We start from the raw sequence: 71,874 nt of genomic DNA, 5'->3' as shown, positions 1-71,874 counted from the left end.
GGACAGTCGTGATCCCCACAGGGCGAAGCCTAATGACTTTGGCGAGCCCTTGACTTGACTTTTCCTCCACCATCGTGCAAGTTGACATTTTTTGGGGGCTCAAATCAAAACAGGAATGTAGTTAAAGAGGTTTATTATGAACGGCAACGTGAAGACATATTATTTTAAATCACTTTATGAGTACCATTAGCATGTAAATCCTTTCCTTTCTTCTGATTGGACCAGATATTTTGGTTTACAAGGCTCCCTGGAAATATCACTACATTTCTCATTAAATCTAATTCAAGCACCACACAGGCTCGATTTTCAAAACTTGACAGTATGAAATTACTAATTTGCCTGAACGGGTACTTTGTTATCAAATGTCTACAGAGGTAATTAGTTTACTCCGAAATAACAATGATATCATATGTTATATGGTATTATTAGTTGTAGCATCTCAGCATTGCAACTGTGACCATGTCAGCATTGGTTTCTTTTTTTAACCAGCAATATTTTGTTCATTTATAATGAGTACATCTAAAATAACCTTTTAAACTCGGGGGATGGACGTGTTATCAACTTAACACTGGCTTAATTTTAGCATGTCAGCATTATGACAGTTATCATTCTAAGCAATACATTATCTAAGTAAGTCATTAAACCTGGACAATAAATGTATGGGAACCGTGCCTTTGTTGGAAGTTAGCATATTAGCATTGTGCAAGTGAATTTGCTAACATGAGCTTTCCATCTTTTTTAAGATACAACATTTGCAATTAATAAGGCACTGTTTACACGTTCCACGTGAATATGCATCGTTTTCTGCATTTTCAGAAAAGTTTCGCATTTACACAGCAATGTTTTGAAAAGGATGTTTGTTCACACAAAAAACAGCCGGAGTGCTGAAAACGATGCAGTTTTCAAGTAGGGCCATGAGTCGGTGCAGTTTTGATATAATAAAATCCTCTGTGTATGTGGTGCACATGCGCGGTAGCAGCGTTTCCGCTATCTACAGAGAGATGGAGTCGCAGCGTTCTCAAAAAGGTTTCACCTCGGGAAGCCATTTCAGTGTGCAAATGTCATGCAAACAGCTAAAAAAAAAAAAAAAAGAATGCAATGAAAGTTTTCTATTTTCACTTGAACATCTGGCCTTAAAATGTGATAAATGGGGTCGAACCTTCACATTAGCATTGTGACAGCGATTGTGTTGGCAAACAAACTATTACATCTCGTACAGGCACTTGTTAGAAAGTGTCGTGCATGTTGTAATCAGGTCTTTCAACAATGACGAATTCGAAGAATCCTGTCCCGATTTGACATTGTACATCTGTGTTCCAAGAAATGACATTTCTTTCTTTGGGTATTACGCTGAACAATGAAGTGATACCACAGAGTGTCTGTGTTGTTTTTCCCTCTCCTCACATCACTTATCCCTCCGAGAACAGACTGTGCAATAACTTTAAAAAGATGCCAAGAAGAACACTTAATCCTTGTGCGCCCATCGAGATGGAGCGTCATTACCGAGCTTCTTGGGCGATAGTGAACAGAAAAAGGATTTGTGCAAGGAGAGTTCATGCACCAAAATGAGCTCAAAATGCAGCAAGAAGCGTCCTTTCCTTATGATCTTGTTCATTTATTCATTCATCTGTTTATTTATCTGACAAAAGACAATTTGATTTTAAGGATGAATAAGATGCAGTAAATACCTTTATAATGGTATCTAGCTTTCCTAATGTGTTGGGGGGTGGTTAGAATAAAAAGGATTGGAACAGCTCCAAACTCTGTTTTCCGGAACATGTGGCTTTTTAATTTTTTATTTGAAGATTTTATTGGCACCAGAGCAAAAATCTTTATTTATTTATTTAAAAAAAAAAAGGGGGGGGGGGGGGGTTGATCAAAATACTGTCTTTTGTCTTCTAATACTGAATGATAATACATTAGTAAACATCAGCTAACAATGTGGAGAAAGATTTTTTTTTTAAATAATAACTCAGTGTTCTGTCAAACTGACCCTTTTTTTCCACTTAGGGACTGTATGAACACAGCGTACTGCTGCATAAAACAGCACCGGCTGCTTCATCACACCATTTTCACATATGACAGATTCCAGACAGTAAAGCCAAATGGATTGAAGATGTCTTTCCTGGAAAAGTAGCCACTTTTACAAGCTGATCATGCAAGCAGGACAGACTCGGGTACTGTTGTTTCAATCATGTCATGGGGAGATGTGTTTGAACGATGGGGACGTGAAACATATTGCATTTAAGATGCCGGCAGGTTGATGTCCTCCAGTATCAGGTCAGTCCTGTAAAATCTGTTGTCAGCTTTACAACTGTTGTGTCGAATTCAGGAATAATTTAATAACGTTCCCACCACACAGAGTCCAGAGTCTCCAAACTACTACTATCCCCACCTACGCACACACACGAATGCATCAACACTCACGCATCCACAAACAGTAAGCATACTGCAGCCTGGAGTCGGGGTGTCAGACTCATTTCAGGGCCACATACTGATCATTTGATCTCCAGTGAGGGAAACCAGTAAAATAAGAGGATATTAGCTTTTGAAATCATATTGAAAAAAAAAAGTATGCTTACATAAATAAAAGCTTTTGGTATAATTGAAGATAGAATGAACCTGCTGAACATTCTGGTGCACAATACAGTGAAATGTCTTCACTCAGTTTTCAGAAGCTTTGAATGATCCAAATGATACTTCATCAAGAGCTTTCACTGCTGCATCCTCAACTCAGTTCTTATCATTGTCCTATATGTCCTCTCCTCTTCCTAGAACATTGCAATGCCAGAGACATCAATTACAAATGGCAGCTGATTTGACTGAAAAACCAAAGTGAATGATTTTTTTAATTTTTTTTTTTTTAGATTAGTTTTTCTTTGCAAGGTCATTTCTTGGGCTAGGTCGGATCCTTTCCTTTTTTCTTTAGTTTTGTCTTATGTTTGACACCAGCTTCATTCGTCCAACATATGGATTCCGTTCACAGATATATGTGCGTCTACATTACACAGTTTGACATGAACTGTGCTCTCTGCCATTTGGAGGCCTATCAGATCCGTGTGAGGAATAAAATAAAATAAAACATTCTGTACCTCAACAAGCACTATACATGGAGCAAGGCAGCATCAGAAGAGGGGCTGTATTGCAACGGTGCGGAGACGCACTGAACTGGGGCGGTAACTGGTGAGATCCATGGAACGAGATTCATCGTTCAAATCAGCGCCTGAGGAGCACGACTGCCCTCCTCACCGTTTCGTGCAAATGGGGAGGATAATAAATGTGCAGCATCCTAAACCACCCCACCTCGCGATCTGCAGCTTTCCTTTTGGGGATTCTTGGACCGGGGTGGTCCTGAGGAATCATCTCCTCTCTGTCCCAAGCGCCATGCTGGTTGATTGTGCGCGGCTCTGCTCTGATGAATTAAACCACGGTGCACCTCTGCTTTGCGGTGTAAAACGCTTCTGCAAGCCAACGTGAATTCCTCTCCGGGACACACACACACACACACACACACACACACACACACACACACACACACACACACACACACACACACACACACACACACACACACACACACACACACACACACACACACACACACATTCTCTCTCTCTCTCGCGAACACACACGCACCGCATACAAGCAAGGCGCGCTTTTACGGTCAGCGAACATTTACGCACGGATGAAACTCGGCGATTACCAACATCTCCGAGTGCTTTCCACATGCGTTCATCGGTTTTAACCAAAGAAAGTATGGCGCTTTCCTGTGCGTGACTTTCGTGCGCGTGTGTGACCGCGCGCGTGTGTGTAAAGGAGGAGAAAGATGGACCCGTCCTGGGTTCGCAAATGGTGCAACTTCTCGGGTTTTTATTTTTTGTTTAACCCCCCACCCACCCCCCGGTCAAGTTGACACAGCTGGAAGCCCCGCAAACAGCAAACCGACCAATGCCCGGTGTTTAACGGAACACTGCACCAAAAAGAAAACGCAAGTGCACACTCTGCTATCTCCACTAGTCCAAAGACATGATCCACACGACAGCCTCTACTTGCACACGGACGGTGCGCGGTCGAGACGCGTTCTGCATGGGAACACCTGCGCATCAACCCGACAGCTTCGCGGGAGGTTCTTACCTTGAAGTCGAGCAGGTTTCTTTCCGTCGTTGTCACAGAATCTGCGTTTGAGCAGGAGAAACACACGCCTATTCCACAGCTCCCGGATGGCTGTGTGGAGAACAGAGGATGGGAGATCCAGCGGTGCCTCTCTCTCTCTCTCTCTCTCTCTCTCTCTCTCTCTCTCTCTCTCTCACTGAGTTATCACCGATTGGTCCATGAGCTCCTCAGTGGCCCCTCTCCAATGCTCTGCTTCTGTAGGAGAGGCCAAATGAAACCCCCCTGTAACCAACAAGGCCAAGACACTGCAGATGGATCAATATTTTAAACCTTTCAGGCTGATGTCTTCCTTTTTTATATTTTAAAAACGGAGCAATCCACCTTTTTTTTTCTTCCACTCAGCCAGACATAATCCACGTGTTTCACCTCTCATGATGAAATATATTGAGTATATTGTCTATTTATAAATTGTCATTAATTGCCCCAACCTTGTGTGGTCACTTCATGCTTGTAGTTTATTGTGAAAAGGTCTCTTTAGCAGACAGGTTTGCACAAAGCTGATCACTGATACCAACATCTCTATAATTAATTGTCTCTGGTTACCTTTATTGAAACTTGTCAATATTTTAAAGAACATTATTTCACTCATGTCATGTGACAGTGGTGGACAAGATGTTAGGGCATCAAGTTTGTAACCAGGGTTCTGTTGGTTCAAATCCCACAACTGATTGGTCTCGGGATGCCCGATAATACTTTTTCAAAGAACACGTGATAACCTTTTGTCACTTGCTGATACAAGTACTTATTAAATGCTGTACACCTCCGTATCCTCCGATAGCAAAAAATGTATAGTAGCAGAAGATCCCAGACCTTCGGTGTGTCTGAAGGCAGAAAGCATAGACATGCATATTGAACACGCCATGACACCAAGCAATTAACTCAGACTGTAGACTGTAAATGGGTCAGAGCAGAGAGAGAGAGAGAGAGAGAGAGAGAGAGAGAGAGAGAGAGAGAGAGAGAGAGAAAGAGAGAGCAAAACAGTGGAAATAACTCGTTTTCAATAGCCCTTTGGGCAATTTCCTGATTGCATTAGTGTTTTATTGGTCAATTGAAACCTTGGTGACCTAGATTTATTTTTCTCATTTTGTTAGTAGAGAGGGAAGACCCACCATCATGATCAACGATCAATAGTTGTGCATTAAGAGTAAACTTTTCCCAATCATTGTTGTGCAAGTTACTGAAAATTAGTGCTTGAGTGGAATTTACTTGAGAGAGTAATTACATTCAAATAAATTATAAAATGTTAATAATGTGCTCATACTGTAGTTTATTGATGTAGTGTCTAATGGCTGATTAATTCAGTTGAAAGTCACATGTGTTACTTTGGTCTGTTTGTTTCCTTATTGAATCTTGCTCAATTTTATTTCCAAGCACTCTACTGCACGGGTCGGTGGAAGGAGGACAATAAGAAGAAGCAGCAAAACAACAGCTGAGCTAAACCTTCAATACCCTCAAAAAAGCTTTCAGGAGTTCGTTCAGGACACAAGTGAGGTACTTCCTCAGTAATTAATGACTTTAGTGTGATAGTGATGATAAAACAGCTTCAGCTCCAGCCAGCACATCTGTATTCATGTATACTAAAAGTGACAAGCAGAGATCTCACAGAAATGTCAGTAAAAAGTAACTATTAAAAAATGTAACGTTTTATGTTATCATGCATCATTACCTACTCTGGTCCAGATAAAGGCTTGTTGCAGGTTAATTTTTGGAAAATGGAAGACCTGTCTTGGATGTGTTGTTTGGGGGAAGAAAATTCAGGGGGACTGATTGAATTAATAAAAATAAAAATTGCTTTGTATGAATCACGGAAAGCTATATACATATGTACATATATTAGGTTCTACATAGTACCTTCAGAGAGTGATTCTCTTTTGCTGCCTGAATGAAATCACAGACAGACAGAAGCTTCAAGACCCAACATGAGTTACTGGTTTGCATCTATTCACACGGTAATAGAAAAGTACATGAACATAAACATGTCTAAATATGGTGCATTCTCACTACCCACTGGTTGGTTGTTGCTTAAAAAGCACGTTCACTCATAAACACAAAACTAAATTTCACTTCTGTCAGGGTGGAAAGCATGCATGATATATAACTACTTTCAAATTTAATAAGCCTGAGGTTGCCGCTGGGCATCACCATCACTCTGTAATTTTCCCACGGTTTAATTTATTGATGCAGCAGTTTTGACGAACGCTTGGGAATGGCGAGGGAATGTTGGTTAATAATGCTACTAATGTGCAAACCCAATTCGAGTCCTTGCCAGTGGTTGTGATGGGACTTCACTTGCATGAGATTGTGTGACTGTTTTTGCAGTTGTGGAGCGCGTCGTTGGTTTCAGCACCATGGCCAGTGACACAGTCGCATGCTGCTGGGAGGAGGCCGCTTGCGTGTGCCAGTTTGTGTGTTTTAAACCGTCCTCGCCACCCGGCTAAGTAAAGGCAGTGATGTGGACTGTCAGGATGAGAGTGTTAGCGTGGGGTAAGATCAGAGCTGAGACGACGCCTTCGCCGACTGGTGTCAACTTTGGTGTTAAACTTCACATGGCACTGTCTGCCACACGACGCGCGGTGTGATCACATCTGCCTTTGATTACTTTGGAAGGCGGCGTTTCAGGCCGCGAGGGGGTGCTGAGAATTACTCACACGGAAGGACATGGATCTGCATGAAGAAGCGCCCACACACCTCATTCCAGACGAACGTCTCGCCGCAGCTATTGAGGGCTGAAGAATGAGATTATGTTGATTAAACGCATAAAGCCTGTACACTCATCATGCAACACTGTCTTCTACAAGAGAGTTTCACTCACTCTGAGTAGCTTAGTATTCATGCAGAGTGCAGAGATTCCACCTTCCAGAGTATTAGCCTCATTATGTTTGCACCGTCTCCTTCTCATGTAGTCAATTACACTGCAGCCATAGCACACCAATTTCCTGCATAACCACACCACTGGCGTTTCCATCTCTCTCTCTCTCTCTCTCTCTGGCCTGTGTAAGGCAAGCCTAATGAATATTTATTGGTTCAATGGGTCAAGGTGTATTATCCACACTTTCCAGCACGGCACAACATGCGCTCCTCCCTCTCATGTACGTGGCAGGGCATTCATCACCAGGGTGGAATCGTTTACAGCTCAGCCTTGCGCCACCTGCTTCACAGCCTGCCAGAAGATCTGCTTGTATCTTCATTAGCACTCGTCTGAACTATGCTAAAGCCAGACGTCAGGAGGCCCCGACCTCAGTTCACAGCACACTGGTTGCGTTTTGGTTGTGGTAGAAGATCTTCATCTTTTATTCAATTCCGGTCCCAGCTGTGTTTTTTTTTCTTCTTTCTTTTCTTTATTTCTTTCTTTTCTGCAGATCCTGTGATTGAACTTCAGCACTGCCCCCCCGGTTACAGAATAAATAATTTTCAGCACCTCAAGCATTGGCTGGATTGGTATTTTGAAAAAAAAATAAAAAACTTCTTCATATGGCACGTTCGCAGTGAGAGTATGGACAATGCAAGCATTTCCCATGAGAACCCGTGTGATAAAAAGAAAAGTCAATAACAGAAGCAAACACTAATCTTTCTCACAGGATCTGAAGAAAAAAGTTAAATAAGCTTTGTCTGAGAAGGTGGAGTGGATCCTGGTTTGATTCCCTTCTGTTTGGCGTTTGCATGTTATCTTGCAAAATGTGTTCCTCTCATGATCTTGTTAAATGGATTAATAATTCTAAATTGTTCCAAAAATTTAATGTGACAGTCTGTTTAGGTGTCAAACACATTTTAGTTCAGGGGCCACATGCATCCCATTTTCACGCTGGTCTCATGTTTGACACCCCTGGTTTAGACCTGCTGTTCTGCCTGCCAAGTGGACAAGTTTAATATCAGAATAGTTCAAGTCGTTTGGAAATTTCTGAGAATTACAGGGGTTTCACAGAGACCTGTGGTTGTCAGCATTTTCCCACCCCCCTCAACAAATTGATCACCTCCATAACACAGCCTTTCTAATTGATCCTTAAACAAATGTGATGAGCTCTTATTCACCGTGGACCCCCTCTGGGCCTTTTGATGTGAGGAAAGTTGCTGATCCGCCCTGTCCTCCTTTTTCTAATAAAGCTGTCATCAGCTGCCAGGATGCACTTTCATGATATTCCTCCAGGCTGGTTGAGATCAATAGTGCCTCTCAGGGGAGTGGTCCCTGGGCATAATAAGGCTGGAAGACACATTGTAGGAAGGCCACATGGGGATGTGGCCAATGCTCCCTCTCTCAATACGAAGCCAATTTGAGCAGAAGGACGGGACACTTTGTTTACATGTGAGATTGTCAAAAAGGAAAGCGGAGGATTGGCCACAGCTAAGCTAAAGGATCACCACACCAGATGTACAGTAAAGAACCAGATTCGAGGTATTGGTGAGCAGGCTGTAGGCAGAGTGTGATATCCCATCTCCTTTCTCCTATCAGCCCGACTAGGCTTCAACATACATACATTTATACGTCAGTCACTTCAGAAGATCTACAGCTCTGCCCGTGTCATGCATATTTCATCAAACAACATGCAAAGCTGCAGAGCCCAGAAGCCGTAGCTCATGTGGCTTTGACATCTTTACTAACCAGGCAGCAGTGATAGACACACACTGCTTTCGGTGCTGGAAATTTACTGTTGACGTGACGGAATGATGGAGTGAAGGGGATTCTCATGCTGTCCCATGCAAACGGACACAAATACAATGCTGAAACACTGCCCTCATATAACACTATGTAAGCCAAGAAGACGTCGTGTTACACCCCCCCCCCCCCCCCCCCGACACACACACACACACACACACACACACACACACACACACACTCAGTCTCGCAGATCAATTTTGCATGATATGACATGTCACAAGAACTTTGCTGCTCCGCTTGCAATCTTTCATGTGTAACAATGTTTAGAAATACAGAGCCGGAGCCATTATTTTAATTTATAGATAAATTCCCCTCTTACGAGAAACTGCATCATTGTGAATGCGTCTCTCTTGTGTACGAAGCCGAGCGCAAATGTATGCCGAACAGATAAGATAAAAGCAGTTGGTCATACGAGGAATCACGGGCCCGAGATAAAGGCGTTATAATACTGCTGATAAACAATAGCGGGAGTTAAAAGCTTCTCCAGCCGCTCTGTGAAGCTGAATATCATGAATATTTGTATAGAATGTCATGGCAGTCCATCTGATAATTGTTGAGGTTCTATAGTCAAGCTCAAAAAGGCAGGATGGAACCTGTGCTGTGAGTGGAGCAAAAAATGGTCACGGATTTTGACATGGTGCCTTTGTGAAAATCAATTTTCAACTCGACACTATATGTCAGGTGATTGGGTGGAAAGTGTTATTTAACACTTTTTCTGAAGATAATCACTTACTAAGGCAAAGTAAAGGAGATTTTATTCAACTTTCTTTCTATATCCATCATACAATTTGGTATACTACTTAGTGGTTATCAGTTCTTCCTTCTTCGCAAATCCAGGAGTTGCAGAGCCGATCGTTCAAATCTTATCTTGCAGTTTTAGGTGTAAAACCTGCATCACGTCCTGCTTACCTACCCAACATCTTATCTTTCACGAAGTTACAAAATAGTAAACTGATTTTGATGAAAAGGATAAGAGTGTCTGAGAAAAAAATGTGAGCGGTTGTAAAGTATTTCATACTCTTAATCGCTTAAGATTAATCTTCTTAATCGCCTGCTTTAATGTGGTTTTTTTTCTTTGTAAAGCATTTGTCTTGTGTCTGAATGATGCTCTGGGAATAAATTTGCCGTGCCAAGGAGATCACATACACTTCGGATTGGAACTCACCCAACATTTGCACAACACTTAATACTCACAGAATATTTGCCAAATAAAATGACAATTCCTCAATGTGTGAAAGACAGTCATATGTGTCCAATGAGGATCCTTAACTGTCTGAATATGAAAGTCTCGATATCATTTTGTCAGAGAGTGCAGAAGCTGCTGGATGAGGACCCCAGACTGATGCGCTCAAGGCTAAATTCTCATTATTCACTCTCAACTGAAACGAGTTCAAGGCGGATTTGAAACATCCATTATGACTAGGAGATTTTTTTCAGCAGAAAAAATTGAAATGCCAAGTTTTTGTTGTTGTTGATATATTCTACCACACATCAGTGAACCCCTACAAACAAACATAGCTGGATTGATATTTTGGAAACTCTTTTGCAGATTACCTCGAAGCGCTGTGAGACCGGAGCTTAACCTGTGTAACATCACAGCCTCGGGCAGAAACCTGCTACTACATAATTAAAAACAGACCATGCTTTTTCTTTTAGAGCACCACAACGGTGGGCTCGTCTGAACTATTCTTTTTACAATAATCAGATTGATTGTGATAAGTAGTGTTTGATTCATTTATTTGCCACTGGCTCGTGCTTGATCTTTAATAAATTAGATGATTTAATGTCCTTCAGTGTTTTCACTGTCATTTTTAATAAATTTTTTTTCCCCCTCTTTTGTTTCTTGCTGTACTCCTAAGTGTTTGTTGTACAGCACTTTGTAACACCGGTGCTATTCTTATACACACTTTTATCTCCTTCTTACTATTATTATAAATGGATCAGGCCCTTTGTTCTTTCTTTTTCACTGGTAAGGATGCACCAATTGGTCTGGTTGGTCCTTGTAGAGTTTGGAACATTAAAACAAAATCAAAAGGCAGATTTCTTCCCCCCCCCCCCCCCGACTCATAATTTGATGTCCTAACTCATCTCTGAATTACTTCTCCTGTTTTATATTCATATCAGTATTATTGAGCTCACAAAATACAATAGTCGATGAGAGAACGTCTCCAGCGGTGAGTAACTGATTGGAGTTGAAGTTGGTAATTAGTTTCAAGGATACTGTATCAGTGAGGAGGGACACGCTGAGCACAGGAAGGCATAACACAGCTCATAAATGGAAACCGTTCCATTACACTCCGTCGGCTGTCCTCACTTCCCTCCTCGCCATTCACCCGCAGATGTAATGACCAAAGAAAAGAGCAAGACGCTGATCTGTCAGGATGATTCACTGTCAATTTAACAGGCTTTTTATAACAGTCTGCTCTGTGCAGCAGGCGTGTAGATTGACCCGGCCTCCCCATCTCATCTCATATTCTCAGTACATATTGGGGTATGATGAAGTCTGCACTGTAAGGAAATGGTTTCTGGGGGGAAAAAAATAAAAATAAAAATAATAATAATAATCTTACCTTGACTAAATGTGTCACCAGGACGTCATAACCTCAATGACCAAATATCTGGACGGATGCACACTACGTGATGTGCGAGCTGGTGCAGTACAGTACACGTGGATTACAGCTAATCCGATTAAACACCAATCTGATTCGAATCGCATCATGTAAACACTCCTTTCTGATCAGATTGGCACGATCCAATTAAAATCTAGTTGGTGTAACCCTGTTTATGATTGATCAAATTCAAATTCAATGTAAACAGCACAGGAAACGGCGCAGCCATATCAATATAAATAAATATATAAACAAATAATACTCCATTCTGGTCTCTGCACTGTGATCATACTCTGATCTTCAGTGTAGTAGTTTGAATAACAACACAACAAGCATGACTAATCTACATAGCGAATCAATCTTTTATTCTGGTGAGTAAATCTGGATGTGGCATCACATGCAAATGTCCCAAACAGCCAATAGCACAGTGCAAAGTATTATGGGATTGCTCCACAAGCCGAATCAGATATTTGTGGAAGATATAAACCCGCACATCAATCTGATCACTTTATTCAATGTTCATTTAGAGGTCTCATTTGGAAATAATGCAATATGATTTGATTTTGAGTAAATATAGTTGAATAGACGGAACAGTTTTAGAATAAATCGCTGCTTTTAATTTCTGGAGACATGAGAAAGCCTTCGGGTTTAATGGAGTGTGTAGCTTCAATTGTTTTAAAAACTGACTAAAGATATGACATGTAAACTACAAATAACCTTTCATTTCACATCGAATCCATTTGCATATCACAGTGAAACAGGCCTGTTATGAAAAAAAAAGGAAGAAGATTTCTTTTTTATTCAGTATATTGCCCCAAGGTATCACAATATTTCTATTACGAGTTCCACTGGGGAACAGACAGTCTGAATCACAGCGACATCTTGGGGTTGTTTAAGTTCACTCTCGCTGCACATCTGCAAACAAAGTCTGTGCACTGCCAGCCTGCTGTCTGAGACTTAACTGGAAACAAACAAAAGAAATGAAGTCAGCCCACAGATTTTCCAACGAACACTGAAACTGAGCGAGCCGCTCTCACTGCAGAGCGCTGTGTGCATCAGATATAAGACTAACCAGTGAAAAACCACAGGGTGGGTTTGCCAACACCCACATGCAAAGCACACACGTCACAAGTCCTCTTAAACATAAGAGTACTTGTGAGCCTTACAACCATATATTAACCCTTTAATGCATATGCATTAGAGGAGCAGGGGTTGTGGGGTCAAACATCATGCAGTTTGAGAAGAGTCAAACACAACCCAACGCATACATGACTTGATAAGGCGTCACAATTCGTTCATTTCTACATCTCTGGAATTTAATTAAGCAAGATATATGTATTAGCTCGACCAACCTCATTCTAAACCTCAGTGTAACTTAAACGCATGTCTTTATCCTGCAGTTTAGTCATTTATGGGATGAAGCTGAACCCAAACTGACTCAAAGGCAGGGGAGGCAGACTCTGGACAGGTCACCAGTTTACATCACCAAATACACCCCAACCCGTGTTGTAGGACTTTGGGAGGAACTCGTACTACCACAGAGAGAAAAAGCAAACGCTACACAGAAAGCCCTGTCCAGGATCCTGGATGGACATTTAGGTCCGGACAATATTATGGACATTATTAGGTTTGTATAATCCACAGCACAACCCATCCACAACTCCACACACAAGCACAGCCTCGCAATCAGAAGTAATTTCAACTCAGATTATAATCTAAATCAAAACTGGAGAGTCAAGATACTCAAAATAACCTAAAGAAAACCACTCCGATGGACATTGACCCTCATCTGTGTCATATCATATTACTGCTTTTGTAGAAACAAGACGGCAAAATGTATCGTTTGATGTGTGTTTTACTCACATTATTACTTCTCATTTTAAGAGGAGTAATACATTTAGGAAATACTAAAATCACTGTAAATAACATATCTAATTCACTTGCGCTTTCAGGGTTTGTTTTTCGAAGTATGTAGTCTGACTTATATTTAAGTACAATTCACACAATGTAATGTTTTTGCTCCATTTAAAGTTATAAACTGCTCCTGGCCACAACCACAATTTGAATAATCTATTCAGACCTTTTGATTTTAACTTTTGTCGCCAAAAAATGACTTTCTTGCTTTATGCCTAAATCACTCTATCATTGCGTGATTTAAAAATATATTAGTACTGGATTGTTTGTCTGAGTAATGTTCTATGGGTATAAATATTTTTCTCTTAGTTGCATCAGATGAATGCCGACAATGCTATCAAATTATATGTGTGGTTTTAAATGGGTAAATAAGTCATTTTTGAGTATAAACTACTTCTACTTTCGTGTAACAATAATTCTACATGAGTAGAAACCTTCATTACTTTTTCCAACTCTGCTGATATTTGATGGTGCTGGCAGTCCTCAAATGTCTGTTCCTGCCTTTAACTGAAAGCATAAATGTGATCTCCTTTTTTCTTTTTCTTTTTTCAAATACAAGGATTAAACCGAGTAGTGTTTGAGAGAAGTACTCTGTACTTACTCTTACTGACACGTTTTTGAATATAACAACGTCACAGTAGTTGTACTTGAGAACATGTTAATTTTCACCTCTTGACAGTTAATACAGACTTTTTTTTTTTAAATCTTAGAGTAAAATAAGAGTTGACTTGAGCTACTTTGAGTAGAATATATTCTACATGAGAGTATACAAACTTGATTATTTCATTCACCGGGAAGAGAAGCACAATGACGCAGTGACTGGTGATATGCATCCGAACCACACAAATCAAATACTGCGACTGACTCAATGTGATTCACATGATCGTGGGAATTCTGTGACGGGTGAGTCGTGTACCTCTTAGAAATAAGGAGAGTGGCGCCATAATGTGGCTTAATGGAAAACTACACGTTCTCTCTGTGTATTGTGATAATCCAGCGTGCACAATTTGAGCGTTTTGAAGTATTGAATTTCTTTTTAGGAAAAAAAAAAAATCTATATATTTTGCAGGAAACAAAAGGAAATTATATCATGCATAAAAATTTGATGGTAAAAGAGTGGGTTATAATTGAAAAGCTATGTCTTTAATAGACAGAAATGCACATGTTTTGCTTTTTTCTGTGTAATGATTCACTAAAAACCTGAAATAACCAAAATATTCTGGTAATCATGACATTTATCAAATGAAAAAAATAAGGGATTGAAAACTATGTCTGTGCTTGCAATCTATTATCTATTCATGCTTTGATTTCCTTTCGACGGACCTTCATAAGCAGCTACAAACTCCGTACAATTAATACAAATTGGCGCTCTTTGCGCAAAGTGCAAGCCCGACCGGCGGAGCGCGGTGAGGAACAGGCGCTCTGAGTTGATCCATCCCATTTCCCGGACGCAGTTCCTGAGGGAGGGTCAGAGAAGCAGGCATGGGAAAGTTCTCCCAACTTTTTCCGATTGCAACGATTCTTTAAAAAAAAAAAAAAAGAAAGAAAAAAAAAAAAAGAAAAAGAGGCAAAGACGAACCAAGTGGAGCAGCGTTGCGCACAGAGAGCGGAGCTGACAGGCAGTGCGGACAGAGACTTGCTGAGATTAGTAATAAGATAATCAGGAGACAAACCCACCTTCACGAGAGAGAAAGGTAAGGATCTAACAAATCTACTAACAGATACTTTCCCCCGGTAGGAACACACAGGAACGTGTTCCTGCAGTTTGTTAGACGTGAACTGAAAGGGGTTGATATAAAATCCACCGACGGAACTTATCCTGAGTCAATACTGAGGAAAACTTTTCACGTTTGTTTAGTCGTTTCTTTTCTATTGCTGCTCTGTTTTATCCAATCAAACGTTTCACAGTTCATTCAGAACATTTTTAAATAACTTCACTAACACCTCTTTAAAACACTTTTTTTTTTTTTTTTTTTTTGCTTCTTAATGGAGCACAAAGGTAAGGCAATTGGTGTTTGGTAACTCTTTATTGGGTTAAAGCAATGAAAGAAATCTTTCTCGTTCTTAATGGGGCACCAGTTAAAAAGCAAATAAACAGGCCAGTTTCTGTGAAGAAGCATCTTTACAGCAAATAATTAAACCATCGGAGAAAACTTTCCTCACTTTTTATGTGATGTCAGTTTGGCTCACTTGTTCTTTTAAGTCCGTGCTTCCCTCTACTAAAACGGTAATAAACATGACTTTAAACGTGGACTTGTGAACAGTGCTTGTGATCCTGGCTGTGATGCCTTGCTTCATTGTATACTGACAGAACCCGTCTGAACTTCTGTTTCATGCTTTTTATTCCTATTTAAGTGACTTTGTTGGGATTTTGCTTCATGTTTTGTAGAGATAAAAGTAATCCAGAAGATAATACCTGAATCCTGAATGCATATAAACTCAGTTTTGACCCTTGTGCCTCCAACGCAGAGCCAGAGTCCCTGATTGTCTTGTCTCATCCTGTTAGGGGAGTTTGTAAATTCACCGCTGGGAGCCTTATTTATTTATTTATTTTCTCCCAGAAGGGAAGAAATAACAGAACAACACGAAAAGTCTAAACAAATACACAAAGTGTCACTGTGGGGCCTGAACTCTCCCACACAGGATGTTTATTCAGATGTGTGTGTGCGTGCCGGCTTGACGACCAGCCACCGACTGTGTCATTCATCATTTCCAACTAACTCACTCTGTCGCACAAGATAATACACCAAACCAACAACGCAGCATAATCTGTAATTGTATAATCAAACCTGAATAAGTGTATTTAATGCAGCTGTATAAGTGTGAGAGGCCTCTTTTGGACTGGCTCACTCCAGTGTATGTATAAATGTTAAATTAAGGCCATATGTTTGCGTTTCAGTTCACTTCAGTGTATGGGTAGGGGGTGCTTTTCGCTTCTTAATGATGAGGAGTTGGAGCCCACCTTAACAAGAGTGTGAGCTCATGGAAGAAATAAGACGAGGGGGCTTTAGCCAGATACACGTGTTCCTCAGTAAAAAGAAGAAATAAAAGACACCATTATAGAGAAATATTTGGAGTAACTCAGCACGTTTCTTGCTTATAGAAGCATTTACTTTTGCATTAGCTTCTATGAAAAGTTTATAATTGAACCAAAGTACACCACTTAGGCACATTCAAACCAATCTGCTCAGCAGTGTCACTGTAAAGACAGAGATGGTCAAAATATATAACCGGTCTAACACCTACGACTACGACTGCTGACAGACATAATTGGGTAATTGACACAGCAGTTTACACTTTAAACAAACTGCAGAGAGTTTTAAAGAGGAGATTTGAAGAGGGAGCTCTTTTGGTGGAGCTTCGGTTACATTTGTTCCCAATCAGCAGGGTTTTGAACACGGTTAAAACCGATTTCTAAATATATTTGTGTTTTAGGCACGTTTGCAAACTATCCTCGATGTAAAACAAACAATTGTAGATTGTAGATCAGGGATGGGAAAGTACTTTTTCCCGAAGGGCCACATGAAAAGTTAGCGCTACAAGTGAGGGTTGAGAAATAAGTTGACTTGATTTCAATAAATAATTGAATTAGAAATAATATTTTTTCATTGTTTTTCCCACTGTGATTTACTAATTCCATCTTTTTTTCCCCCCACTAACACATACACTCATTTTGTGAGATACCAATTGATAGTCAGGGCCTTATGATTAGGATGTCCAGCTCTGTTGTAGATGTAAGGAAGCACAAGTTTTTAATGTTTTCGTTTGGTCTTTTACAGGAAATTCAATCCAAGGAATATCATGGATGTAGTTTTATACAATCTAGTATTATATTATATAAAGACTTACTAGATATTTTATATTAAATTGAATTATATTCACTTGTGTAGCATTTTTCCACACACGTGTTTTACACTGTTCATCACATTCACACATTAATGGAGGTATCTTCCATGCAAGGCGCTCAGTTCATCCATTGGGAGCAAAGTGTGGAGATGCAGATGTGTAAGGGAAAATGGAGAATTGAACCCGCAACCTTCCGATTTAGAGCGACCACTCGACCAAACAAGACGCAGCGAGTTGCATGCATCTAACTTGTACCAGAAGAAACACTTTTTTTTTTTTTTTTAACGGTTCGTGAGACTGTGACCAATGCTATCTAAATGTTGAATGTTTAATTTTCCTCCTTGACATCAGAGGAAGCGTTTGTGGGACGACTGTCACGAGAGATGGTGGCATGATGTGCTCCAACCTCCAACTGCAATCTGTTGACTGTAAAACTGCGTTCATGTCTCTTCTGGTTAATCTGTAAACTGAAATTCTGTGACTCTGCCGTAGCTCAACTCTTCATATCCTACATTTTCCCATCTCGTTTCATCTCAGGAGCAGAGGATGTCCAGAGCTGACTGGTCCTTTCTGGAGCACCTGCTGGAGGAGGGCCAGGAGTACTCAACAGCCGTCGGCCGCGTCTGGCTCACCGTACTCTTCCTGTTTCGCATGCTGGTACTGGGGACCGCCGCTGAATCGGCGTGGGATGACGAACAGGCCGACTTTGTCTGCAACACCCGCCAGCCTGGCTGCACCGCCGTGTGCTACGACAGAGCCTTCCCCATATCCCACTTCCGCTACTTTGTCCTCCAGGTCATTTTTGTCTCAACGCCAACCATCTTCTACTTTGGATATGTGGCGATAATCACCGGGAAGGCCACGAAAAGAGAGGAGGATGAGCAGGGTGGTAGGAGTAACAATGACGGCATTGTTATACAAAGGGATGACGTCAAGGAGAATAAAGATAAGGAAGATGGGAAGGAGAAAGAAAGAGGTAGTGAGAAAGACAAAAAATCAGACAAGCCTCCTCCTGAGGTCCCTAAACTGAAAGGCAGGCTGCTGGGTGCGTACGCGTTCAGCATCTTCCTAAAAGTCTTTCTGGAGGTCGGCTTCATTCTTGGGCTTTGGTTCCTTTATGGCGGTTTCTTCATCGCAGCAAAGTTTGAGTGCACAGGGTTCCCTTGTCCTCATACAGTGGACTGTTTTGTCTCACGGCCCACGGAGAAGACCATCTTCACCATCTACACTCAGGTCATCGCCATCATCTCCCTTCTTCTCAACCTTGTCGAGCTCCTCCACCTGCTCCAGCTCGCCATCTCCCATCGGCTGGAGAAACGCTACCGTATCGAGCAGCAGGACTATTTCTCTCGGGTCGAACAGGCTCCAGGCCGACAGGAAGCCCGGGAGCTCCAAACGGAGACGACGCATACCTATAAAGAAGGCAGCCATATTAGCCTGCCCGTGCAGAGTGACGTTCCTTGCTATCCCAATCCCTGCGAGAGCTACGGAGATATGGGAATAGAGGTCAGTGACTTCCTTCCCACTTATGTGAACTACATGGGAGCTATGAGGACTACACATTCACCTCGGATACATTATAAGAAACATGCACGCCATGTTGGGAAAAATACAAAAGCTGCCTATAAAGGGCACTCAAAACAGAAACATTATGTTTGATGTGTTGCTTCTTCTGTGAAAACTCTCTTTTTTCAGTTTTCCTTTTTTTTTTTTCTTCTTCTAAATACCATCCTGCACATGACACTTGACTATCAGGAGGACAGGGTGAGCCCTTACATGGAAGAGAAAGAGGAGAACAACTATGGTGCTGTGAACCAGATGCCTCAGAGGCAGACAGACGTTCAAGCAGACATTCACCACATAAATGGATCCATTCAAAATGAAACATTTGGAAGGACTCTCCCCAAAGGCAGCGAAAATGAGACTCCGTGATGAGAAGAGATTAAAGTCATGAGATGCCTTCATGTTACATTTAATGGTTTCAGTGCTGGATATGACAGCGGAGAAATACAAATACAGAAACCTGCAGCGGGTGCGGCAATCTTCGAAGGCTTTTTCTGTGTATGTGTGTATTTTGAGGGATGTGAGCAGTCAGATTAAAGCATATTCCCCTGAGATTTGCACTGTAACCCCTGAAGTTACATAAAGCCCCCCCCCACCCGCATCCTTTCTCCCAGTGGCTCTTTCCAGCATGCAATGAACTGGTTTCGGGATCCCGCTCTGGTCCCGGGGGGATAATGGCTGTGCGGATGCAGGCATGCATGCATGCACACACACAATATACTTTTCGCCTTTCACCCAGTGAGTCCTGGTCACTCACAGTGGGGATGTTGACAGGGAAGGTCAGGATGAACGAAGGGGGGAAATGAAGCATGGGAATTGTGGAGACGAACACAACTTACCAATTGCCGGTAACTGTATTATTGTTACTTTGAAGAAAGAGGATGAGGGCCGCTGCGCACACTGCCCACTGAATAATGCATGCATCCAGTTTGAAACCCAAACGATTCAGTGAGGCAGAGACGGAACAGAAAAGATGCTTTGCACAATAAAATGGACTGAAAGCGGTACATAAATGTACAGATTCGGGTATTACTGTATTTAATGTTTCAGTTATTGTGTAGAAACTTAAAATGGTGGTATTTATTATTTTATGGAAAATAAACTTCAAAGTACATGGAAATAATGATGGCAGTGTTTGAAATACAAAGACTTCTGTTTAATTATATGTATTCTTTGTGTGCATTACGACTTTATTCCAATGAGTTAGACTGAAGTGAGTACTGCGTCTATGTCCTGAAGTGAAAGTATTATTACAAGTGTACCCTGCTGAGGGGAAAAAAGAGGAAAGTAACTGATTAAATGTTTGGAGTTCTTTTTACAAACCTATATATCTGGGAAATAAGGGGAACACAAGCATCATTTACGTCAGTGAAAGTTCATATAAGGTGGAGCAGCACTTTGTGTTTGGCTCTCTTTTATATCCCCTGGAGGGTCCTGGCTTGTTAATGCTGTTTTTGTGTAGAGAAATTGATCAAATCCAGAAATGCGCAGCCTCAACAGAGGTGCTCGCTCAGGCTCCCAAAGAATGTGGTCACATGTCTTTTTTAGAGATGTAGCTGCAGCGCTCCGCAGCCTTGTGGTTCACTTCCAGCAATTTACTGAACTGTCTCCATGATGATAAGCAGTTATCTATGGCAGGAAAGGAGGTTAATGGGAAGTATAAGTGAGACAGGCTGACAATCCAGAAAGAGTATGAACTGTGTGTGAGGTCAAACGTGAACGGTACCGAGCAGCTGAAAAACATTTGAGTAATTTAATAATAGGAAAGGCTATTTCACAGCCGTTAAAGTCGAAGGTGGTTTTATTGGAGGTCTGTGTTGAGAGTAAATTGGCAGAAACTGTTGGGAAAATAATCCAAAAATCGCTCGCTGAAGCTGCCCAGGTTGGTGCCTGCCCACGAAACTTGGCTGGCATTCTGGTGCAGTCTTGTTATCACAGCCTGTGTTTGCGTGCATGTGTCCATGTGATTGTTCGTGTCCGTGTTTTCACAATAAGCCAGGGGGTCACGGAACAGATTGCACAGGGCGACCCATATCGGCCCTCGGCTGCCAACCGGAGCCGGCAAAACGGAACGGCGGGGCTCCCTTTTCACATCTCTTCCTTATAGCCAGTCGTTCCGGACAAGCTCAAGGCCCTGCTTTATTCTTTCCCTGGACTAAACCGTCACCTCCTGGTCGGTGAAGCACATGTAAAACTACCAGATGAAGCCAACAGCCAGTGCAGGTTATTTGCTGCTCGACCAGCCATTTTCACTCAGAGGGCTTTACCTACTGGGGAGAGACATTTAAAGCCTGCTCCTTTGTCAGGACAATCTGACAATAATAAAGTGTCCTCTTATTCATAGGTTTGATTACCTATTATTTATGTCTTGAGAATTTCCCATAATCAGAACAATTAAACAGTTTCTTGGGAGGATGTTCCTGTAAAAGCGCAACAATGGAGATATTTGTTTGTATAAAGCTGTGAAAATAAAGTGAACGAGCCTCATTAGCTGGGAAGAGCAGTACTATCGGTGTGGGTTTTACAGTCAACCTCTGGGATTAGATGCCATTCTGACAGTGTTTCCTGAGATTGTTGGAGTCACTGCTGATGCATTTCCTCAGCATGCTGCTGATCTGACACAAAGAAAGGCATTCTTGACGTTTGGTAATTGAGTGTGCATGCAGAGATGGACAATGTTTTTAAGATGTTACTGTGAAGTTTGAGGATCCGCGGAGTACCCTGAGGGCTCCAGCAAGCCTAATAAAAGGCCAACTGTCATGCCCAGAGGCAACTCTCCTGTTGGGAGCCTCTTATTGCTATGCCAGGCACCAACCTCTGAAAGCACTTTAAAATTTTCAGCCTCACTGTGAGCCAAGCCGAACAACTTTGTCGGCCTCCAAAAAAATCTTTTGTCCCGTGGCTAGTCTGATAATCTGTGATAAGCAGTCACATGACAGCCATTAACTCTGCAGGCCACCCAATTAGTCCCAAAACTAAACACATCACAACACAAGGAAATTGAATGCAATCCAAGCTCATGGCATCATAGCCACAGCTTTGGCATGTCAAGCGTTGCTATTTACAATTATTCCTAGATTTCCAGTACTTCTTCATTGTAAGATGATGAGGTCTGAATCTAACTGATGTGTCTTGTTTAATTAATATACTGATAGAATGCAATGGCAGCAATGTTAAGCCATTATTGTGTGTGTTAACAATTCTTTTGAGAGGGGTCAGTCGCAATTTTTAAATTACAAAAAAAAAAAATCTATACAAAAGCAATAGATATAGAATTAAACTAATATATAGTTCATGAAAACCAATACAATTTTGGAACTGGATTCAAAGCTGGAGTCTGTCTGTCTATCATCATTCCATCAAGAATAGTAAACACTCGGTAGCAAGTTTCCCAACATAAGGTCCATGGTGACCCCACTGACCTTCCTAGCAGTGCTGTTGATGATAATGATAAGCAAGTTGTCTGCATTTAATGTTTAACCCCACTAACAGTCCTTATCATGCTGAATTTGGCTAAATTATGCTGATGTTACCAAGCTACGATAAGCACACTTTGCTGAAGAGGGGAAAATGCAAATGAGTTAACACTGAAACTGGCTCTGTTATACACTTCAATTACAGTACAGCAATACAGGCTTTTAATTATAGTTATAGAATCTTTAACTCGGGAGGTCTTGCCGCCCTTTTGGAAAGGTTGGACAGTCTGCACTGTTTTAGGATGATACTGGCATTCTAGATTAGATATATTTTTAAAAATAGTAAAACAGGAAAAAAACAAAAAGCTGATTGGTCCTCCACTGAGGTACTAGCAAGCTGCAATAAGAAGCCTCATGTACAATCTGCAGGACTCGGCATGTCAAACTGGTGAACCAAGAATACGACACAGATAAGTCATTCCCCATGTGAAAATCAATATTTCTCATACAAAAGAAATGAGAAGCTGAAGGAGTCCAAAGGTCTATGAACTGAGTTGCCCTCATTGATCTCTGTGGGATCCCTCATGAACTATGAAGCGATTTACCAAACGTACCGATGTGCATTGATCCCTTTTCCAGAGCGGGACTTTCGTGCTTCCTCTCACGGTCAAATGACAGTATTGACGTATGTCAGGTGAGAAATGAGCCTCCGTCCCAATCTTGAGTAAAACCACAGTTAAACCCAAAAGTACCATTATTAACCCTAAAATCAGGTTTCTTAGCAGTGGCCTCTGGCCCAAACAGAGTGATTTGTGGTCATACTTCCTGTCAGCTGTACAGCTGAAAGCCCTGCATATCTTGAGGAAGCACCCTGAACCAGCAGACATGGCACTCGCACACCCGCAAGAAGCCCAGAATGACCATCATGTCCCTGGCTTCATAAAACTCTAACTTTCACATCCACATAGATAAACAAGGGACCAGCAGGGCTTAAAATAGCAGGCACAGGGTGGAAAAGGTCACAGAAGTTATGCAATGAATCTTTATTCGGATGTCATTGGAAATAAAGTCCCCTGCGCAGCGAGGACTAGTTTTTGGCCTTTCGTCTTAATGTTGTTAGTTGTAGAAAAAAAAATAGAAATGGGGGGGTACATGTGCCAACTTCTTTGTTTTCTCTTGACATTTGCGCACACAGTGCAACACACGACTTCCCCTGTATCCATAACAATGTCACGTTCCTTCACCCACTCCTTAATTTGGATGCTTGTGCGACTCCATGAAACAACACAAAACGCTTTGACCGGCTGCTAATTTTAAATGCGTGGCAGGAAGTGGGTCTGTATCTGTTTCCCGTTCCAGTATTGTTTCTCCCGAGGGATTGGTTGTTGCGGATTGTTCTCCCTGACAATGGGGCTGCAGTGGGCATTGTTGTATTGTTTTGTCCCGACTCCCGTGTGGTGGTTGACCTGAAGTCACGGCCGCCCCATCAAAGGCCCCGAGATGGACGAGGGAAGTGGGCAAAGTGCCGGCTGTGTGGCTGGAGTCAATTAAGAGAGGCCTGTACTTATAGAGCTTTGTGTGCGTGTGTTCAGAGTGAAGTCGGTTGAATTAGTCTGCTCGAAGTTCATTCCTTGGTCTTGGGGTCATTTGGGTGGTTGAATAACAAGATGGCTGATTAACTGCGCCGTAGTACAGAAATAATGGAAAAGTTGAAGGCATTTTGGGTCACGACCTTCTGCCTTTCTGAAGTTCAAACCGTTTCAAAATGTATTTTCTTTTAACTCGGTATTCAATAGAGTTGCCGTTGTTTAATGACGATGAAAAATTTCCACTCAATTGTTGAGCTCTCCAGATTTGGCTTCATGGCAAAAGAGTTATTTCTACTTTTACTCACAGCTATACTTCCATACCTCCCTGCAATTTCCTCTCGCTGTTCTGGGAGGAAGCCCAAGATGCTCCCAGACAAAATAAGTGATGTTTTGCATTTAAAAAAATTACTTCAGATCAACTAAAGTACATTACACTCAAGCAATAATCAACAGGCAACTGACTACGTGTTATGCCGAAGCTGCTGTGTCAAGGAGGTCCGACACATCGGCCAATGTTTATTCCATCTCATTTCCGATTCAATTATAGAAGCTTTCATATATTTATGTTCTGCGTATACATTAGATATACAGAAGCACCTTTTTACCCCTGGATTCCGCGTGTGTGTGTTGTTTCAGGCTGTGTGTGTTGTTTAATTGGGGGATGTGGTGCCCTTCCAGCAGGCAGACAGCTCTATTGTTCCTGTCGCAGAGGGAACACCGTCTCCTGCCTGTCCACTCAGGATGTCGGATTGAACCTCCTTAAAAAAAAAAAAAAAGAAAAAAAAAAGGAGCGAGCACAGCCGGCATCACCAGCACCCATTATCCCAGCATCATCCAACAAGAAAAAACAAAAACAAAAACAATGGAACATCCCCCTCCTTTCCCAGGAGCCTCTGTGACCAGTTCCCACAGTGCCGTCCAGTTCTGAGGAGCAGGGGCCATTGTTAAGACGCCCGATCTGTCCCCTGATTGTTCCCAGGAGGACACGGAGACACACAGTTAAACACGGCTCACTTTGTGTTAACTCACAGTAAAAAATAAAAAATAAAAAAATCCACTACTCACCTCCACCTCTCCACCCTCACATGGAAACTTCCACCAGCTTGAAGTAATTGCTACTCTAAACATGCACAAGCAGGGTCTGCGGAGTGGAGCTGGTCGTTCTACCGAGAGCAAACTTGGGGGGGGTGGGGGGGCGGGGTGTTAGCTGATGGCTGCGGATAGAGGAGTATTTACCACTCTGGTGCCAGTGTAAACCTGGGCCTCATAATCTTTCCCATTTCACAAGCTGGCAGGGTAACATAGCAGAACTTATCCTGGCACGCCTAAAAGGTTATCATCCATTAGGAGAGCTCCTGGAGCGCAGACGAGGTGGACTTCTCTGATTCATTACTCCACAGAGGAGTGTGTGGGAGTAAATGTGTTCACAAATATGAGAGTTACTTACGTGTCTAATTAAGAAAACTGCATCAAGGTTTCTCGTACTGAAATCAGACTCATCACTGAACACTTTTTGTTGAGAATCTACAAAGAATCCTAGAAAAACAGAAGTTGTGTTTATATGATCAAACTGACGATATTGAGGAAGAGGAAGATTCCCTTGATCGATTTGATTTGGGGCTGACGCCGGTGCGGTTAACAATGGGCAAGGGCAGGATACACCATGGACAGGTTGCCAGTCCATCATGTTGCACACAATCACACACTGTCATATTTACAACCACCGTTGAAACTCAAGCACATATTTTTGGACAATGGGAGGAAAATGGAGAAGCCATCAATATACAGAGAGAACATGCAAATCCAGAAAAACAAGCCCACCATGACAGAATCAAACCAGGGAATCAACCTCTTTTTCCTCGCTACTTTTCCATTCCGTGGCTTAGAAAGTTAGATTAGAGCTCAGATTATACAATGGAAATATTAGTTCAAAGATAATAGTATTTATTTCATCATAACTTAAGTTTCCCTACTTGAAAAGCGTGCCGAGGTTGTTGCTTTATTTGGCCTGTATAGCTATCCAACAGAGAGACAGACCATCCACACATGCTCCCGCTGACTTGTGTTTATACCGACAAGCATTGGATCATAGCAGGAGGATGAAAGAAACCATGAACTGCAATAACATGCAAATTTCACATTGAAGTAGCAGGGAATCGAACCAGACATTTTGCTGTGAGGCGGAAGCAGTGAGCTGTATACCATCATGCAGTGCCTGGCTAGAATCTAAATCTGCGATATCGGAGACACGATCCGTTAAAAGAATCCCTTAAAAGGAGAACGTGTAGTTTTCTGTTATTCTACTGACGCATGTCTGAAAAGGAATGTTTCCACTTAAGTGCTGCTGTATTTCTCATATAATGCATCCCTTACCGTAATATTCATCAAGGTGGTTTATGAAGAAAGTTTGACGTCTACCTGACTAGAGTTTACCTTTCTCTTCTGATCTAGAAGTAATTCGACATTTTCCTTTCTAGTTGGAACTTAACCTTCGCAGATTATTCATGTCACTATCAGGCTGTAACTGCTCTAATCTACAGTGATGATAAAAGTTACTGCAAATGTGAATTATCATCCTCTCTTTCCAGCAGCAGACTGTAATAAGTGCTCCAAAAATGTATTATAATCAAGAGTGGATACCTTAGGAACACTCGATATATACAGTACAGTCCCTATCATCACAACATATATCAGTCTACGTTCTCGTAGTTTCATCAGTCTGATCGTACCTAAAAGCCTGTAAATCTTTTGGCTGCTTCCTTCAGTTTTCTGCTGAAAACGACTGGAATCATCTGGAACAGACCTTTCAAACTTTACACAATTATTCTGCTTCCCTCTTTCACAAATACCAAACAACCAATACTGAAAAATCACTGCACGTTTTTATCAATTAGTTTAATATACATCACTGTAAACAGTGGAAATACAACTTCCTTTCTTTTAGCATTGTGTGACACATTCTATGTATATATATTTGTTTTTACGTTTTTCTCTTGGGCACGTCATCATTGAAAATGAGAACTGGTTCTCAATTGACCTACCTCATAAAATTAAGGTGAAATTAAACAAATATTTTTCACATTTAATGTTTGATAATTGCGATTTTACATTTGTTATATTGCATTAACAGTTTTATTAAGCGCTTCAAAAATGTATGATCAATTGAGTCAATAAGCAGCTTTAAGTGTGAAAAAAATAGTAGGGGGAAGGGGGGGGGGTCATTTTAAAGCAGATTTGATTGTTTCATTTTAAAACCACAAAGCCGTTTTTAAATGTTTGAACATAATATATGTGACATTACCAATCCCTCCAGAAAATCACTGCTTGAGATCATCTGTTAGAATTTCCGATGGTCAAATTCTCAGGGTGAGCAGGTTTGTGATTATTTCCCTCCTGAACAATTTCCTTCTTGCAGCTGAATGAGCAGAGTCATTACTTCCTTCCTTCAACTTTGATGTCCCTCTCTGTCCTTGGCGGCGCACTTGTGCCATAATAAAAGGCAATTGACTATTTGTTCAGTCCTGAATGTGAAACAATGGCGTCGCTACGTGAGTGAGTCAAGGCGAAACTCCCACCTTTTGTCTTCCACTCGACGAGTCAGGATATCAAGCGTAACCAGGTACGCGCTCAGCATACAAACACCATTTCTCTTTATTTGACTCATTCGGCAATACATATTGGTTCACTCAAAGTGCACTGAGACTTTGTGACATGAAAGTCCTGCGATGGACGCTCCAGACCAAACCGCTATAAGCAGCTTAAACTTCCTGAGAGACCTCCCACGCCGCTGGATTATTTAGTCGAATACCATCAGAGGTTCCACCAGATAAAAAGAACTTCAATAAAGACCCGTCTTTCTTCTCCGCTTTTATGTTTACAATCAAAGTCCTGTCTTTGTGTACATGAACGATTCAGAGGAGAAATTATTGACAGGTCTCGAACAGCACGATCATTTTCATGAATTGAAGCTTCAATGACTTGGAGGGAAGTTAAGAGTAAAATCTGTCACAGCTAGATTGATAGGTTTTCTGCTAAAACAACGTCACATTAAACCTTCTCATCAGACTGAAGGCTAAACACTGACAAGTCCCGTGAAGAAGTTTTGCTTTTGGCTATCCAGTGGCACCATCAAAGTGTTTGTTGGGGAATCTCATGCGGCACAAAAGTTCAATCAGGAAGAGCTGGCGTGATGTTTCTGCTACCTAAAGGGTCCAGGAGGGATTCAACAGTCTTGAGTGGGAAGAACATACAAATGAAGTAGACATGAAGTTTGGGTCATTTCTGCCTTCCTTTTCACAACCAGTGAAATACGGGCAGATGCAAGTCTATCACACCAACGTGAGGTTAGCTCTTCTCAGACCGGTTTCTGTTCAGAGCCGCTTTCGGTGTGAATTCGAGTTTCTCCTTGAGGCTGAGCACCTGGGTGCTGTCCATACCAGCTTGTTCCTGCAACTTCCTCTCCTCCCGCCGTTCTATGATGCCCTTGTCATCCTCCCGAGGCTTGGGGGTCCCTCTGATGAACCACTCGAGGTGGTAGCCCACTGCTCCCACCACAAAAGCCACGGGGAAGGTGACGTACGGGGCGTAGGTCCGCAGCGCTGTCCACACTAAAGGCCACATGACTGCAGGCCGCTCTGGCTCCTGAACGCTCCACAAGGGCAAAGAGAACAGAAGGTAAGTCTACTGCAACTCAGATCCAACGATTGTGGTGAAGGCGAGTCGACCATAACAGAAACGGTGAGACATCTGGGGAGACGTATGGATTCAAAGTCACTTTGTTTACAAGGACACACTTCAGACGAGCCGACTGAACGAAGGCGAGTGCGAGTCTAAATAAACCGACAAAATCCTTAAAGAATATGCAAAATGACTTTTGTCAAACAGACGTGCTGTTTTACAGTCATACCATATTACCAAAACAGGACGGAAAGACTCACATTACTGGATGTTTGAAAGTTTGCACTGCTAGATAAGTTCTCATTAACATGTCACCTCACTCACTTTGAATTTATGTCGGCAGATTAATCAAAATAAGGAATCAATGAGTCCTACTGCCTTTTTTTCCAAGCCTCACTTTTACTTTTCAGTGTCGAGAGGCTCACGTTAATGTGTGAAACACTGGCGGATCATATTTTCATTGTATTTGTTTTATTTGCAGCAAAAAAGGAATTAAATAGAATTTCCCAAAAATAAAAGCCTGACTGATTCTTACATGAGAACAGAAAATGTTGATCCGAAAAGTAGTATTTAATCACCAGGAATCATTTGAATGACTTCTGGTAGTTTGGGAATTTTCCAGATTTCATAAGATAGTCGGATTGTTATGAGATGTGACAAGGTGAGAAGAATTTATACAATGTCATATTATTCACAACTTTGACATCACAAGTGAGCGCACACACAATCAAAACAACATGTCAGGCGTGTGAGCCTTTTGTTTTTTGTTCAGTAAGTTCATTCATTCAATAGAAAAGGCCAAGTTACAAATGAACACAGGTGTTTTTCTTTAGAAGTGTAACAGTACTAGAATACAACCTCACTCGTCCTTCCGTACCTCCAATGCCCTTCAATGTCAATAACAAAAACAGTCATTTTAGGCTACAAATCGGCACATCATTTACAGCACATTTATCTATTTGAAAGTCATTGGAGTCCGTTTGTGTGATCCATGGAGGTCGAATAGAAAAGAATATCTAATGTATCTCACTCATTACTGCCAGATACCTTCTATTCACTGGCCACACCGCTGTCGTTAGAAACGAGTCTGTTTTCTCCTTCCATCTGAGATTATTTAGTGAAGATTTTAAGCCATATAACTCACCTTTACCGGTCTGTTAGCACGCTGCCGCTGCAGGGACGTAACATCCGGGTCACTGTGTTCCTCTTCCGGGTTAAACAGCCAATGATTTCTTCTTTGTGTTTTACCACCACCTACTGGTCAAACCGGGGCACTACAGCAACATCGCTATTTACTGCAACGTACCAACACTGCTCCAAGCATGTAGTTCTATAAATATGAATAGGATGGGTAAAATACAGAGGGATCAAGAAAGTATGCGTTCTTCTTCACAAGAACATCAATATAGAGAACTGGTGTCGAAGGAAGAAAAAAGTGCCATTTTTTCACATATTTCTTAAGCATTTCACACAAAAGTGAATTTTATGGCATCAGTGGGGCTTGAGCCTGCTTATCAAAAATCAGAACATAACAAAGACGTTTATTTTCCAAGTCAAATGGTGAAACTTTTGTAGCATCTTTCTTTATTCCTGATGATTTTAGATTCACTCTTTCAGATGCATTTTAATGGCACTTTGTAGTTTTATTCATGAACTATTTTGTCTCTTAGAGTTATTTGTAACTTTTAAAAGTGAATGTGAAAATATCTGACAAAACTACAATTTCATCGACATTCAATTTTTGACGATGCACTGGTCCTCTGTCTCCAACAAGACGGCCACAGTTTAAGAGGCGACGTAAAATACGGGTGCGCTTACAACAAATTATAAGTCACCATTAAAATATCACATTATTTGGAGCAAATTAAACGTGAGATTCATTCATTTCCTCAATCGCTCTTGTTTATATCAGAGGGAGATGGAGCTGCAGGATACACCGTTTACATCACGGGGCAAACACGGAAAGACGTTCACACAGAGTGAAACCTGATTAATGTTGTTTTTAGACACAAGGAGAATATGGAAACTCCACACAGAGGACCATGGGCCACGGATGGTGCTTAACCGCTTCAGCTGCTCAAACATTGCATGAAGATCAAATAAACTAGGTTTTGGGTTTTTTTTTGTGCAGCGTGAGAAAGAGCAGTGCCTTCTTACATAACACTCACCCTTTCCTTTTTTTTTTTTTCTTATGGTCCTGATGTGTCACAGGAGTTTTTGCCTTCTATGTTTGTGGATGACAGACCCGTCAAGTGCCAAGACAGTTACATCTGCTTTACAGTCGCTAACTTCAAACACGGGTGAAACACCCGCGTAATAATAAATTCCAGATATGACTATAGGGGGAGAAAAATATTTCTCTATGCTCCTCTAGTTTCCGGGGAGTGAATCGGTAAGTGTTTTTTTTTTTTTTGAAAAGCTCTATATGATTGATGACGCTGATATTTTAGCTCCCTGGCCGAAAAGTTTGCCATTACACTGAGTCCTGTGTTGGGCACGGAGCTGATCAATAGCCACTGGAATGCAGCCTGTCATGGAGGGATGACCAGCTCTGACTCAATGGTCATTTGTGCTGGGACAAAAAAGAAAAAAGAAAAAAGAAAAGTGTGTGTGTGGGGATGAGGGCCGTCTAACAGTGGATCCAAATTTGTTATCATCCCTTCAAATGTTGCTGAAATAGTCGTGATTAACAGGATTCTGTGTGGGTGATTATGCTTCATGCTTCAGAAATGATTCTTCCTTCTGTGCCGTCCATCTTGTAGTTGCCAGAACTGGCATTTGATCAGTCCTGTCAAATAAAGTGAAATGTATTCATCAACCCCCCCCCCCCCCCCCCCACCCCCACCCTGCAGGAAAACAACATCGCTAGTGCCAGTTCTGCTGCTCCACCAGAAAACTTGGCACTGCCAGGATTATTTCATCATCTCCTGTTTATCAGTGAAAGAGATTTAGAGCCAGGTTTTTTTTTTTTTTAATGTAAAAATGTTTTTTTAATAAAATACAACCGTCCTTATCAGTCCAAATCACAAAAGCAGGGCTGACGGGAGTGGGGAGTGTTCCCAGCCCCGTTTTCACCAGACCTGCTCTATTTACCAAAACTAATTACACGTGTCAGGCATGGTCAGCGGTGGGAAATTTCCTCATTATGCAAAAAAAAAAAAAAAGAAAAGAAAGAAAAGAAGTGACAGTCAGGATTTGGGTGAAGTCTGCTGAATTGCATAAGACCACAACACATCGGCTCCCCCACAGGCTGAAATCCTCATGTACCCCTGAACTTCAGGCCGCGGGCCCACGAGGTCAGCGCTCGACGGTTCGTTAACGCGCGTGTTCGGAGTGTCCAAAACAGGAGACGCGCGACACGTATGACGCGGCGTGTCGAGCCAACGCGCAAGGGAGAGGGATAAGGAGGAGACGGATGGGGAACACGACCGAAAAAAAAAAGATGCACCCGAAAAAATTTGATGGATCGCTTGTGATTCGGAATGCAGCTGGGTGTCTCCTGACGGAGACTGTGATCAAGCAGACTAACAGATGGTGAGGATGCTCCAGATGTGAAGAGAAAACACTTTTTCTTTTTTCCCCTCTTTTCCCAGCTCTTCCTGGTGCGGGCCGCTCTGCCCCACATAGGGAAAATGAGCCGCTGATTTCGGACACTTTGAGGTCAAAAGTCGGCAAGAGGAGTTTGACTCGCCAACGCTACGGTTAAAATAGAGCAGGCTCCAGCGGCATCCCGGCTGCGCAGTCATGTAGAAGCTGGCACTTTCAATTCATTGCAAAGAATCGTCCATATATGCCTCACATGCACGGGGATCTACACTGAAGTTAACGCACACTTGCATAATTGAACAATTCCTCCCCTTTCTTTTTTTTGATGACGATAATGGCAAAGTGCAGTGAAGCGTTCCAATCAAAAAGCATGTACTCACTCAATACTTACCCCCTTTTTTGTGTTCGCATTAAATCGCGGCTCGGTCCGCCTTTCGTGGTCACAGGAGCAAATCAAACTCATTAATTCAGTCAGTCGTGAATATGGAAAACAAAAACAAAAAAAAACTGTTTATTGGCTTTTGGCATTACAAACCACTTTGGCATGTTTTTAATGACTTCCGGACATAAACTTCAGCGGAGTGTATTATCTGTCCACATGAATACTGGAGATAATTAGGGTGAAAGCAGGAACCTTGCACGATTTCATCTCTTCTGAACTTTATTGATAGCAGTTTCAGCTTTAAAAAAAATAAGCTTTTTTTTTTTTTCTTCCCCCCCCCATACACTTCCAACAAAGGTTTGAATAATGCTGGTGTTATGCCTTCTGCCACCTCTGAAATGTTGCATGTGAGGGAATAACAAATCGATATCCAATATTGCACGTTGGGTAATTTGATTTCATGGGTATTTCTTTTCTTATTTGCATGTATTTAAAATGCCTTTTTATGGCAATACGCATTACTGCTGCGCGTGAACAAATCCCCAGGATATTGAGTTGCAGTTCACGCCGAAGGAGCACAGAGACTCGCTCTCATTTGGAATATTTCACTTCTTCCCTGATTAGTCCTCTATTCAAGTCTTTACACCGAGTCGGGCAGATCTGTGGAGTTAGCGCGCGCTACATTTAACTAATTTAACATGCCTAAATAATTGCTCCTTTGGATCTCGGTTCATATCAAGCACTGCCACGGGCAACCCTTTTAACTGTCAGTCATCAAGGCATCTGAGGTGAAACTCCTCCGAAAGGAAAGCACTGAATTGTACAGAAGGATGAGAGATTGCAGCAGTCTGATGACCTCCTCCTTAAAATAGCTGCTTCCATCATGAAGTAAGGCTTAATGTATTTACAGCATGGGATTATCTGTACAGGCTGGTATGCTGCGTGTATATATACTGAGAAGTGGGGGCACTTATGGCACTGAAGCACTGAGCATACGATGACCTGAAAATGGAATGGTTGCCGGTGGGGGGGTGGAACTCAGTGGACTGATGCTCACATGAGTCTCACTACGGCACTGGACAGGAAATCTTCGTAGCTGACGCGAATGTTGCCCGCCATGGCCGTGTCCCTCTCTCGGAACACCTGCGTCATGCTCTGCAGCTGCGTGCACACCTGGATGAAGCGGTCCAGCTGGACGCCCGGCCGCCCGCCCCGGCAGCTGAAGCGCTGCACGAGGCTCTCGGAGAACTGCGGGCTGAGGTTGTAGCCCATAGACGCCAGAGCTGATGACGCCACGGAGAGGGGGGGAGGAGAGCGGCGTGATTAGCGTGTCGCGGACTGCAAACGTGGTGCCGGACGGCATCAGGAGAAGACGTACCTTGGTGGAGCTCGGCGCCGCTGATGACCCCGGAGCGGTCCCTGTCGTACTGCTGGAACAACGCTCTCCACCGCTGGATGAAGTCCCACAGAGCCGAGAAGCCAAAGATGTCGATTTGACCCGTCCGCGTCTTGTCAAACATGTCTGGTGGGGGAAATTAAAGACGGAGCATGTTCAGGCACGCCGGCATCCATTTTCCTTCCACATAAGTCCGAATGTTAGAAACAGTCTTGTGTATTTTCACCAAGCAGGGCTTATTGTTCAGCTCTTTACCTAAGAGCAGTCCACAACAGTCACACAGTTCTCATTATGGCAATCAGACACATTACTCACTGCGGGGGAAAACAGAACTGGAACATGGGGACTGAAAACAAAATGACTCAGTCTTTTTTTGTTGTTGTTGCTTGAATCCAGGCTGAATACATTTTTCTCTTAATTTGAATTAGAAAAACAAGACAAACTACTTTTGAACACCAGGTTTCCCTTCCCTCCGCGTTTAGAAGCGACGCGGCAACAGAGGGCGACTTACTGATCATCATGAGGCAGGTCTCGTCGTTAAAAGCGGACCAGTTGGAGTTGACAAGCGCCTGCTTGAGCTCCTTCCGGCTGATGAAGCCACTGCGGTCGCTGTCGACGCTGTGGAACCACTGGTACGCCTCTGGGTTAACACCGGGAGGCATATTTCCTGCAGGGAGGAGAAATGAAAAGACTTTAACGAGGGGAATAACAAAAACAAAAAAGAGGATTTTCTCTTCATTCCATCACTATTTTCTTTCTCCTTTTTTTTTTTTTTTTTGCCTGTGGTCTGTCTGAGCCCACACGTGTGATTGCTTCTCTGTATTGTTTCCCATCCTTATATTTTCTACCAGTTATGATTTCACAAAAGCTTTGAGGAGAAACAGACACAAATGATAAAAAAAAACAAAAAAAAAAAACAAGACATTCTTGGAAATAAAGCTCCTGCTGCGTTCCGATGCAGAATTATTACTTATTTATTGAAAGATGAAGAGAACACACTTGGACTGTTTGACAGCCGAAACTGTGCGAGGGAAACTGATCAGAAAAAATAATACATCTGTGGCTTTTTGCCTGTGGTGGTTACGGAGGCACCAATTTAAATTCCAGAAAGCGAATGTAATAACAATAAGACAGTATTCATTATTGTCTGCGTTGCAATTCATTTGCCAAACACGATTCCCGCGGCTACTTCAAAATGGGGATTGGTCCAGCTACAATCGGAAGGAGACAGAAAAATCCAATAATTTCACTTTGCATTAAAATACAATGAAAACATTACATGATTAATAATCCCTATAGTTCCAAAAGAGGTTGGTATTCTGCAAAAGGAGGACCTCCTCCAATCTTAGTAACACATGTTTTGTGTTCCCTGAGCAGCGGCTGTGGGGAGGAAAAAGGCAGAGGAAGGGTGACGGGCTGAGGGGAAGTCATCTCAGCAAGGGGGAGATGGTGTTGGGGCAAGAGGCTGCTCCCTGAGTACACGCAGGAAAGGAAGGAGGGAGGGGGGGGGGGGGGGGGGGTGTTAGACGATTTGTTGTGAGAGGTAAGAAAAATGAATGTGGAGAGAGGGACAGGTGACAATTCGGAGCAGACCCTGATGGATTCCGTCTCGGCGGAGAGTGATGGCAACGCGGGCTATCGGGTCCTGACTTAAGCTGAGCTACTACTGGAAACGCTGTAATGGCGCGCACGTACACGGAGACACACTCTTTTTGCCCATCTGTCTTCTACTCTGTTTAGCCCTCACTCGGTATTACAGGAGTCATCACTCCAACCGTGTAATCCTGCTGAGGGGCACAAACTGAACCCTGTCTCTACATGACTGTCTGGGAACGCAAGTCAGTTTCTATCCATCATCCCACCAGAGAGCGATGGAGGAAGAAAAAAAACAAGCAAAAGAGAGAGAGAGGGGGGGGGGGGGGGGAGGGAGAGAGAGAGGCAATGAAGAAGATGAGCATGAGACGGTCTGCAGTCTCTTCACGCTCAGGAGGCAAAGATACACGTCCCGGAGGCAAAGGTAGCACAGACGCTTACAGCAGCTCCGGTCTCATTACCTGCAGCACCGTAGTGTCCTCCGTGAGGCTGTCCCCCGTAACCTCCATAATGCCCACCGGGGGCACTGACGGGTGCAGGTCCATAATGCCCTCCGTGACCTGGGGCGCCGTAACCCCCATAAGGGCCTCCTGCTGGACCTGCGGCACCTCCGTAAGGGGCTGAGGACGGATGTCCATAGGGAACGCCGCCGCCTCCATATTGAGCACCTGGTGGGGGTTGTCGCCCTCCGGGGTATCCCTACAGAGAGAGAGAGAAAGGCACAGCTCATCAAAACTGTGACCACGGGTTCTTAGAAGAAGCATTAAGACTATGAGAAGCACAACTAATGGTCGGACTTAAATTTTAATCGCACATTTTAACACCTAAGGAGCCTCTACGACATTTCCGTCTGGGGATGTCAGACGCATTTTCGTCCAAGGGTCACATACAGCTTAGTTTAATCTTGAGTGGGCTGGACTGGTAAAATAGAGCCAAAAATAACCTTTAAATTTAAACTTAAAATTTGTTGTGACGTGGAGTATTTGTCACGGACATGTCTATAGTTTTACAAGACACGAAGAATTACGGCCAAAATCTTAACATAAAGCCAATTTTAATGAAACCTTCTGGTGCAAAATACAGTGAAATGTCCCAAATACTTCTCCTACAGCTGTTGCATTATGTTTTACAAACTCACCCTGACAGCATGGCTTTGGGTCTCAGTGTTCTGTTTTGTCCGCTACTCTTATGAAATTTTTTTATAAAAAAAAAGAAGATCTGTTTTCTTTGAAATTTGTCACAATTTGCTTGGTATAGCAGGACGGATCGGAGCCGCTTAAGGGCCGCTTTTGGCTCACAGGCTTTCTGTTTGACACCCCTGGTTTATAGCATAACAACAATCCTGAGGGTACCTAGGTAAAGCAGGGATCCTCATGTGAAACTGTAAAAAAACTAATCTATCACAATGAAAGACAAAACAACCTCGATAGTGTAATCACCAAAGCAAATGGTAAAAGTTTTAAAGAAAACATTGAATTGAAAACCTGAGATCATTGCCAGCATTAGTCTCACTAGTTTTCTTGACATTTCACTGTATTCTGCACCGGAAGGCTCCATTAAAATTGGCTTTATGTTAAGATTGTAGTCATTCTTGGTAGTAATGGTTTGTTTTGTCTAGAAATACGGACATTTCTTCCAAACTAAAATGTGTTTGACACCCCTGCTATAAACCACCAGTCAGTTATCAAATAGAAACAAATATTTCCTATTTATCTATATTAAATAATAACCGGTAGAAGTCTTGATGTTGATGATACACGATGTTCTATACTTTTATTTTCATACCCAGCGGATTAGTTATTGAGAGGTCGACGTTGCAGTTGTCCTTCAAAGTAAGATCCATCGTGTTCGGCAGTTCAGTACTTCAGTATAAAACACTCACACTAATGTTTTTAATTACAGGAAACGATCTGATCATCTTGCTTTCTCTAATAATATAAAGACCTGTTTATGCCGTGATGAGAGCTGCACTTCAGACTAATATATCAATAACGCTGTCATTTAAATCCAGCATCACTTCGACACGGACACAGAAAGACCCCAGCAATGTTTGCCGAAGTGTAAAACCAACATAATACTTTTAAAATGTTATATATTTCAACTAAACAGCAACAGATGACGTAGTGCTAACTGTAGCAAGGAAATGAATGGTGAACGTCAATTGTCCGTCTATGGCCTCAAACAAATAGTTACGTTACATCGAGTCACGCAAACAGATGATAAGATCTCTAAAGAATACAAATATATCACGACAAATGTTAAGGACACAAAAGAAAGTGTAACATTTCCGATACCTGTCCGTAGTGGAAACTCATGTTTGAGAGTTTACTTCCTTCAACAAGACGTCCGTGTGGGCGGGTACAGGACGTCCGCTCAAAGCGACGCCATTGGCTTTTTTCCACGCCTGTCAAAACCGCGCCCGTCTCCTCGCGTTCTGATTGGATAACGGAGGGGATGACGACAGGCGCAGAAACTATTTTGTGAATGAGTCATACACCGGGCGGAATCGTGTTGATGCTGCATTTCCAGATTTCTCTTCTTCTTCACACTTTATAATGAAGAAATAAAGTCTTCACTTCTTTTTTTTTAAGTGACGAAAGACTCAGACACGGAAATAAAGTAAGAGTAAAATAACTTTATATGTTACAACAATAAATACAAAACCATATATTACAGAATCTTACTTCATTTTGTGAAAAAAAAAATACATTCATATGGATATAAAAACTATTATTCTGATCCATCTTGATGAATGAAGTGCTGTGCATTATCTTGTTTTATTTATTAGGGGGCAGTGTGTATATTCAGGTGAAAGCATTCACTCCCCCCCCCCCCCCCCCCCCCCTTGTGTTTACGCCACACGGAGCTTGTATTTTTTTACTCTCTCATACTTTAAAAAGTATTATTTACAAAGTGGGTGATCCAACAGCTTAAACTGCCAGCGATACATACACAAAACACAAAAATACTCAAACACACAGCACATCAGTGCAAAGAAGAAGAAAAAAAGACAACTCAAAACCCTCAAGCTTTCTCTGTAATCCCCCCTTTTTGGAAGTACATTTTCATGCACAAGGTGTGCACTCTTGCAGAATGTCATTTAACCAAATAATATTTACTAATCTGTTGTGGGAAATCCCTGAAGTAATCTCCTTGGTGTTGACCAGCAGTACTCCATGCAGTCTGTGCCTTCAGTTGCTGAGGCCCCTTGAATTGTTTTGGGGTTTTTTTCTTTCAGCATGGGCTGGCTATATACAGTGCGTTATGATTTCTTGGCTGGCGCCTCTTCAGCCTTGATGTTACTGATGTTCTGGATAGAGGCTGTGGGATCCATTCTGACCGATGACCTGGGCGCCACCAGCTGGGTCATCTCGTGATTCTCCGCGAATAACCTCCTGTCTGCCTCAGTCTTCCTCCTTATGAGTTTCTGGATGCGCTTGCAGATGAGGTAAATCATCTCACAGATGCACATGAGGATGCAGAACCCAGACGAGACGACCATGAAGAGGGTGAAGATCTTCTTCTCTGTGGGACGGGATATGTAGCAGTCCACTGTGTTGGGGCATGGGTCCAGGGAACACTTGGACAAACGGGGCAAGTCGTAACCGTCATAGATGTGGTACAGGATGTAGAGGAAGCCAGCATCGAAGACGGCCTTGAAAATCAGGCTCACCTATGAGAAGATAAAGGTTGATTTCTTGTCATTTTACATGAAAATGAACTTCAGTCATTTGAAAATCTAATGCATTTAACCAATGCAAAGTAGAAATCTTTACAGTCTTTCTCTAATTTGGATTAATGATTAAAAAAATAAGGCCAAGAGTTCCCCATTCTTACCAAGTAAGTCCACCACAACCCCCCTCGTTTCTTTCCAGGGTTGGCGTACAGATGGGCACCCTTGTGCGAGGTCGTGTACTTCAAGTCCTTCTTCTCCCGATACTTGACGTGTCCGACGACCATCAGCGAAGGGCAGGTGACGAAGATGAGCTGCAGGGCCCACAGGCGGATGTGGGAGATGGGGAAGATGTGGTCGTAGCACACGTTGACGCAGCCCGGCTGGGCCGTGTTGCAGACAAAGTCTTTGTTCTCGTCCCCCCACACTCGCTGGGCCGCCACCACGAACACCATCACCCGAAAGACAAAGACCATCGAGAGCCAAACCCGGCCGAACACGGTGGAGTACTTGTTGACCCCGCTGAGAAGCGCCTCCAGCGCAGACCAGTTCATGGCTGCTGCCTTGGCGGTGGAGGGGGTGGAGGAAGACGAGGTGGGTGAAGGGCTATTTCCTCAGGAGAGCAGGAGGGGGCGAAGCTGTTGGTGACGTGAACCTGGGGAACGATACAAAGCAAATCAATCGCTAGATATTTATTCGTTGATATTTGGAAGTACTGCAACATGCTTTTCACTTATTTAAATGAAGTAAACTGCATATGCAGATTTCAAAAATAAATATAAAAAAACCTGATAATTCCGAGCTTCTGATATTGAGAATTTAGTCTCCCGTGATGTTATAATCCAAAAAGCAATGCAAGAGAAAAAAATTTTTTTGAAAGTCTGATTTAAGATAAAAACAAACTCAAGCTATAAAACTCCTTAAGTTTAAGCCTGATGCTACGATATGACACTGTGTCTTTCTCAGGGAGAAACATATTCTTCATGATCGGGCATAAAAAAGTGAAATGTAAAATGCAATATAACGTTCATGATAACTGTAAGTACTGCGGTACGTAAAAGCCCTTTTCAATTGATATCCTGACAGGAAGCAGGTGGATAAACAGTAAGAGAAAAGCTCCTGCTATACTGATCAACTGTGCAGACAACCGGGCATAATGTTCAAGCATACAATCTATTCTCTTTCGTAGGTGTTTGTATTTACAGAGAGCTTCTTCTTTTCAACACTGACTCATTGTAGTTTGATGACTGAGTCATCCAAGTCTCCTGACAGAGACGAACCACGACCCGCCACTCTATCAGTCAGATATTTGAACAGTCACCCCCGCCTCGGTGATTCCAAATCGGTTCTTCAAAGCATTGCTACGGGATAATATTTCATTAGTGAATGCAAAGCATGACAATACAACAGGATCTGTGCTCCGGGGAAAAATTAAGGGGGTTTCCAGTGTGTGGTTGTAACCTTCACATTGATGTATGGATATGTTAAGTCGTAGTTTTGTTTACTGTGCAAGCATTAGTTCACATGTTTGAGTTAGTTACCTAAGTGTGGACAGAAGGAGGGTCTGCTGGGTGTTTTTTTGCAAGAATTTCTTCCCCACCACTGAAGGAAAAAAAAAACCTAAAAACTAAAAAAAGCTTTTATATTTCCATCTCGTTCAGACGGATGCTCACCGCCTGACAAGGAACAGGCTGGATAACAGGCCTGCTGTCCACTGTTCCATTTCGCTTCTGTCTCGTCTAATCCCGAGTATTTGAATTCAGAAACGCTTCTCCCTCAGCATTTCGGCATCTCTGTGGACAGATTGAGCTGTCAAATCACTCGCTATTTTCTCTCTCATCCGGCATTCGTGACTATTAAATTACACGGCATAAAATGACGTGACTCAATGAATGCCTTCTGAATCGCAACACAGGCTCTTGAAAGCTCCGGCATGGCCAATCACTGCTGATGTTACCTACACTTTACCTCTCCGCCCTAATGAATGGTGCAACCGGTAGCATTAATCTCACAGTGGGCATCAGCCGCTGCCTGAAATGTTCTGCATTTGTACTCATAAAGCAGGACATGACGGCGGCTCCTTGTACTCACTATTCAGGCATGTCATTTAAAACATCCTACGCCGTGCAATATGAAGGCACACCACCTCTTGTGGAAATGTCGGGTTAAAGAAAGTATGAAGATTGTGATTTCTCTGCTTATTTCACACGGAGCAAGTGCAGATTTCGTGTCTCTTGTCTGAATATTTTCTCCAGTCTGCTGTGTCGCTTCCCGTTTCCAGGTACCGCCTCAGCTATTTTTTGTTTCTCTTTGTTGTGACGGAGGAAACGTCGCTCGCTCTCTCACGCTGTATTTGCATTTGATGCCAATATGCTCACTTGTATGCAAATACATCTTTTGGCTTTATTAAAACCTTATATAGAATGAGGAATAAATCAACAAAAAACGCATCTTTGTAGAATCAGAGACAATAGGTGAGATATTTGACACAATACCTGCACATGTCTGAATTACAAAAAAGTGTCTTTATACACAAGCGCCACCTCTGACAGGATGATAGATCCGCCACTGTGACTTGCTCTACAGGTTGAGCTTGTTGCATAGACTTTTCTATGCACCTAGAGTACATTGTCTGTATGAGTCAAAAGCTCCTGGCTAACAAGGTGGGGCTGAACTTGTCCTGTGTGGCTTCCTCTCTCTCCCTGTCTTCTCGGCTCTGCTCGTCTTTCCTCTGTCATTCACACACATCCTGCCTTTTTTACCCCCAGCCTGACTTTCTTCCATTTTTCAAGGTAACATGAGTCAGCCCGAGGAGCAAAGCAGAAGCAATCCATGTGTAGGTTTTATTCACACCGCTTCCAGTTATCTGTCTTTACAAATCGCATTCGTTTTATGCGTGTCGGCGCTGAGCTCTTCCCTTTTTACATGATCTCCCCCTGCTTGCACGGCAGAAAAGAAACCATGCTTTTATCTTCTTCACCATTCTACCTAGTCAAAATTGATCTGAAATTCACAGTTTCATACGTACCACAACTACTCTTGTCTTTACAGCAGTGTAGACAAATAATAATAAATAAAGAAATCTTACCCTTGTCACAGGGAAGGGATATTGTGAGATCTTTCCTCAGTGTATGGTGTCAGCGTCTCTCGCGTCGACGCTGACTTGGTCTCACCTGGATACTTTGAGTGGGCCGGCCTGGAGGTGTGAACCTGCTGGAAGTGTTCAGGTCTGGGAGGATGGGTGGAGCACATACAGACAGTTAATAGCTCTCACCCACTGGCGGTTGTAATCTGTAGTGTAGGGCGTGAGGTGACATGCCCGGGGGGGGGGGTTTCAAGAAAAGATGCGGGAGTGACAGAAAAAACAACGTCAGAGAGAAAAAAACAAAACAAACAAAGGAGACAAGGAAGAAAGAACTATTTTGTGATTTAGAGAACTGATACTTACAAGCTTGTGCATAGGGATATTTGACAGACCAGACTGTCTAGTTATGTGAATCTGTCCGAGAACTGGACTCACTCTGTTTCAGCTCTTTCACTTTTGAATCTTAATTTCATTTTTGTTTCATCATTCATTTGCAGGTTTGCGTTTCAGACTTCTCAATATGAAAGTTTGACAAAGACCTGATTGGAAATGAGAAGTGAAACTAATTCCAGGGGAAGTTACAGTGAATTAGTGTAGGCCAAAACTTACTGGTTGTTCATGTCCATGAATATAGGCTATAACAGAAAACTAGCACAGGTGCAACATATTGATGTCACGGTCGATATCTGAGTCCTATTTGAAGCTAAAACCTTCAAAATTTGATCGCAACATGTGTTGCTGCACACAAAGTGAGACTTTGGTGGAATACCAAGCAACACAAACAAGCCGTATCAACTGTAATGTATGTCTCTCCAGCTCCCACTGTTTCCTCCCACCGCTCAAAAACACGAGCTTTACTGTTGACCTTCAATGTTCCATAAATGTGAATGTGTGTGGACACTGATGTACCCTCCCCCATTGTCAGCCATCGGCTGGGATCGGCTCCAGCTCCCCAAAGTTGGAGAAAGCGGAATGGAGGATGGATGGATAATTGCATGTGTCTGCTGCTAAATGATTGGACTGTTATCACAGCAGCACACATGCTTAATAAATGGCTCAGGCGCAAACGCAGTGAGTGAAATGTTATATTTGCCCCCATAGCCAGAGTTAGTGCCAATAATTAATTTGTACAGTACAGCTGGTTCAAGTGTAACATTTAAAAAAAAAAAAGAAAAAAAAAAAGAGGTAATTTCATAGCTGGGACTGGTGCTGATCTTCCGTTTAACTACACATGTGTCGTTAGTGTGTTCACTTGCATGCATGAAGCCAACAATCACACGTTCATTGTGTGTATTGTGGTGGATATATTACTGTCTGTACTGCATGGTGATGTGGGGTTTAGTGAGTTTAGGTCTGGTCCTACATGTGTGTTTCAAATTTCATCCAAGCATTAAAAACATGCATTTGGGGCTAATTGTAGGTTTTAAGATGGCCGTAGGTGTAACAGTGAGTGTTTGCGATTCTAAAGCAGTACAGAAGATAAATGGATGGGTTGTGTAATTTTGGCTCGATGCAGCCAATGATTGCCTGGCTTTAGTCCATCAAATATTATTTCAAATCTTTTTCTTTCTTTTTTTTTTTTAGTTTTCTGAGACAATATTTTAGAAAATTGAAAAATTAATAACTTTTTTGTTGAAAAGTTGACATCCTGTAGGCATAATGACATCAATATACTGCATTTGTAAATTGGTTTGGTTTTGCGTAATAAGCATTTTGTGTGTGTGTGTGTGTGTGTGTGTGTGTGTGTGTGTGTGTGTGTGTGTGTGTGTGTGTGTGTGTGTGTGTGTGTGTGTGTGCGTGTGTGAGAGAGAAATACATTATCAATAGGCCACACAATCATAACTGACTCTATAACATAACAAAAGTGATCATCATCATCATCATGTGCCAATATGCATCAACTTCATAAGTATGTGGAAATTAAAATGCTTGCTGACATTAACCCAAACTTTTGTTGTTGTCACAACAAACCCAGACTATCAGCTTACAGCTAAAACACCGACAACTCCCTGGAAATATACTTACAGAGACACACAAGAAACTCCATTTAAGATTAACTATAAAACATTTGATTTTATCCTGAAAACACACACACACACACACACACACACACACACACACACACACACACACACACACACACACACACACACACACACACACACACACACACACACACACACACACACACACACACACACACGCGCGCACGCACACATTCCAAGGGCTGTTTCAATCGGGAAATGGCCTCATAGATGCATATTTGTGACTAATAACCTGTGGAGGTTTGCCTTGATCGTTGTTTTAAATGTTTTTTTTCAGTTTCCAAGTGACACACCCAGCGGTTGAGTGTGCCCTGTTGTCAACAAATTCCTGGAATTGAACAGGTGAACAGAGATACACATTTTCAGCATAAATGACTTTTATGTGGATGGAAACTAAGAGATGATAACATTGTTGTTTTTTTTGTTTTTTTTGTTTGTGTTTTTAGCAGTATACAACATCTTTATTTCATACAATGTAAGCTAGACTTGGTAACACAGGGTGATTTCCAATTTCAGTTAGGGTGTGCCAGCGTAATGTTAGATAACCTTGTTGGTAACCTTCGTAAAACTCACAAAACAGGTTTTCATGTTTCGGTTCTGTTTTTACATTGTCAGTCGTTTTTTTGTTTGTTTTTTTTAAGTGAGATTTTGCTTTGCTCTGTATAGTTGACTGTGCAAAGCCTGAATTCTGTAATGAGTATGATCCTATCCTGCACTGAGAGGATGCAGACGGGAGAAAGATCAGACGAATACCTTCCTACAAAGAGTATATGCGATGCCCCCCAATGGCCTCTAGAGAATGCTGATGCTCCATCGTTTCATTAGACTTTTGTGTAGATTTGTGGGAAAACAAGAGAGAAAGAGACTGGGAAATGTTAAGGAGACGGGGAACATAGAATCACAGTTCTCCTGTTAAAGCTAAGCAGCCACATCTTCTGAGAGTAAAACAGAGGCAGTCGGTTTCCAAGAGCAGCTACAAGAACAGGTTGTCAGTAGTGCTCGTGCTGTCTCAAAACAAGCTCTCATATGTTCTAATAGTACTGCGCTTTGGATGTTCAACACGTGCACAGTAGTGGTAAAATCAGAGATCACTGGCCGACTCAAAGGGAAAAAATCGGGGTCTCTCCTCCTCCAATCTAAATATATGAAATCATATACAATAAACATGTATTTACTGTTTCAGACAATCACAGGGCAAGCAGCACTCAACACATTTGTACCTATGGGCAATATTTGGTCACCAATTAGGATGTTTTGGACTTTGGGAGTAAACCCGAGTATGCAGAGAAAACACATGCACATGGGAGAACCCATGGTTGTATGTGATAGTATTAACAACCACACCACTGTTCAGCCACAGTGGACTCTAGAACCAAGTAAAACTTCTTCTCCTTCTGTGTAGTGACATCGTTCCCTATTTGCAAGCGGTTCAATAACCTGGCTATCTGGAGAGATGACGGTAATTCAGGGCTTGTCATAACACAAGCAGGTCCAAGCTGAAATACCAGTGAGGCTGCCATTAAAACTACCTCGTTGCTATCAAACTCGCCTCAAAGCCACGCTGTGAGGGTCAGTTTGGAAAAAACATGCTGATGAAACAGCTCCAGGAGAAATTTATTTGTACATTTAACTGTATTTTGCACCAGAAGTTATCATTAAAATTGTTTGAATTTGTAGTAATTTTCTGTGGTAATTGTTTGGTTTCATGAAAATATAGACACTTCTATCAGGTACAGGCTGTGCCACAACAAACACAAAATTTAAATGTAAAGGTTATTATGCCTTTATTTTCCCAGTCCGGCCCCCCTCAATATGAAATTGAGCTGTATGTGTGTGTGTGTGTGTGTGTGTGTGTGTGTGTGTGTGTGTGTGTGTGTGTGTGTGTGTGTGTGTGTGTGTGTGTGTGTGTGTGTGTGTGTGTGTGTGGGTTTGATGATCTGGACACTGGATCAGAAACGTTGTTCTGGTTACGACTCTTCGGTGGCCCTTCATGGGAATTCAAAGTAACTGGCACAGCTGGTCCTTCATTCGGTTTCTTCCTGCTCGGGGTACGCCGAGTGTACTTACATCCAGTCAGAGCCGGCCTATTCAACTCGCTGGGAGCAATATTCTCATCCACCAAGTGGTAAGTAGCTTGCAACGAGCATTACATGTTTGAGAGGTGAGTCTGCGAGCGCTGGCTGATCCGTGGCCGGTCACAGCAACGCTGCAGCACCCTGAGGTCATTTTTATGCCTGGTTTGTTTGTTTGTTTGGTTGAGGCTCAACCCGAGTTTTGATTACCCCACATCTCCAACCCTGCCGGTCTGCTTCCACCACTGTTTGTGCAATGTGTGGTATGTTTGCGTAAATTTTTCATCACCATGGAGCAGGTGGTTGCAGCCATTGCCAAGAAATGAAGCTGGTTGCCTGTCTAGAAAAGGGAATTAAGCAAAAGGTGTTATCACATCAAATTGGACGTGAATGTCATTATCTTCTCACTTGTCTCTGGGGCTTCTTCTGTAATTCTTTTTTTTTTTTTTTTTTTCCAGCTATGTAAGAATGTTACTAATGACGCCCAATGCCTATGATTTTTTTTTTGCCAGAAGGGGTAAGGATTGCAACTGCAATTCAAATCTCATCAAAATACAATGAAAACAGCACTATAACTATCTTATTTGTGTGTGTGTGTGTGTGTGTGTGTGTGTGTGTGTGTGTGTGTGTGTGTGTGTGTGTGTGTGTGTGTGTGTGTGTGTGTGTGTGTGTGTGTGTGTGTGTGTGTGTGTGTGTGTGTGTGTGTGTGAACTTAGAAAATGTTTTGGGCAACTGCTCTTGTAAGCCTGTAAATTCAACCAATAAATCACAAAAGACTGAGCAAAATCAGAAGCAATGACTGGTCAAAGTTTTGCGGAGAATACTTGAACCCATCACAACTACACCTTGTGAAGGTCAGCGCCTCTCGTCTCCTTCATGTACTCTTGCTCCTCCATCAATGCAGCCATCCACTCCATAACACTGGCTTGTGACGTGTTTGTCAGAGTCTAAAAGCAAAGCCAAATGTCCTTGATTTTCTGCTCCGATGTAGAAAGTTGAGAAATATCTGGCTGATTCATTCTCTGTGTAACACATTCTATTGGTTTGTACACCCTTTCAGTTTGAGCCAGTTCTGTTATACCACACACAAACTTGTGTGAATACAAAGACAAATGTTTCGTGAGAGATTTCTAAAAGTTTAGACAGGGTGAGCTCGTTTTTTTTTTTTTTTCACCTGAAGGGGATGTGATTCATATCTATTCATCTGGATCGAGCTGAAATAAATTGAAATGTGAGTCAGCATGGTGGACTTAGTAACAACACCTTAAGTGCAGCTTATCTATAAATGTAGGTTTCACAAATGTTTCTAGGCCTTAAAGAATGAAAATGCAAGTCCCCGCACGGGGAAAAGGTAACAAATCACTAAGTATTTCCCTCCGTAACACCCAGCAGAACATCAGTTTAGGTGAGAGAAGCTAAAAAAGAAGCTTTTCTCCAAACTCCTCATGAAAGTGCAGACGTGGTAGGAAATGAGAACTGAACCAAATCACCGGATCAACACCTCTTTCCTCGCACCGCTCGTGGAAAGCACCGTTTAGCTCTGTACCCGGGAATGCTGGATTACACCCCTGCCCCCCGAAAAAGTCTGCACAGTGTCTGCGGGCAATATCAGATGCACGGAGAGGTCTCATTGCTCGTAAGGCCGAGCCCCCGATGGATTGAATACGCTCAGAATGATTGGCTGAGAGTGTGCATGCCTGGCCTCATGATGATGAAGCTATTAAATGAGCCCCCATCAGAAAAGTGTGAAATGAAACAGTGAAACAAGTTAATTATCTGCATGGGGAATTTAAGAAAACGAAAGCTTTACATTTGGTAACTGAAGCGTGTTGACGTTTCCTTTTTTGAGGCACGTAATGCCGGGATCTTTAGAACCACTTCTCTTAAAAGATGGACGGATGGGAAAAGTTCAATAAAGGATAAATCGATGCAAATATTTGGGAGTCCACGAGCAACTGGGAGGAGGGAAGTTTAGATTTCCTGTGACGTCTGACTTCAAACTTGATGATTCAGCAATCCATGAGCGCATATATTAACAGTGTTTCCTAACGATGAAATTTGTCGTAAACGTTGGCTTGAGAAGCAAAACCTTGCGATGTTAATTCAAAGCTGATTTATTTTATAGCTGATTTGTTAGCTGCGTCATTATTGGAAGTTCCGTTTTGACTAGAGAATGATGCATTAGAAAGTAATTAGTTTCTGTACTGGCCCCATACTTTGTCTTGACATGTCAATACACTGACAGTAAAACTTTGGTAACTTTCTAGATTCCAACATCCACGACTGTTAGATTACTAATAGTTTTTAATGCTGTTTTTTTTAAAAAAAAAAAAACTGTGCAAGAGCCTCCCACTTGTCAGGCCTGAGCTGTGTTTTACCTCAAACGTCTAAAAACACAAAGCTGGATCCATCCCCAGTTATCCTGTCTGCTTTCATTCCTTGTCTTTCTAATCATCCTCAACAATTCGCCCTCCCACAATGCACCCCACCACCAACCTCTTCTGCCCCCCCCTCCTTCACCCAGAGACCAGTCCCATTACTGTCACAGTCATCGCTGCAGCTTGGGTCATTCCGCGACGTGTCAGAGCTGGTGACACCGGACCAGCAACACCCCCCCCCCCCCCCCCCCCCCCTTCACCTACCCCCACCCCGCCGTGTGTTGTGACAGCACCATGTCTCCCCCGCCAGTGTGGATGATGTCAGGATGTGCCCCGAAGGAGGCCACCATCTTCTTTCAGCTTCTTCTTGTCGTTCTATCGCCATTAGATTGACTCTGTGGGACGACTGGTCCGCAGAGGGGAGAAAAGTTTGTCAAAATGTCAACAAATATGGGGGACTTTCCTGGAAAGACAGAGCCGGGGAAAAGAGCTCAGAGTTGCGGTGTGAGTCACTCACAACAGCCAATCAGGTAACCGTCGATTCTACTTACTGTGAAACACGTAAAGTGGACAAAATGTGTCAAAGCGACACCCCTAGATAAAAATGTCCAAACGATTACATGTAATTCTGCAGTTTGTCCAACTCTACTCTTTTGCACTGTGGTTGTTCTGTCAAAGCGAGGCAACTGTAACTTGGCATGTTCATCTTTTTTTTTTGTCCTCCATCGGGCTCTAAGATCAATACTCAGATTCTCGGGTGTTTCAGGGGAGGTGTTTTTTTTTTTTTGTGTGTGTTTTTTTTTCTTCAGTTTTTCTTTTGTAAAAGAACGATAAAGAAAAATATGAATAATAACACAAAGTCCCAAACTTTGCTTTGGTTTTTCTCGATTTAATCCCAAGTATTCAGGGTTTAAGTAGAGTGATTTTCACTTTGTTTCGTTTCGATTCTCCTGTCCTGATACTCACTCCAATTGCTGAATTGCTCCAATAAATGAAGTAAAGGGCACAAACTCCCGGAGGAGGTTCTGTCGGATCATTTTGGGTTTTCTGCCCCATTTACACGAGTGAAAACGATTTCTTTTTGCATTGTTGTTCCAGGAAACCTTCGTATTTACATGGCGACATTGTGAAAAGCATGTCCGTTTCCACGGAAACGACAGAAACGCTAAAAACAATGTATTTAGCGTGCCAGGACACGAGTTGGCACCGTTGGTTGAACGAACAGGCCCTTAATTTTTCTTTTCCCAGTCAGTCGACCAGTTCCTAACTATCATCTGAAAAAACATAGTTGCTTTACAGTTTAATCATGAAGATTACCAGACAGTTCATATAAATGTTTGTGTGTGTAGCACATATGTCGATATTTCATAGAGTCTGAAAAAAATGATGTCCGCAACGTAGACGGGTGGAAAAGGGGGAGGGAAGCAACATACTTCCAGATGGCTCCAGGCAACATAGCCAGAGGAGAATGTCAATGACAGCGGTGATATACATGGAGAATATCAATGGCAAAAACAACTCAATCACTCAACAAACTATCCAATCAAGCTCTTAAAATGTGAATAAATGAGTCAATTAACCACTAATAAATTAAAGACAGTTATTAAGTCGTAATGATTGTGACGGTCTTTCTTAAAATACCGACATGGAATAAAGTGTGCGTTATGAGATGCGTTAGATTTAGTTCCCCCCCCCCCCCCCAAAATGTCAGTTTTACAGAGGCAAACATATCTTTGCATGATATTCAGATAGAGCCCGTCTGCGATCCTTAGGGCTGAGGTTATCTTGGCAATAATAAAGGGCGACTGGAGGTGATGTCTTGGCTCATTTGTGATGAGTTACCTCGCAGGCATCAGGGAGCTGATGCGTCGAGCAACCCAAACAAGATGTTAGCTTTGCTTCTGATTTGTTGTCAAAGTAGTTCACCTCCAGTACAAGCCCATGTGGCCTGCAGGTGGGTTTTTCAGAGGTAATTTCTGTGGATCGCAAATGTTAGTTTCTGCATCTTGGTGCCCATTTTGCCAAACATTTATCATATCGTAGGTGATTATCAAATCAGCTGATATGGAGATTTGGAATATATTCAGCACACTGTTCACATATTGTTAATTCGCTTCCTGGAAACCTACCGGTCCTTGACCACTTGACAAAAGATTTAATGTGTAAAAGTGAAAGACGCTGATCGAGAAAATGGGCTTGAAAAGATAACTCCCATCAGTCTTACTTTATCTGTAGTTGTGTGTTAGTCTGCAGCCTGTTTGACTCACTCAAAATGTTCCCCTCTAAACATTTTGGCCTTTTTGGATTAGGATAAAAAAATAAAGCATTTTTGCAATTTAAAGTCACCGATTAATTTCTAACACATGTTTTTGGAGCGTGGCACGAAACCAGGGGACCCGGAGAAAACGCACTTATTTACACAAGTGAAAACGCTTTGTTTGTTGCATTTTCTTTTCAGGAACGTTTTGCATTTACTGACACAACGTTTTGAAAACAGCCTACAATTTCACCAGAAAATGCTGAAAATGCTGTAGTGAGCATGCCGGGGCACAAGTCGGCGCTGTTGTTTGCTTTTGTAATGAAACCACACACACACATGCAAACATAAACAATGCGAGTAGACGGGCATTCGTATGGACAGACGGCGAAGTTGGATTCTTATTGCTGGTACAACTATAAAACTACCAAATCCCAGGAGAATATGGACTGGGAGCCATGACACTCTCGAGGTTATTGCCCATCCACTCATGCATGTGCGGAAGAACTATTTACAATGACCGTGGTGTGCATGCACAGTAGCAGCATTTCAGAAAAGTAGAATTTTTTCCCCTGTTTCGATGGAACAGGAGTCAGAAACTTTTGAAAAAGTTCCACTTTGGGAGCTGTTTCCAAAAAGTTGCTTTCTATTCTATTCTATATAGTTGTGATGTGGTACTACACTGTGCTGCCCCAAAAAAACTAAGCTGAAGAAAGTACAACCCATTTACACATACAGTTTTAACATATTCCTACTTATGACAGCAAAATACCGGAAAGACAGATTTGTTGTGATAGTTGGTATTCCAGATGGCAAATCTACAACAATAAAATGTTTTCTTCTGTTTCTTCCAAAATATAAAACTCACTACTCTGGAGATTATCACAGGTCTAAAATGGCAACACTCCTGTAGTGCAATGTAGAACTTGTTGCTGTTGTTTTTTTTTTGTTTGTTTTATGTTCTTTTTATAATAATACCATTACCAAAACACGTTTTTTGCTGTTATGTGGTACCTCATGCCATTCATCGTCTTTTCTGCTACTTTGAGTAGGTCAAGATTTGCTATTCCAGAGAGCAACTCCTTTTTGTATGTGTGTCTGGCAGTGATTGTGGTGGTTGAGGGAGCAGTGAGCTGCATGTAAAACCACGACACATTGTTTTGTTGTCTGCGAGAACAGGACATTTCGCCTTTTTTTTTCTTCTTTTTTTTTTCATGATGAGATAGCGAATCCTCTATAATGTCTTATCGTCTGTTAGGAGCTATTAATTGGATATCTGCAATGTAACCGCTGACCTTGTTAAAGTGGGTCTTTTGAATGAAAAAAAAAAAACCCCCACTTCTTTAAAATGTCTATTTTGGGTTCTACGAAAACTAAATTACACCTTTCATTTGAATGTTTATTATGATCTCACCTCTCATATTATAAATAATGCATAACGATATTCAGAAATTATCTTCAATTATCTCTGAGACGGAGTGATGCCTTGAGTTTGTGCCTGCATAACAATGCAGTGTCGACTGGTGCCAAGCGATGGGACTGCATGCACAACAAGTTGCATTGTGGGGAGATTTTCTGCTGATTGGTTGCTGTTCCGTCGGGACTTTCTTCTGCCCATCTATGGACCACTTCACTGCGAGCAGACATGCTCATCATCATTCCACAAACACCGCGGCTAATCTCATCCTACACCTTGTTACAGGACAACTGCCGGCACGGCGAGGCAACGCACCGAATTGACTTGATGTCGGAAGTGCAAATGCATTGTTAGCGAAGTTGAATTATAATTTTAATTTGTGGCAAATTGGGTTTTGATTAATGCTTTAGTTCAGTGTGTTGCTACTTCAAATTGACAAGTTGAGACAAAGGACAGATGTGGCTGATACAAAGGCTGCTCAGAATCCATTATATGACCCGATCCATCTTCTGCACTTAGTTAAGGCGCAACCATAACAGGTCGCTCAGCCATTCAAAAAAATACATTTTTTTAGATCAAACTTTACAAGGTTTCAGTGAGGTAGCACAATACCAGGGCTTTTCTGTTTTTAGCATGTTCTCCCTGTGCAGAATCCAAATGGTGGAATTCTTGACTCTCAGGCCCAGCATACACAACGTTTCCAAGTTGAAACTGTGACTTAGTAACTTAGATAGATTCCCTTAACTTGGACAAAGATAACAGAGAGGAGGGGATGATTCATGAAGTCTTACTTCATGGCTGTATTGGGGTTTTTATAAATAGGAATATATTAACTCTACCCGAATGTTTCTGTCACTGATAAGACGCACTATTCAATAAACCTCAATTACCCTCTTAATATACTAAATGAGACATTTGTGGGTAATAGTCTAAATATTCTTTTGTGCTAGTAATCTCCGAGGATTATATTTTTCTTGGATTTATTAGTTTGCTTTTGGCAAGGATTCCAACCAGGCATTGACGACAAAGCCAAGTTTTTTTTTTTTTTTTTTTAAATCTCAGTTCACTCTTGTTCAGCGCAAGCTATTTTTTTACTCAGCAACTTTCACACTGAAGACAGTGTGCAGATCTTTTTTTCTGATGGCGTTTTAGAAAATCTTCAAGACAGGACTTCCCAGAAAACCGAAAAAAAAACAAAAAAACCTTTGCTCATACAGTAACGATCGAACAAAGAAGCAGAGGTGGCTCAAAGTTTATTTGCAGCATCTGGTAGCAGCTGGAGAGGAGTTTTGCTTCCATTATTTGTTCTAACGAGTGCATGCAGACATACCGATGCCTGCACATTACTGTTAGTCAGGTCTTGTCAGTCAGAACAAGGCCTTCTAATTACCATGGCAATTGGAATGACATGCTCGGTGGAGTTTGGTGATTATAGCGTCTACAAAAGATTGTACTACTAATGGTGTGCGAGGATGTGGCAGAGCTTTGCGACGTTCAGGGGGGTGAGAGTTAACGCGATTGGATGGGGCAAAGAAGAAAGAAGAGGAGCTGGAGGCGCCCGTGAGGCAGGTGAAGGGAGGGGATTTGTCTCAAGGCTAATCGTGAAACGACTATGATCCACGGTCACGGTCGACATCAGAAGGAGGAAGCTCCGCGTGTCTCACTGCAGCACATTCAGACGAGTATTAAGCTTGTCGGTGGTATGAGTCATGAGATTGACCTTTTTCACTGTTTGGAACAAGATAGATGTAACAAAAATGGAGGGGGAAAGGGGGGGGGCAAAATAAAACAAAAAAAAACCAACCTCGGAATAACCATTAATCTAGCGCGGCTGTTAAACAACTGAACCCAGATGCCGTGTCAGCAGTTTACAGCACTTGGACAGTGACACATTCCTGAAACGTTTTGGCTTCATGCAGTGCTCTTATTAAGTCTGAATTGAAACAGTATAATGGAAATTCATTCGATTTAATGTGAGAGAAGTTTGGCCTCACAGGAGTCAGAATATACATTTAGCACGGAAGACATATTTCTTTCTTTCTTTTTTTTTCTGTCCTTCCTTCCACAAAAACTTTGCAATGACTTCTAAAGCTTTCGCTGGTAATGAACACTGCCACTCTCTTCATTCCTTTTGTCAGTTTCTTTTTTTTTTTTTTCACCCTCAGTCTGTTCTTTTATTTTCTTTTTTTTCTGGTATGGTTGCGGCTCGAAATGACTCATGATTCTCGCGAAAACAAAGTGGTGTGGAGTGACTTTGGCTCGGGAAACAAACGAGGATTCAACTCAGCCTGAAATCAAACTGCACAATCTAGGGATAGACAAGAATTGTGGCATTGTTTTTATTTTCATTAAATAAAAACTAAATACTAAACTAAACTTAAAGATGTGGCAGGCAAGGAAAAAAAAGATAAGATATAGCTCAGGCAGAGGTTTGAAGGAGCAGCAATATAGTTTAGTAGTAACCTATTAGAAAGCAGCCATTCAAGATAATATGACATCCAGGCAAATTTCCCAGATTATGACTTCATAACTCACTTTCCATACATTTAAAAGTAATGTTCTGAACCCAAATGTTCATTAATTCATTGGATTGAGTAGTGTGAGGCCAATGTTTCGCTGAAAGGTCTACCGACTTTTTTCTTTAAAAGGAAAACGGAAAAACTTTCAATCCAACTTTATCGTCTGTCCACAGAAATATCCCTGTACTCGTTTTTCTTAATGTTTATAGTGTATTGTTCTCTGTGCGCATGTGTGGTTTCATCGTGAAAACAAACAACAGCACCCACTACTGGCCCAACATGAAAACAACATTGTTGTCAGCGTTTCTTACGTTCCCATTTAAACGCTCTTGAAACGTGTAAACGGGGCCTTGCATATTTCAAGTTCGCCTCACATTGTCCTGATTTTTGAGGAAATCCAACCCATTGAATTTAGATTGGCTTGAACAAATTTTACATCAAATGAACTTGACTTGACGTCATAATTTAATGAAGAAAATGAATTAAATACACATTTGAAGCGATTAAAACTTTGGTCTGCTGTTTTAACATTGATGCGTGTGTCTGATGTCGGTGGCGTTGTGGTGACGGATGCTGATGAAAGCCGTCAACCTGTTTATACACCAAAGGATGTTCAAGAAAGACAATATAACATGAAAGTGCTTGCTAGATTGGATTCCAGCAGTGCAGACTAAAATATAAGTGAACCTGCCTAGAGGACAGTAGAATGTTTTATTTATTGAACAAGATTAATGCGCAAGACACAATAAAATCTCAAGTTGTTTCACAAAGAAAATTAATCCAGTCACAGTTAATATTTAGCAAATATTATAAATGCAAACACAACAAATTGATAAGGGCTACATAGTTTCAGACAGTTGTTTTGAAATATTAACTTTTATTTCATTCGTTGTTTTTGCAGCTGCACCATTATAACGAACAGTTGAATTCATCCCAACAAGATGCAACACTTCAGAATATGAAGAATAAATATGTGTTTTGTATTTATTCACACACACACACACACACACACACACACACACACACACACACACACACACACACACACACACACACACACACACACACACACACACACACTCACAAACCAGCAGGCCATCCAGTTCTTTTATAGATCATAGAAAATCCTATTATATTTTATTCTGAAAATGAAATACATATTTTATCTATTATTTGGTTTTGAGGGATTTATTTTCTCTCTTTTCTTTTCCCCTCCAGAGAAGTGGGACTAGTCAACGTGCCAATCTGGTGATTCCAGTTAGTTTTTCTTCATAGCACAGTTTTTTTTTTTGTCTTAGTGTTTTCGCCTCAATCCCAAACTTTAGAGCACATCTCAGGGGGGCTATGAGAGAAAACGCACCCGGAGTTGAACTGTCACTTCAACTCAAACGTTTATTGTGTTGAACTTGAGGAAACAAATTTGCTGATGCTAAATTAAATACATAAACTTTAAGTCATCGATCTGCCCTTTGCAGACAAAAAAATAAATAAAACGGTTCCCTCCTCTGACCAGCTTGACACCCAGGTGTAGTTCATCACACCTCAGCAGCTCAGGCAAATAGAGAGAGAGGGGCAGCAGCAGCAAGTAAGCCATTATCCAATCAAATCACAGAACAAACATAGTAAACAATTGCAATATTCGATTATCTTAACTTCATTCAATTGATTACTTTAATAGGTTTTCCGTTGATTTGAGTAAACTTCATTTGGGCCCCAAAACATGTTGATTGCCTGCACGTGTTTAAACTTTGACTTTATAAAGAGTATTGCAACTACCACATTGTTCTGGAGCGGAAAACTTTACAAAAACTAAAGACTACAGTTTTTAATCTGGAGAGAAATATTCATAACGACGATTTTTTTAGGAGAAACAGATTGTCTTTGGTGTCCCCTTTTTTTTGTCAATAGGCTTTTTTTTTTTTTTTTTTAACTAAAACAGACATAGAAACGTGGAAACTATGAATATTGCATATTCCCTCTTGTATATGTGGTGTTTCTTTGGTTTCCTCTCACCGTCTGAAGCAATCTGTATGCCCCGTGATGGATAATTTTCACACAACTCCAGCGAGAGAAGGGGTTTGTATCGGCAAATCTTGATTTTCTCCTTTCACTGCTTAATTAATTAATCGCGTTGGACCAGCAACCCGAGCGCAACAGTTCCCACAAAATGTTGAAGGCTTTCAGGTACCTATTTCACGCTGCATCAATGGCTAATGTGTGTGTGTTCATGTACCTAGATTACAATGCATGAAGCATGTGTGATGTTTCCTACATGTTGGAAGTCCATGTCTGGGATGTTTGACGGAGCTGGACTCTCAAAATTTCCCATCAGACTCGAAGCCTCCCTGAGACATCTCTCCAATAATTGCTGCTATTTTGTCATCCATGGATGACACTGAAGTGGTGCTCTGCCTCCCTCCTGTGGCATTGACATCTCTTTTGTGTACAGCACTTTTCTTTTCTTTTTTCTTTTTTTTTTGCAATTACTCTCAGGTCAATCCATTTTTATTTTTTTTTCCACCACTTGTGTCACACTTTATATTACATTTGTCTCCTGGCCCCAGGTTAGGAATAGTCACTTGTGAAAGTGCCATATAAAAGTTTTTGTTTGAGATGACCTCCATTGAGCAACAGCTCAGCAAACAATGTCAGGTTTCGCCTTGTCAGCTGTGTTCTTAGTGGGTTCGTCGGGTTTTGAGGCAATAATTTCCACCAGTTATGATATCTGTTCGATTATTTAGCAGCGTTTCTAGGATTTACATATCATTGTGTATATCTGAGGATGACAGCTTACGGCTCTATTTCAGTCAGTTCTATGTGGAGTTTGCATTTGCTTCATGTGCATGTGTGATTTTCTTTCTCTCTCTTTAACTTGATTGATGTCCTTACATTAACTTCAATGGGTGAATGTGTGTTGTTGCTTGTGTACATGTCCAGGGTGTAATACGGGGCCTTTTTCCTCATTGACAGCTGGGATCAGCTCAAAGTTGCATAAAAGCTGCGATAGAAGATGGATGAAAATCTGTGGAAATAATCAAAAGTGACAACAACCAAAATTGAGACATGACATAACATATCTCTTCTGTAATTTGTTTTTCCCCACATTGACAACACATCTGTAGCTCGTACAGTAGGCTATACTTATAAAATACAAATATAACCGGGCAATGTAAACACAATGTTTTTATTTTGCATGAAGCACTAGTGCAGATTTGACGCTTATCCTGGACTTGTTGTCTGCAGTTGATAATTAAACAAGCATGACTTATGTCTTGAAAAGCAGGTAAATAGTAGAAAATAGAAATTTTAAAAAGTGAGAGTTGTTCCACTTTTGTCTGCCACACTATCGAGATATTGACAGCGGCAGCGTTCGAGTGTGTGAGAACAGTCCAAATGACCTGCTCCATGCGCTTAATTAAGTATCAATCTGTTTATATGTTCGACCAACAGTGCCCTTTGTTTTTCCTTGCAATTTTATCCCTTCACCCGTAATTACCTGCTTTGTCATTAGCGTTTTGTGTGCGGATACCTCACAAGTGCAGATGAATACTCTGCACGCGGGAAGCCCCTTCATCCTAATGGAGGCAGACGTGCACATATACACACACTCATCCATCCCAAAAGTGATTACTGAAGGTGGGAGAGGTGGGAGAAAATAAGTGTCTTGTCTCTCTTCCAACTTCTTTCCGGGCAAACAATCAATGATGGCCCGGCAACAATTGAGTTACAATCATTTAGTGTTTTCCGGCTCAGCTCTGATGCCGTCTACTTCCAGACGAGGTTTGATGGGACAGAGGGGAGAATTGAATCAACTTGAGTCACAAGGGGGGAATGGCACCTGAGAGCTTTGGTTATTCAATAAACCGCCTTTCATTCACTTGCTCTCTTCCCTCACTTTTCCCTCTTCCTTTTTAACTCACTTTCTCCAACGTGCATTAAATGCCTGGCTTCTTAGAGACAAGGTTAGAGGAGACTCACCAGCAAGGCAAAGACAAAGTCTCTAATCCACGTACCAGCGCTGCCGTCTTCGCCAGCTGCTTTTCAGTCCGGTTGCTTTTGTTGACAGGAACTGGAGACTGGTCTTGAGAGTGTTTAAAAATCTTTAAAGGATTACATGGGTAGTTCAAGGAATTTCCTTGACTAAAAACAGCCTTTGCCTGTTTGTTTGTTATTGCTATTGTGAAGGACATTTCTATTCAATAACTGAATTGAATAAAGTAATTATACTAACCACTTCAAATATACAAAACCTTCGGCGGCTTAATTTAATAATGGGAGCTTGACTACGATGTTTGTTCTTTTTTTGTTTGTTTGTTTGAGGAAAGAAACATCTCTAAATTGGGAACTAATATAATGTAATGTAAAGACAAACCGCCATAGATGTGAAGACACTATACCAGAAACACACAATACGGCAGAGTTATTTCTGCTTCTTATGAAGATGAACTAGTTATGAACTAATATTTCATGAAAACACACAATTTTAGAATTGATTGTAATGTAACTGTGATGACAACAAAATCCTAATTCCAACAGGGATGACAGTTGCAGGCGTATTTCTAAAGATCTGCTTTGGTACGGTTTTCTCTCTATCAAGCACACTTTCTTTAATGCTTGATTCCTAATGCACCTCAACAATGTTGAAAATGGAAAATTCAAGAAAGACTAACGTGAACTCAGATTTGCTTCTTCTTGCACCGGTGATCTCAGAGTAGACATTGGGAGGGTCACTCTCGGTATGACGCTGCTTCACTTTGATTTTAAAGCACATTTGTTTGAGGTGCTTTGACAAGTCTCCAGGTGAAGTGGCTTTTATCTCTGCGAGAGGGACATAGATTTTATGCCCCCTGCAATGAAAGTACTCCAGACAAAGAGGTGATGCATTGACCTCAGTAGGGGAGATCCCTCCTATCACTGCATGGATATCAAACAGCCTCTACGAAATGTCTTCTGTTGTCATTTGTAATCATTCTTGAATTATATTATCCCATTTTTCTTTTTTTTAATGTGAGTATTGGCCAATCCCAATACTTTCCTTAACCGATACTTGGGTGTTCTTTGTTCAATCCCAAAGTGTCGACCTTCTTTTGGATGTCCTCTTTCACGTGCTCTGTTGTATGCAAAGCTGGCGTGTACGCAACACTGCACACTGAAAAGTGTCACAATCAATCCAGTGTGCAGTCGGGCTCAGCAGTGACATGGAGCAAACCTCAGAGCTCCAGAAGTCTGTCGTGAAACTAATAGTGGTCACTTCTCGTTTGAAATAATCTTGTATGTTGTCACATACTTTTCTTGGCCAGCTCCAGTAAGGTGGTTTAATGTTGAGACAGCAGAATGTACCAAAGGATCCAACCGCTTTAGAAGTGGCACAGTCACATGGTTTATATTTGCCTTAAATGAACTCCCTCTCCATGAGACGTTCACTGAATATAAGATACACTTCACTCCTGCGGCGTTGCTGTGTATTTATGAAGTCATTTGCATTGCTTATTGGGGTACAGGAGCCTTCTCAGCTCAAAGTTTTGGAATATGTCACTGGGAACATTGCATTGTTGGCCCAGTCGCTTCCCTGCTCTAGTTCATTTTTGCTCCTTCTCGTTTTGTTTCAGTCTACGGACAGTAATTCTTCTTCTTTCTTTTTTTTTCATAAACCCCACCTAATAAAGCAGCGTTTTCATCTTGAGAGTCGGCTTACCTGACCTGAGAGTTGATGATACTTGGATGATAACATGCACCACCAGCAACGCTTGTGAAATAGAGACTAGGTGACACATACGGTATACATCATGGAATATAAACAAGTCGCCAACATGAGACGATTTTACTAAATTGAAGCAGTGAATCAGTCTTTTCTTCATCTTTTCTTAAGCCATCTTGCAGTGACGGTCATGTTTGACCTCGAAGCGACGGTTGACAAAACAAGCCCGACTCTAGAGCGTCTCTTGAGGAGCTGTTGTTTGCTGCATTTACGTTTCAACAGATGGCTGAATGTCTTTTGCTGATGTTCCAGTGACTTAAAACATTCGTAGGCTCCTCGCTGAAGAATACCTTTGGAAAATGAAGCAATGGAGAGTGTGAGGAAATAATAATAATTATTATAATTATATGAACTACGACAAAGAAATATAATCATAGATAGTCATTGTTTGGCTCTTTTCTGGTGTTGTGCAATCTTCGTTAATGGTACACAGGAAGTTGGAGCAACGGGTGGTTTTGTGCCTTGGCTGAGTTCACATGAGGTCCCCGCAAAGTCAGGGACATCACTGTGACTGTTTGTAACTATAAATTCTTTGTGTGCAAGTGTGTGTGTGTGTATGTTTCTGTGTGTATGGGGGCACCGTGTCCAGCTCCTTCTTGCTCAAGCTCCAGTCTGTTGAGGTAATGAAGATCAATGAGAGGAAAGGTGGAGGCCGGCCGAGATCCAGGTACTGTCTCTGTGTTTCAGGCCAAAGCTCTATCGATCCCCCTCGCGCTCCACTCTGCCAGCATCTGATAAAGGCTTTTCTGTACGCACTCGCACACACACACACACGCACACACACACACACACACACACACACACACACACACACACACACACACACACACACACACACACACACACACACACACACACACACACACACACACACACACACACGTGGCCAGAACGCACACATCCACATAAAGGCTTACACTCGCGCGCCGCCAAAGAAAAACACCAAGTTGCCGGGCTCACTCCCCAATGCTGCAGAAGGAGTTAAGTCTCCATCACCTTTTTTACAGTTTTCTGCTCTGTCTCGAGCACCTGAAGGAAAATGTAGAGTTCACATTTCATCATTGTAAAATAATGCTCGCTGAGTATAGCTATTTTTCACACAGTAAATTGCCTCATGGTGGTGTTGCCTTCAAGTACTCTTCGTGAGGTCCTACTTCAGAATGCAGACGATGGAAACAGAAAGTGTATCATGCATTCAAGTGGTGTTCTTGTTGGCAATAACAAGAGGAGGAATCCTGCACTAATAGCAGTCAATTCTTAATAGCTGTTATATTAGTTTGGAAAATCAGAGTTGCCTGAGGCATTGTGTTTTATATGATGCACACTGTTCTGTTTTAGCAATGTGTGTGATTAGACAAAAAGTTGTCTTCCAAGACTTAACAATATAGTTTTTAAAGACATATTTACATATTTATCTTGGTTATAGTTATTTCTTTTTCTCATTACGTATTCAGGTTTTTCTAAAAACCATGCAAGGGCTCACAAAAATGCTAGAATTTTAAAGGCCACATTTGCAATTATGTATTTTGAATTAATATTGAAGGTGTTTGAAGGCAATATGCAGAAATGTGTAGGAAGACCATTAGAATCTAAAAACGGTAAATCTTTTGACATTTGCTGAAGAAACTGGCTGAGGAGAAAAGAGATCTGATGAGAAATTGTTATGAAATGATTCAACTTTGTGCCTGGAAATGTTGGAAATGTAAGGAGTTTTTCTGGATTTCACAAATGCTTTTCATTCTGGAAAACATGGGAACATAAGCTGTGTCGCCCCAAAAGGTGAACGTTAAAGTGGCACCATGCCTTTTAAAGGTTTGTAAAGTTTGCTTCAGCTGGAAAATACTCTTGATGACACTCAAACTGAGCATCAGGGCTTCTCGCTAGAAAAAAAGAAAAATCCCGTCCTTGAATAAATTGACCTTTGTGACACCAAACAAACTAATGTTAAGGCACTTCTGCACCAAACATTTGAGATAACGTTTGTCTTCACATCCAGTGCTGCATCAGGTATGTCGTGGTGCTTGGGAAATTAGCTGTTAGGCGTCAAATACTCCTAAGCAACTGTTATACGTGTACAAAATATAGAGATTTTCTTGCAACTCCCCTCGTATTTTTTAGGGAACTTTAACATGTTTCCTTCCAACAGCACTTGATACAGTGCACCACTTGTGAATGTGAAAGAAAATTCTGAAACATTGCCAAACTAATTAACAGTTAGTATCTGTCTTATCTTCTCTGGCTCCACTGGGAGCTATTTTACACTGTGTTAAGTGTAGTATGTGTGCATATTGGCTTGTCCATTATTTTAAACAAACCCAGTTTCAACAGCTCCTACATGACCTTTACTATTGCTGCATAATGATATTCAGACTCGGGCTAGAAAATGTGCGGTCCTTGAATGAAATGCCACTGCGAGTGCAATCTCCTTCAAGACGGAATAGTTTGGACGGATCGCACTACATTTAACAGCATTGCTGAGTTTCAATTTTGAATTCCCATTTCGTTTTCAAAATTTGCTCAAGATCTAACCTAATACATTCTAAGAGGTGCTAATTGTCTTGACTTTCCCAAAGCTATATTTCCAAGCGGAATAGTTCAAGGGAGATTAGATAAGCATATCTTCCAGACAAATAGCTCCTTTTGTCGCTTTATAGTGTTTCAAGCAATTAAAAAAGTTGGTGGATGCCAGAGCCTGGCGCCGTAAAGCTATTTCATATAATTATTGAGTCAGAGAAGCCTTTTCCCTAAAACGGGTGCTGCCTGGTCCCCGGCCAGCTTTGCATGTCTCCCTCAGATGAGATAGGTAAGGCCATGCAGGAGAGTAAACTGTTCCCATGTCTGAGCCAAATTGTTATGTCTGAGGGTAAAATTGCAACACACTTGCAATTAGCATTGCCGCTAATGCCCCGTGAGCGGCACCAAGTGCTCCATGATGCCAAACATGCTTTAAATTAATCGACCTAATTAAAAAGGCTATGGCAAAACCTTACAAGCTCTTTCTTCTTAGACATGGTGGTGCATTGCCATTTAATCTGTATTCTGGGTAATTTTCTAATATGTGTGCTTGTTAGTGAGTGTGCGCATGTGTGCAAACCGTGTCCGAGAGACAAAATATACAAAAAGTTAAATCAAGCAGGCGTTAGCTCTGGGCAAATGTTAGCCTAAGCCACCCTGTATTTGCATCTCCCTTTGCCAGAGTGCATTTCTCTGTCACACTAGACATTTCACTTTTCTGCCTTTTCTTTGTGAGCGAAAGAGACAAGAAACATGAAGACCTGTGGGCATCTTCTAGCTCTAAGCAATGCAACTTCTCTTTTTCCCGTCCCGCTCCCTGTTCTTCACTTTCTCTTGCTTCCGAATATTGATTTCTCTGTCTTTCTGGTTGTTTCCGAATTTTCTTGGGTGAAGCTGAGGTGGGCTCCTGGATGGATATATGTGTGGGATGGAAGATACATGTCAACCAGTATGACAGCGGAGGATCAGAATACATGAACAAAGCTTGATTTATTTAATGATAATGAAGGGGCCACATTCACGACAGTGTGCGACAAGGTAAGCGGTAACTGGACAGTTTCACCACTCCACTTTACAATGTCGGTCTTATTCACGCACACACACCAATGGCTGCCACGCATTTTGCTCGACCTCCATTGAGAGAAATCTATGTCTTGCCCATTGTCGCATAGAACGGGCCAAATGAGGGATCGTACCAACAACCTTGAGATTGGAAGATGTTCAGCTGATCCACCTCGGGTGCTTTCTCTTGTTTGAGCACCTGCAGTCACACATTCACACTTACTACTTCAAGCCACCTTCTCAAGGTTGTGAGCAATGCAATTAAATGAACCCCAGGCTGTAAAATGGAAAAACAATACAGCAGCATACGTGAAAGTGTTGGACTGTCACGCGCGCTCTCTCCTACTTGCGGCGATAGTTGCTCAAGTACTGCACACGCTGAAGTTTAACGCACTTCAGTTGCGTTATGATAGAGCGCATGTATACACGCGCGCAGACATAGCAAAAGCCCAGGCCCGGTGTCATGCACTACCTCTCAGCTTGGTGATGGCGTTATGCATTTTTATGTTGGGCCGAGGCCTCTTTCTAAATAGGGGTGTCATGGGTGTGAGGTTCGGTAACCTTGTGCTTTATTGTCTCGGGGCTGGAAAATGGGTTTTATTCCAGGGCTGAAGATGAGATAAGGCTCTGTCAGGAATACTGGCCCCTCTGCCTCTTACCCTCGCCGCTGGAACCTTATTGCTGCCGAGAGGACTAGCATTCCTTCTTTCTCTCTCTCCATCTCGCTCCTTCTGGCGTCTCTGTCTTGTATAGATTTTCCCTCCTGCCACTTTCATTACATTGGGTGCTTTCTTTTTCTGCTTCGACTTTCATGTTCTCGGAGTCTTTCTTTGCACCCTCAATTTCACCCATCTTCATTATGCTGTCATTAAACCAGTTCTGATTTCATTGCAATCATTTATCATTGTGTTGCGGGGATTCATTATCGGGATCTTTTATTACTTTTTCCCCTCCGCTTGCCTTTTTCTCAGTCTGACCCTGCAGTGAAACAGCCCCAGTGCATTGAGATTGTACTGTGTGTCTGTGTGTGTGAGAAAGACCAAGAGATACGGACAAAGAAGGCAGGGTGCTTCTTTTTACCGCTCCACATTTTTGTCCTCTACTTTTATTTTTTCTTTCACATCGTGTCTCCCTGACCACTGCTGTCTCCATTACCCTCCATCCTTCTCTTTACTATCTTTCCCCGACTGAGGCCACTTCCCATCGGGTCACATCTGGTGACAGGCCTCCCTCCTCATAAATCGCTGCTGCTGGATAAATATGTGTGCAGCTGTTAGCCAGTGCTCACACTTTACCTCTAAGTGCCCCCCATTGCCCAGGTTTGACTAGCCATAAATTGTCCCAGTCGCAGAGGCAGCAGTGACTGTGATGGTTTCCGATGTTATAACAGATTCCTTTTTTTATGTGGCGGTCAAGGAAATGTTGTAATTTCCCTTCTAAGAAAAAATAATCTACACCAAACTACATTGGGCTTTGTGTGGCGCTACAGTGTCCCATGATTTTTAGCTTGGTATTCACAAGGATATATGTAAGACGTATGGAAACTTCTTTTTAAAAGTTACTATAAAGATGCAGCAAAAAAACTTCCTTGGAAAACTAATTTTAGAAGACAATGACCCCTCGCAGTTTTGGTCGAACCATTTGTCTCATTTTATCTGTAGATATAATCATGTTTATTTAAACTTTAATTTAAAAATCTAATTAATTAGTTTGATAATTAATTTGTGTAATATCTTATCCCCCCGCAAAAAAGAATTGGCATCTCCTCCTTAGTGAAAATGTTTACAAATATGAATATGTATTCATTTCTACTGTAAAACTGCTACAAACAAGATGCTTTATGCTTCCTTGAAAGCGCCGTCACCATAAAGTATTTAGTTTTTTTGCCAACACACATCTCCTCCATCACAACTGAATTCGCAGTCAGCACGATGAAAAATGTATTCCTATTGATATATGTGAAAACATCTTTTTAATTTTGGCTTTAACACAGAACCAAAACCTGAATTGGGAATCTTATTGCAGAAACTCTGCCCACTCCTTTCTGGAGTCCCTGACGCTGTAACAGGCTAACGTTGCTTCTGCTGCTGGTGTTAGTTCTTCCATATAATTACACAATCAAGCTAATGTACTTACCGTCTGTTGCTTCATGGTGAGTGCAGGAAAAAAAGACCCCTTTCCTTACTCTGTGTGTTCATCCTCACAATATGTGAATACATTGGCATGGGGCTTCACGGTTCTGGTGTCTTTCGTTTGTGATCACGCTGGCTCTTTAAAGCGATGGAGAAGGGTTTGCTGTGGTATGCCTTCATGTCTCATTGTTGTTTAATTGCTTGTGTGTGTTTGGTAATACGCTTACAAGGGTGATGAAGCTGCTGGCTGTTTGTTTGCTCTCGCAGGTATATTTTCTTTGCCACATAATGATGATTCCTACCTGCTCACTTCTGCTGGGATGTTACCAGTTGCTGTCTACCTGCAGATTTGTGCTGCTGCTGAGCTCATTTAGCTTAGATGCTTGTTTGGCACATGGATTGTGCTTTGATGTTTCTAATTTATAGAGAAATGCAGCATAATGAATGTATATTCATTTTGTGCATTAATGAATACAAATATCCAAATCAGGTTACTGCAGGTTGTGTGTAGCGGTGTCCAAGTAGCTTATTAGAAACTCCCACTTAATGTTGTTAAAATGGCTCATCAATATTTCTCTTTACTTTGGCTTTATATGACTGTTGTTACAGCCGGCATTTTCGACTCAAGCTATGTTATCTTAATGTTAGTCATCAAATAAACCTTTTAACTTAATGCAACAGGCTGAAATTGCATTACTACATTTCATATTAGAATTACATCTAAACTGCTGAGCTCCCGTTTTACACTTTAGATGGCTGCCTCAGCAGCACATATTGCCAACCTTAAGCTAAATCCATGTACTGATGCTGATCACTGAAAGACAGCCTTCTATAAGAAGAGACAGTCACCTGGATCCAAGCCACCAGCAACTGCAAGGCCAGTGATTATTCTTAGTACAGTACGCCTGTGAACGCTTTAATAAGCGTTGCAGCGAAAGCAGTGCGCAATCCGTCATAATAAAGTTGTGAAAAATACCCATCACATTTATTTTTGCTCAATAAATCTATTACTATTGAATTTGATTGGAATCCTGCTCAAAATTGTTTGTAATTATGAGGTTAAATGGGCCCCCTAAAGCTTCTGACGTCAGTCCAAGAACAGACTACAACAATAATCTTAGCATGTCTTGATATTTTCTTATGTTTTAATATTCATGCTGAAATAAGCTGTTGGCATCTCAATATACTTACCGTATAAACACAAGGGTGCTTTTCCATCTTCTTTAATCCAGCTCTCATAAAGGAAGGCACTGTGTATATATCACAAAATGTCAAGATACTCTTACTCCTATTTCGTGTCTCTGAAAGACACAAAAGCAGCAAAATTTGGCTTTATAAAAAAAAACGCAGCAGAAACACTCCGGTCAGTCTTTCATTCACTCTTCCATGTGGTATTGACAGAATCTCTGAAAGCTTTAGTTCTGTTTGCGTTGATACAACACAGCTCGGTCCCTCTGCTTTGTGCCATGAAGCAAAATCCTTTCATGATCTAAAGTAATCCCGGAAATCTGACCTGCTGGCACATGATGTCGTATACAGTCCAGGAGCCGACAAAAACTGGTCAATGTATTAAAGATGCAGACATTTGAGTCCCATTCACACGACAGTGTTCCAAGTGAAAAGGCATCATTTTTGTGTTTTGGTTTCTGAAAAGTTTCACTTTTACACGGCAACGTTTTAAAAAACGAGGTTTGCTGACGTGGAAATGACAGAAACGTTGAAAATTATGTAGTTAGCGTTCCAGGCCACGAGTTAGCACTGTTGGTTGTTTATGTAATTAAAAAAACACACACGTGGACAGAGAACAATACTTCATAGACAATATCGTTCAACAAAGTTCGATTGTTATTATGGTGACTGTCAACTCTAAAACAAGCAACACTGCTCTGGAGCCTTCTCCATCGGAAACCTCTCCCCAGTCCTCCCGATTCCTTCACCCCAGTTGTGGGTGTATGCGGCCCACCAAACCCGCCGGCCAGCCCGGCATCGCCACATGCCGGCCAACACAGAGGGCCACCCCCGAGGTGGCCCGGGGGCAAGACCGGATACCCAAGAGACATTTTACATAACCATGCACACTGCATTTGTGCGTGCATTTGAACATCTTTGTGTGAGGATGCACATTTACATATAAATCCTCATATCGTAGGGACTCCCTCTCTTTTTGGTAGAGATTTGACTCATTACAGACTAACAAAGGTAACAGAATATCTCTGTTGACCTCAGAAGCAGTCTCTGTTTTAGCGATGTAATGCTAAAAAAAACAGGAAGACAATGAGTCTGAATTTAATTAGTGTCATCACCTCTCTCTCAGAGCGTAATTATGCACCTCTTTTTTTTTGGAATAGTTGACTTAATTAAAACCATTGTAAAGGTTTGTCTGTAGGGAAGCTGGGGGGGGGGGGGGGGGGGGGGGGGGGAGCTCCTTCTCCAAGTGAAGCACAAATTCTGCAGAGGCCACTTACAGTGTGCTTGCGTGTTTGTGAGAGTGAGAGACGTTGTCTCTGAGACAAATCAGACTATTATTTCTGAGTTTTGTGTGCTGCTCTTGGTTTGTTCTCCCTGCTCTGCGGTTATTACTGGTGGCTTGGTTAAAGGGCACATAAGTGGTGCAATAGAACAACACTCTTGCCCCAAAACCAAACAAAACCAGAACGCCAACTTTCATCCCTTTGTCGAAAATGAAGACATTAATTGGATAGACAGAGATGCAGTTTAGCCCGACTATTTGAAGAGCACAAGTTTTGACTGCCTGAAGGGACACGAGAAGTTAAAGCCGGACTGGTTCATATCTGGCGTCAGCGAGAAGAATACATCTCTTTTTATATGAACAGCAACAGATGTGCAGTTAGTTTGCTTTTGATGGCCGTAGGAATGAACTAACTGTCTGCTCGTCAACGTTTCGAGGTTATTTTAGGATGCAGTTATGAAACTTCGCCTCAACCAGGCGCTCCAAACAAGGTCCGAACACGTGACACACTTGACATTACCACAAGTAGTCCACTGACTCAGTGAGGTGCTGTTCTAGGTAGATGTTCTTAGCTTTAATTGCCGCCTTTGATTGGATTCTCCTTCTGGCCCAAAAATCCACCTGAGCCCCGTGCATCATGTTGCTCGTACTGGATCCAAGTCAGAGGTCATCATCAGTCAGTGAATCATGTGGGCAGAGGACACTTGTGGGCAATGCCACTTGTCTTTGTTGTGCACAGTGGGGCGCTTGAGCTGTAATTAAAGAAACTTAATTTGACTCATCGTGTGGCGTAAAGGATCTTTTCATTGCAGAGACAATATGCTTGCTTCTTGCCTGATTGATGTGGTCGGATAATGCGTGCTGGCATGTATTTTGTGAGGATGTGTGACTAATGCATTGTGCAGCTGTGAATGGCCTTCCTGTGACACTCCTCTCTTCCATCTGGCTCAGTTGCCATGACACACCACATCCTTTTTGTCTCGCTCAATTCTTTCTTCAAGTATTTAAGGAAGTGATAATCAAACTATTATCAAAAGCTTCCAAGTGAAGGTTTATGTGACAGTGTTAAGCATTTTATTTAGCGCCACAATCCATGGGTGAAATGGCAGATAAAAACACAGTTTAAACCAGGAGTTATGGGATGATGAATGATATCATGACTTATAAATATGCCTCAAAGTTAATGCTTTTCAAAGCATATCATGTTATTGCAACTTTAATCGCAGGCAGCTGAGAGACGGGCGTGATCACGCTTGATTTGTGCTGAGGAGCAGATACCATCTTTGATGCGGCAAGTCAAGTGTGATGCGTACGGTCTTCAAATTATTCAAAAATTGTTTCTCGGAGGGGCACGATGAACTTTTGATTGATGCCTATCCTCATTCTGGAGCAACGGCGCTCCACAGCACCACTTCGGTTAGCGGTCTTAGGGGGTGGGGTGGGGTGGGGTGGAGGGGTGTTCTGCTGCTGACAGAGTGAGACTACCGTCTGGCTCAGTGAAGCTGAGCGCCGGCTCTCGGATTCCCCCTCCTTCTGTCACCATGCAGAGAGCCTCAGCTCTCTGTCTCGGTGCTTTTCTAGGTCAGAGCGATCACGGCGCTGCAGCGGCATACAGGCGCACACACAAGTGCATCCGTGGCAAAGACAGATGCAGCAACCACACGCGTTTAGGTGAAGATGTAATGTACACACATGCACAAATACATGCACATCCACACAAAACTAAATCCTTTCAAATTCCTATAACGGACACACACACAAAGTCATCAATTTGTTGTCTTGTCCAATTATGTTAAGCCAATGATTCGGCTCCTTTGAGAAGACAAAAACAACTTCGTTCTCAGACCAACATGAAGCAGCGGGTCATTTACACAAGGTCAACAAGTGTATTGCAGCACACCTGTTCTTTTGTCCAGGAATGGAGCCCACTAAAGTAAAGGGCTGGGTTCCTGTGCCATTGTGCATGGCTTTTGTCATTAACCATTATCCTCTCATACAGTAAAAAGATTATTCCTCAACACATCTGTCACTGTGGTGGAAATGGCTCATTGAATTCAGATTCTTTGTGAAGGAAAATTGTATTATTTGAGAACATCAAGTTGAATATATTTAATGTTTATCATCTCCTTCTCATCTTAGGTGTCTTGTTGCGCCACCGTCCATGTGTCTCACGTTATTTCTCACCTTAACTGTTTCCACCTGTGTCTGGTCAAGTCCGCCCTCCTCCTGTGTTTTGGAATCTCAGCCTGTCCTTGTGGCCTTGTTGGTTCATCTGTCAATGTCTTGTTTTGTCAAATACATTTCCGGTCAACCCTTTCCTGAGTTCCCTTCAGGGATTTTAGTTAGTCCTCTGTTTTGTTTTGTTTTTTTACTTCATCTTCATCTAGCCTACATTTGGATTTTTCCTTGCAGCATCCTCACAAGCTACAGCTTAATGGTATAAACCAACCATCTATCTTCTAAATCACTTCATCCAAATAAGGGTGTTGGACCCAATCCCAGCGGACGGTGGGCCAAGGTAGATTTCACATTGGATATATTACCAATCGTTCACAAGCCAAACACAGGAAAACAGTCACACAGACAGGCACATTGGCCAACTAAAGGCAGCTCAGCATCACTGTTTGCCATGAAGCACACATTTTTACATTGTGGGATTAAATTAAAGTACTGGCGAACTCGAAGAGGAGGTCTTGTCACCCGTGTTCAGGAAGGCCATGGCAGTAGTGCTAATTTTCCATGTGGTCCTTTGGGAAAATTTGTTTCCCCCCCCCACCCCGGGTCTAAAGCAAATTATTAGTTAATTCACAATTACATACAACAGTCAAGCATGCGAAGCCAGTATTTGTCCAAAAAACACTCAAACGATAGGTTGATTAACAGAATACTTGCTTAACAGTTGATTTTGGACTTGCATTTATACTTAGATTTTCAGTGTTGTTTTGGACCGGCGAAAAATGTTTATTATATGGAAACCACAATTTGAACAACCGACTTTCATGAAAACCATTGCACTCCTTCTTCTACGTGACATCCTATCTTTTTAATATCTCTCCCTGGAGATAAAATGACCAACAAACAAAACTGTCAGCTGCATTACAGTTTTGTGCCACATGGCACTGTCTTGAAATGTT

General features: G+C 41.9%; 4 protein-coding genes across 9 annotated transcripts; 1 reads left to right on the top strand and 3 right to left on the bottom strand.

The window, feature by feature from the left end:
* Positions 1-14,809: 14,809 nt before the first annotated feature.
* On the top strand, positions 14,810-21,255 carry gja4 (gap junction protein alpha 4). The gene is made up of 2 exons (XM_080485716.1): positions 14,810-15,044; positions 17,734-21,255. Exon 2 carries the CDS (start codon positions 17,743-17,745, stop codon positions 18,853-18,855), a length of 1,113 nt encoding a protein of 370 aa, XP_080341842.1. The 5' UTR covers positions 14,810-15,044; positions 17,734-17,742; the 3' UTR covers positions 18,856-21,255.
* A 5,384-nt stretch (positions 21,256-26,639) lies between these two features.
* On the bottom strand, positions 26,640-29,643 carry smim12 (small integral membrane protein 12). 3 transcript variants are annotated; one of them, XM_080485314.1, is made up of 2 exons: positions 29,586-29,643; positions 26,640-28,405 (listed from the first exon to the last, which is right to left on the bottom strand). In XM_080485314.1, exon 2 carries the CDS (start codon positions 28,382-28,384, stop codon positions 28,109-28,111), a length of 276 nt encoding a protein of 91 aa, XP_080341440.1. In that variant the 5' UTR covers positions 28,385-28,405; positions 29,586-29,643; the 3' UTR covers positions 26,640-28,108. The 3 variants fall into 3 exon arrangements, with proteins under 3 accessions (XP_080341440.1, XP_080341442.1, XP_080341441.1); XM_080485316.1 differs by having other exon boundaries at positions 26,656-28,405; positions 29,592-29,635; XM_080485315.1 differs by having other exon boundaries at positions 26,656-28,412; positions 29,586-29,605.
* Positions 29,644-32,585: 2,942 nt separating this feature from the next.
* On the bottom strand, positions 32,586-37,767 carry pef1 (penta-EF-hand domain containing 1). The gene is made up of 5 exons (XM_080485046.1): positions 37,653-37,767; positions 35,820-36,057; positions 34,277-34,432; positions 33,748-33,891; positions 32,586-33,652 (listed from the first exon to the last, which is right to left on the bottom strand). Exons 1-5 carry the CDS (start codon positions 37,671-37,673, stop codon positions 33,423-33,425), a joined length of 789 nt encoding a protein of 262 aa, XP_080341172.1. The 5' UTR covers positions 37,674-37,767; the 3' UTR covers positions 32,586-33,422.
* A 207-nt stretch (positions 37,768-37,974) lies between these two features.
* Positions 37,975-42,267, bottom strand: gjb9b (gap junction protein beta 9b). 4 transcript variants are annotated; one of them, XM_080484313.1, is made up of 4 exons: positions 42,120-42,219; positions 40,573-40,824; positions 39,196-39,686; positions 37,975-39,031 (listed from the first exon to the last, which is right to left on the bottom strand). In XM_080484313.1, the coding sequence occupies exons 3-4, from the start codon at positions 39,583-39,585 to the stop codon at positions 38,621-38,623; spliced, it is 801 nt and encodes a 266-aa protein (XP_080340439.1). In that variant the 5' UTR covers positions 39,586-39,686; positions 40,573-40,824; positions 42,120-42,219; the 3' UTR covers positions 37,975-38,620. The 4 variants fall into 4 exon arrangements, with proteins under 4 accessions (XP_080340439.1, XP_080340437.1, XP_080340440.1 ...); XM_080484311.1 differs by lacking the exon at positions 40,573-40,824 and having other exon boundaries at positions 42,120-42,267; XM_080484314.1 differs by lacking the exon at positions 40,573-40,824 and having other exon boundaries at positions 42,205-42,267.
* Between the last annotated feature and the right edge of the window lie 29,607 nt (positions 42,268-71,874).

The sequence above is a fragment of the Lipophrys pholis genome, assembly GCF_963383615.2.
Source record: "Lipophrys pholis genome assembly, chromosome: 17".
NCBI lineage: Eukaryota > Metazoa > Chordata > Actinopteri > Blenniiformes > Blenniidae > Lipophrys > Lipophrys pholis.
This window is presented reverse-complemented; position numbering and strand designations above follow the sequence as displayed.

Bases quoted from the DNA above. Each gene is read 5' to 3' on its own strand.
- smim12 (XM_080485314.1), bottom strand. From the start codon at position 28,384: ATGTGGCCTTTAGTGTGGACAGCGCTGCGGACCTACGCCCCGTACGTC.
- pef1 (XM_080485046.1), bottom strand. From the start codon at position 37,673: ATGAGTTTCCACTACGGACAG. The intron at 33,892-34,276 runs GTAAGTCGCCCT...TTCCCCCACCAG, and splicing joins GACCTGCCTCATGATGATCA to ACATGTTTGACAAGACGCGG. The intron at 33,653-33,747 runs GTACGTCTTCTC...TGGCGTCATCAG, and splicing joins CGGCGCCGAGCTCCACCAAG to CTCTGGCGTCTATGGGCTAC.
- gja4 (XM_080485716.1), top strand. From the start codon at position 17,743: ATGTCCAGAGCTGACTGGTCCTTTCTGGAGCACCTGCTGGAGGAGGGC.
- gjb9b (XM_080484311.1), bottom strand. From the start codon at position 39,585: ATGAACTGGTCTGCGCTGGAGGCGCTTCTCAGCGGGGTCAACAAGTAC. The intron at 39,032-39,195 runs GTAAGAATGGGG...ATCTTCTCATAG, and splicing joins GGTTGTGGTGGACTTACTTG to GTGAGCCTGATTTTCAAGGC.